The 58944-nt window shown below is 33.8% G+C and overlaps 4 protein-coding genes across 5 annotated transcripts; 2 read left to right on the top strand and 2 right to left on the bottom strand.

Annotated features, from left to right (window-relative positions):
• Positions 1-309: 309 nt before the first annotated feature.
• Positions 310-36302, bottom strand: BNIP3 (BCL2 interacting protein 3). 2 transcript variants are annotated; one of them, XM_090118712.1, is made up of 8 exons: positions 36076-36302; positions 8585-8717; positions 4955-5036; positions 2872-2930; positions 2361-2460; positions 1714-1820; positions 1011-1109; positions 310-673 (listed from the first exon to the last, which is right to left on the bottom strand). In XM_090118712.1, the coding sequence occupies exons 1-7, from the start codon at positions 36113-36115 to the stop codon at positions 1055-1057; spliced, it is 576 nt and encodes a 191-aa protein (XP_089974838.1). In that variant the 5' UTR covers positions 36116-36302; the 3' UTR covers positions 310-673; positions 1011-1054. The 2 variants fall into 2 exon arrangements, with proteins under 2 accessions (XP_089974838.1, XP_089974840.1); XM_090118714.1 differs by lacking the exon at positions 36076-36302 and adding an exon at positions 12193-12372.
• A 371-nt stretch (positions 36303-36673) lies between these two features.
• Positions 36674-49880, top strand: Skp2 (S-phase kinase-associated protein 2). Its single transcript, XM_090118705.1, has 13 exons — positions 36674-36820; positions 36981-37050; positions 39400-39471; positions 40291-40444; positions 41403-41540; positions 42881-43037; positions 44110-44239; positions 44888-45059; positions 45654-45744; positions 46308-46432; positions 47466-47625; positions 47994-48113; positions 48777-49880. The coding sequence occupies exons 1-13, from the start codon at positions 36753-36755 to the stop codon at positions 48844-48846; spliced, it is 1527 nt and encodes a 508-aa protein (XP_089974831.1). The 5' UTR covers positions 36674-36752; the 3' UTR covers positions 48847-49880.
• A 495-nt stretch (positions 49881-50375) lies between these two features.
• Positions 50376-52252, bottom strand: LOC149895598 (partner of xrn-2 protein 1-like). Its single transcript, XM_090118717.1, has 3 exons — positions 52108-52252; positions 51565-51729; positions 50376-51047 (listed from the first exon to the last, which is right to left on the bottom strand). The coding sequence occupies exons 2-3, from the start codon at positions 51726-51728 to the stop codon at positions 50900-50902; spliced, it is 312 nt and encodes a 103-aa protein (XP_089974843.1). The 5' UTR covers position 51729; positions 52108-52252; the 3' UTR covers positions 50376-50899.
• A 2182-nt stretch (positions 52253-54434) lies between these two features.
• On the top strand, positions 54435-58486 carry LOC149895597 (uncharacterized). The gene is made up of 2 exons (XM_090118703.1): positions 54435-54587; positions 54671-58486. The coding sequence occupies exon 2, from the start codon at positions 54703-54705 to the stop codon at positions 56512-56514; it is 1812 nt and encodes a 603-aa protein (XP_089974829.1). The 5' UTR covers positions 54435-54587; positions 54671-54702; the 3' UTR covers positions 56515-58486.
• Positions 58487-58944: the final 458 nt, after the last annotated feature.

The following is a 58944-nucleotide window of genomic DNA, read 5'->3' as shown; positions in this document are numbered from 1 at the left end:
ACATATAAAAATTAAAAATATGTTTTTTTTGTTATTTTTTTACAGCATTTTTTGTCTATTACATCATAGCTCTAAGTTCTTGACCATACATGAATAAAAAATACATATATGTATTCAATTCTATGCATTAAAAAAATAAAATTTGCCTCTACAAAAATCTATTATGACAAAAATACCAAACGTATTTATTTATTTTTTATTTATTATGCGTGAAAGTGACATAATATAAAAACCTCTTTTGAGCAATGTTTGGTGTTACTATTACAAAAAATTCGTGAAAAAAATAAAAACAAAATGCAGTACCGCTCCGTTTTAAAACTTAAAAACAAGAAAACATTGTGTGCTTATTATATTATTTTGACATACTTACAACTACGGTATTTTATAAAAAGTGATAATTAAAATCGGTGCGACTGGCGCAAAACGAAAAAAAACACAGCTGTCACAGTCTGTCAGCTTTTTTCTAAAAAAAGTAATATTCGAAAAGTTTCTAGAATATTCGACTAATTTTTCGTTTTACAAATTTGTATTTCCCGCCAATCGCACCGATTTGTATAGGAAAATACAAAAATCTCTACGTCTAGATAAAAAGATTGTTTTTTTTTTTGTTAATTTTTAATTTTTCACATCTCCCCCTAGACGGCGCCACCGCTGTATAAACTTACTTAACAATCTGAAAAAATGAACAAAAATATTATTATTACGTGGAACCTTTTATTACCTAGAAATAATTTTGAAGTGAAACTTCTTTAGGCGCGTTGTAAGATTTCAAGGTCGCGTCATGGCAATACCTTCACGTCATGGAGTAAGGCGACAATTTTGGTCTTGAAACTTGCCAAAGAAGTTTCACTTCTGACACGTGAGCTCGGCATAGACGCTCTTTTTTATTTTTAGTCTTATTTTCGGGAAAAACTACCTACATATTACAAAAAATGCACTTAAAAATTTCATCTTCAAAGTCCGAAATTAAATTCAAATTTATTGAAATGAATGAATGAATGAATAATCACCTGAATGTATCCAGCGAGTCAGTCTTACTTATCAACGTTACATTTCAGTTCAATATGATCAGTCTCGGCGGCAGCATGCCTCGTTTGCTCAGCCATACACTGTAAATACAAAAAAATATTTTATATTTGAATAGAAAAATAAGAAATAAATAAATTAATTAAACAATATCGAGTATTTGATATGAGTAATAAGGAATTAAACAAATTAAATCTATACATCTACTAATATTATAAAGCTGAAGAGATTGTTTGTTTGTTTGAACGCGCTAATCTCGGGAACTACTGGTCCGATTTGAAAAATTATTTCGGTGTTAGATAGCCCATTTATCGAGGAAGGCTATAAGCTATATATTATCACGCTAAAACAACAGGAGCGGAGCCACGCGGGTGAAACCGCGGAGCACAGGTAGTGTATAATATCCATATTATATATACCAATAAAGTAATATTACAATTTTTTTCTGTGAGTCTGTCTGTTTCGGCTAATCTTTGGAACGGCTGGACCGATTTTGATGGGACATTCACTGCCAGACAACCTATGTATTAAAGAGTAACTTAATATACCAAAGTAGTAATTTTACAATTTTTGTCTGTCTGTCTGTCGGTCTGTTTGTTCCGACCAATCTCTGAACGGCTGGACCAATTTGGACGGTACTTTCACAGCCTCTGTAAGGAGCAACTTAAAATAAAAATAAAAACTCACCCGATACCAGCGCCCAATAGCAGAGAAACCACATTTGTTATCAACACGGCCGCTATCGCACCGCGACTGAACAAACACGCGCGACGCACGGACAGACAGTGCCCCTGCTGTATATACAAAAAAAATATGTATTTATTTGCTAAAAACATGGCAAGTACAGAGAGATGTCAAAAAAATGTAATTGTTCATTATCTTTCGCTTAGTAAAGAGCGTGCATACATGGAATCTGCTGTATACAATAAAATTATATACAATGAAATAAATTATTTATCACCAAGGACACAACACGCTAAATAATCAATAAAATACAGCAAAAAAAAAAAACCAAAGAACATGACATACAGAAGTCTGAATATGATATTTTGCTTTTATGGCATTCAAATCTTCTTATATATAAAAATGAATCGCAAAATGTGTTGGTAAGCGCATAACTCGAGAACGGCTGAGCCGATTTCGATAATTCTTTTTTTATTATATTCCTTGAAGTACGAGGATGGTTCTTATGTAGAGAAAATGTAAACATGTACCACGGGCGAAGCCGGGGCGGACCGCTAGTGCTTTATAAATATAAATTAAAAAGCATTGTTCAGTATACGCGTGGTTGTGAGTGTATTTGTTTATCATATAAACAAGTAACAACAACCCACCTGTTGACTGCCAGGTTGGAGCTGCTGCTCCAGAACCTCGATGGAGGAGGTGGCTGATGGTGGACCGCGAGCGTTCACCGGATGTTTGAACCGCCAGTCCCTGGTGAAATCAAATTTGAATTTGAATTTTGAGTTTTAAGTAAGAATGTTTGAAAAGATGTGAAAATTGGAATTGAATTTGTTGTTGAAAAAATTTGTTATTGTAGAAAAAGTTGCACATTATCAAGCAAAATTTACATTGTAACTGTTACCTATTCAAAATGAATGAATGAATGAATGAATGAAATACTCTTTATTGTACATACACAGAAATAAATTTTGTTACATAGTTAAGATAGCTTATAATAGAGATGTACAAAGAGCGGCAAAATCAAAATGTTACTCGAATACAAATAATTTTGTTTAAAAAATCTTACATTTTTTTATTGTTGAGGATATGTACATCGTTGCCTTTGAATGATAATATTTATTTTGTGTGTATGTGTGTGAAAATAAATAAATAAATACTCACTTAGGCGGTAATTGGTCCGGTCGACTGCTCCACTCCCACACCCAGTCGTTTGAATCATCCTGGAATTATACAAATATTCATTCATTCATTCATTCATTGTTACCTGCAGTCCATGCTATAATACGCTATAATAATAATCTTTGTATTAGGACGTTTTAAAAGCCCTTCTGGAAGATAATTATAATTAAGTAAATTATTAATAGGCATTTGTTCAATATCTTTTATTTTTCAGAAAAAATAAATTGCCTCCGATAGCTACCACAATCGAGAGTTTCGTTCAGGAAATTTATTGGGCGTCTCATCAAAATAAAGTTACTCTACGGAAAATTAGCTTGATAGTAATCAAGTGCAAAAATGGGCGATGGATCCTGAACTATTATCTTTATATGAATAAAATTATTAGTCAGTTCTTTAAAGAAACGAATCTTCAATGGCGGCGCTTATCATTCCCTCTCGCTCACACACGGCCGTACGGTATGCAAAAAAAAAATGCAAAAATAAAATCACTAAAATGTATTTGATTTTCCCTATAATAGTTTTTAACATAAATTTACAATGACAATTATGCATTTGCGAAAGTAAATACAGTGAAACTTGTTTAAGTGGGACCTGGATAAGTGAGAAACCTCCATAACTGGAACTCATGCTGAGTTCCCAACACTTTGGCACTGAATTACCTCTGTTAGTGGGACTAGGTAAACCTCTATATCTGGGATTTGTTCTTTCGATTTATCATCATAGTTACCTCTATAACTGAGACAGCGAGTAAATTTTATATGCATAAACCTCTGTTACTGAGATAACATTGTTTGTTTACTCATTCTTATTCTACCCTACCATATATTTTATTTAATGATCGCACCTGTATAACTGAAATAACCTGTATTTTCACCTCTATTAATGGAACCCTCTGTAAATGAGACAGATATTTATTTATACCTGTATATCTGAGACACTGGGTAAGTGGAATACCTCTATAAGTGAAACGACATTGCAGGTCCCTTGATGTCTCACTTAACCAGGTTTCACTGTAATGTTTTATTGGAATTTGACAAAATATGTTCTTTGGGAAAAGTTGTTCAGTTTTATGGGCTTATTACAAGTATTAGGGCGTTTGTCCACTACAAGGAATTTTACGGTCCGGCATTCCGATTTTTTACGGTCCGGTATGGCACGCCATTAATCTATATACTAGCTTGTGCACTATACGTAATTTTACTGTCCGACATTTTACTTTTCCCTATTCCGGATGATTTTTTGTGTCTACGAGTCGCTGTAGGTATAATTGTTTTCGAATGCCCACTTGCTTGGATTTTACTGTTTTTACTGCATATGCCAATTAAAAGCAAGCTCTTGTTTTACTGTCTTTTAGTTGGCAATGAGATTTGAGAAGTCGGTATTGTTATTTTATATACATTGACCAAGCATTGACCTATAATTATTATCTAAGTAAGTGTTGGTAAGTTAAAGTTCAAGTGGGAATAGAATTAGCTCCTCGTCACCGATTAAAATAAATAAGTGAAACACGCATTTTAAATCTCTTACGGAACTTTACTTTTTATTATAATGAAGTAATATAATATTTCACCTTCTATATTTTTTACTCGTTTCTTGTAAAATACAAAAACAATCATTTATGATAGCATTATACCGCCAAACTTCCTTGAACTGTACCGCACTGATCCGAGTAAAGACGGACAGGTGCACAAGCAATTCATCGGTTTTTTCATGCCACACCGGACCGTAAAAAATCGGAATGCCGGACAGTAAAATTCCTTGTAGTGCACAAGCGCCCTTATGGGGATTTTATTACATTCTGTATACGTAAATATGATAATTCATATAAATACACAAATACAATAACAAAAAAGTTTGTCAACAAACAATTTGAAATAATTAATAAAATAATTATCAATTTACGTTATTTTTATTTTCTTTTTTGCTGATCCTACCATCTGTCAAAGTCAGCTTTGGCCGCCATTGAAGATTCGTTTCTTTATTGAACTGACTAATACACTCGTAATTTTTATACTAATAAGGGTAATAACAATAATATTAGTAAATAGGATAATAGTATAGTTACCCTCCAGCAATTAATATAGACTCCTTTTAGTTCGTCTTCGGTGGAAGGCTCTAGGTTCGGACTGTTCGGTGGCGATTTCGGGCTGAAATAGACAAACATACTTACAAACATTATTTCATCATCATCATCATCATTAGTCTATTTGTTACAGTGCAAAGAATAAAGGAATTCTATGAGAGTTTAGGAATGAAGTACAATTTGATTTAATTTGTACGTGTCAAATTAAGTTTTTAACAAAATAAAGTTTTTAACAAATTAAAAATAAATTTAATTACGATTTCCAAAACACTAGATACTACTTTGCGACTTTAAAGTTCTTCTGAAGGAAGTGTAGTTGAATGAATAATCAATGTTTGAATTTAAATTTGATTTTTCAACTCAAAACAAATTAAGATTTCTAAATTACTCTAGACAAGTAGGGTCAACCGGGGCAAATGCAACTATGGGGCTATGGCAACTAGTTACCATAACTAATTTATTAGAGTTGTTGTAATAAATCGCCACCTATGATTCAATAGCTCAACGACTAATAAATCTTACAAGTAATAGATGGTGCCCCTACGATGAAAACTATTTGATTGATAGGCCATTGTGTCAAACCGCTATTTTGAAGTTGGTGTGCGTAAAAACAGGTGTCGAGTTTTGCAGACAAAAAAATTGTTTAGTTGTGATTTTTTGCAGGTGTTTTTGATTGGACGCGATTATCACAAGCCGTTAAGCATATTTCATTTATATTTTTAGTGCGTTAGTTGACTCTATTTTGTGTTATTGATGCAGTTACAATTGCCTCATGAAAATTTCACTGTGGGGTTATTGCAACTGTGAGGTTAGTTACAATAGCCCCTTATATTTTTGTATGAAACTAAAAACACTAGTGATGTGACAGTGTCGATATTTTTATTATGTATCCTTCTTGGTAGTCAAAATATATTTTCTTTATGATTAATTAAAGAAGAACCATCGATTATTTCTTCGATATTATACCCAGAGACGGGTTCATAAGTAAAATTCAAATTAGATAAAGCGTGGTTAAAGAATATTAGTAACTAAAAACGATAGGTAGGATAGTTCTGTGATTGTTCAAGTAATTTTTAGTAAACGGTTGATTAACTAATAAACGTATTTTGTTTGGTTTACGTTTTTAACAATATTTAACACAAAGAATATTATTTGTTCTGACCAAAAACTAAAATTGACTTAGTAGGTAGTACACTGTTATTTTTTTTTGTTGCGATTTAAAGTGGTAAATCAAAGTAGGTACATGAGTTTTTCCTCTAAATAATGCGGCGCCATCTACGATCGCAACGTTATTGTATAGATAACGTTATTGTATATATATATATATATATATATATATATATATATAGAATAATAAAAATATATCGATGAATAAGTTTTTTGCATTCCCCACACTAATTCTCTAACAAATAGTTGCATTTGCCCCACAATCAGAAAAATAAGATTTTTCCTGAAAACTCGTTCTTGCTACACGGTAATCCAGTTCAAAATCCTATGAATAACATGAAATCTCATAAATATATTCTATATTCGTTGTTTTATATGAAATAGAAGAAGAGCTATGGCAGTTAGTTGCATTTACCCCCGACTAGGGGTTAATGTAACTTTTTCTACCAATTTTAGGAAATATTCTCACTACCAGTTATTTATAAGACTACTGTATTGCTTGATTGGTTGAAAATAATCTTGAATAAATACAAAAATCACTAAATGGGTCAAATAAATGACCAAATATAAAAGGAGATAACTGCAACCGATCAAACTTGACACTTGTTATTTTTTAGTTGCATTTGCCCCGGTTGACCCTATATAATTCTACTCTATACATAATTAAAACAAATACATATCTATATACATATATATAAAACTCAAAGGTGACTGATATAGTGATCTATCAACGTACAGCCCAAACCACTGGACGTATCGGGCTGAAATTTGGCATGCAGGTAGATGTTAGGACGAAGGCATCCGCTAAGAAAGGATTTCCCGAAATTCTTGCGGGAACGGGTAAAAACGGAGATGCACGTACAAAGTCGTGGGTGGAAGCTAGTCATAAAATAAATCCTAAAATATTCCAATAAAACTCTCACAGTCTCTCGCACTTCATTACGATACGCGACCAGTGACCACCTGCCCACCTCTGCGAGCCTAGTACTTATAGACCGGTTGTACGAGATGCTTCGCTAGCCTAGAATTGTGTAGGCTAGTCTAGACCACATATAGATGTTTGTTACTCTTTCACGCAAATAAAATAAAAATAATATATTTAAAAAAATAATTAATAATTATCTATAAAAAATACCGCATCAAAATCCGTTGAGGAACAAGAATGTCCTTGGCAAAACACATCCTTTAAGTAGGTATTTACGACCAAAAATTTTAAACAATCCTTATACAATTGCGCAGATAGTTTTTCCACAAAACATTCACAAAAACAGTTTTTAGCGTTCACGGTCACTAATTTAGGTGTCATTTGACCCCTTTTTTGTTTTGAAACAATTGACGGAATTTTAATAGGTGTAGGTACGTTTAAATTGTAATGTAATAATAGTAACACAATTACAAGCTTTCTGGAATACGGATACATAAATTATTTTTCAGACTGCACAGTCCACAGCATTCAAATTTCTAGTGCATTCGTCAAGTCTGTATGTCCTTGACATTGCATTTTCAAAGCGAGAAGCATTCTTGACATATAATCATGAGTCATGACCTTTTACCTATAAATACGTATCTACATTATTTATATAAAGTTGGGCACATGCTTATTATGCTGCATGTTTTAAAAAAACGGCCAAATATGCGAGTCGGACTCGCGCACCCAGGCCTCCGAACAAACCAATTTTTTATGAAATTTATGTTTTTAGCAATTTATCCTGTATCTGTGAATCGCAACAGGCTACTCATTAAAATCCACCCAAGATTTTCATCTTCTCTACAGGCAGATTTTTACAAAGAAAAATATCAGGTCGCAAAATGCACCAGCTTCTTATCCTCTCTCTTTATTTATTCATAAAAGCCTTCCCCCTTTTATCTTTTCTTTTCTCCCACTTCAACCTATACTAATAGGTACAAAGTACCAGGCTCCCATAACCCAGTAGGACATATTCTCTTTTTTCTTTCCCTTTTCCTTCATCGAGTTCTACACAAAGTTCCAGGCTCTCATAACCAATTAGGATATCTCACCTGCCCTTGATGCTGGACGCGCGTGATTGCCGCACAGACGAATCGCGACACTCGCGCTGCGCCTCCCGCAACAGGCAAATGTACTCATTCAAATCCACCGAGCTTTCATTTTTAGGATTGTTTTTACAAAATATAAGAAACTTTACAAAGTACCAGGGTCACAAAAGACAGCAGGATATAATATTGTCTTTCTTCCTTTGAGAGGGAAATAAATCAGATGGAAGGCCATTTATCTACTTCTCTGCTTAACCTATACTTACGTACAAAGTATCAAGCACAGGTATCAAGCTCCCATAAACCTCTGATATGTATTCCGTCTTCTTCCTTCTTTTAAGGAAAGAAGGATTGATTAGAAGGCCATTTCTGTATCTCTCCTTCTTAACTATATAAAATACCAGGCACCCATAACCTATTAGGATATCTCACCTGCCCTTGATGCTGGAGGCGCGCGAATGCCGCACCGACGAGTCGCGACTCTCGCGCTGCGCCTCCCGCAACAGGCGAATGTACTCATTCTCGGCGCCGCTGAGACCGCCCGAGTTCAGTTCCACCCAGGACTCTGTAACAAGCCGATTTCCCGTTGAAAAAATTGGTCGATCGGTTTAAAAGTATATGAATAACAGACAGCATAATATATTGTTATAATCTAATTGATCTGCGCTCAGTTCGCTGGTATATGAGGCATATTCTTTTTTAGAACGAAGTTTCTCATCGCGCGTTGCAAAAGGGGGCTAGACGGAATTAAGACCAATTAAACTCGTAACGACAGTTTTTGATATAGTTGTTGTAAGTCGTGCGGCGTGCGCATGTTTGCAAGCCAGTTATTTTAGTAACTTCGTTCCAACTTCCATCCCTTCACCCTTGACATCTCAAGTATTATTTTGAATCTTTTTTGAATTTAGCCCCGATACAAATTTTAAATCGATTAAAAGCGAGAAGTCCGTAATTCCAATTAATCTATATACTTAACAGGAAAAACCGCGAAGCGCAGCTAAAAGTCGAAAAACGCTTTTAGTCGATTATAAAAAAAAGTATCCGTATCCAATTAATATACGATACAACTATTTTACCTTACACCTTATTAATCATATCATACACAAGCTACATAAATATTTTTTGTTTTGATTTTCTCTTTGCGTATTATGCGTACCTATTATAAATATTTTAATTTTACTCATTATTATCCTACCGGATGTCTACCACGTGATCTAATCTTTGTTTTACGGTCAGTGATCACGCAACGCAGTAATTATAAACACATAATAAATGTAGCATATTCAAAACTAGTGTTATAAAGATAAAAGATTATGTTTGCTTGTTTTTACGACACAATAAAACTACTAGACCGATTTTAGAATTTTTTATCATTTGAAAGCTACATCTTCAGTACTGTATAACGAATGTATACAAATATTTTTAAGCTGAAGAGATTGTTTGGTTGAACGCGGAACCCGGAACTACGGGTCTTATTTGAAAAATTATTTCACTGAATTCGTTATTTTTGTTTTATGGCATTAAAATTCTTTATACATATAAATATAAATTTTTAAAGAATAGAAAAACATCGATCACGAGGCGGCCTTCGAATCCCGAATAAAACTATTTCACTGTTAGATACATAGTTCATTTATCGAGGATGGCTATAGGCATCAATCATCAAGCTAAGACCAATAGGAGCGGAGCAATGCGGTCAAACCGCGGGGCACATGTAGTAGTTTTAAAAATGGTGGGAAAACTAGAAACATTATTATAATCCGCAAAAGGGTTCAACCGGTCGGCCGGCATTCTTGATAGCCCATGTTTATAAATAACTAGCGCTTGACCCGGCTTCGTCCGGGTTAAAAAAAATTACCGAAGTTAAGCGGTATACGATGCAGGTAGCCTTTAAATGGTAAAAGAAAGGTGACAAACGAACAATAAAATATCTAATCTTTATTTTTTAGTTTAATTTTGGTACGTACATAATACATATCATTTAGTACTAAGTACGTCAAAGGATTTGGTCACCTTACAAATCAATAAAAAATGAATAGCCAAATTAAAAAAAAAAAACCTCATTTAAAAAATAATACCTAAGTAGGTACCAACCAAATATTCCTACATTTTTTTTGGCGAAAAAATCTTGATTTTTTTATACCTCCTACCTAGTTTTACCATTTTGTAGGTACCTACCTATTTCAATTTTGTTTTGAAGTTTTTCCTTATAGGTATATAACCACTGGTAATCCAATTAATTTTCAATTATGTTCTTGATACATTTGAATAATTAAAATATAAATTTGCATCAATTTTGTTATTAGACAGGCTTATTATCAGCACAATAATATTTGAAGGTACCTAATACAATTTTAACAAGCTATTCACAATTATTAAGAGTAGGTAGGCGGGTAACGTCGGGGGTATAAGGCCTGGCTGTTAACCCTCACCGTCCAGGGCGAAAGACGGCCACCGTTGGGTTTTAGTGGGTATGGCTTCCAGCGAGTCCCACATACCCTCTTGGACAGCAAAAATGCCGAGGGGGATGCGTAAATGCATTTCCCAACGTTAAAAAAAAGGTAGGCGGGTAACGTCGCGGGCAGCCCGCAGCATACTAGTTAAGTATGTCAAGAACAATACAGACCACATGTAGAGTAAATACATTGTACATATATTGATTCACTTATCAGCTGCGTCGCTTAATAGTTAATCCATACTAATATTATAAATGCGAAAGTAACTCTGTCTGTTACTCAATCACGCCTAAACTACTGAACCAATTTGCATGAAATTTGGTATGGAGATATTTTGATACCCGAGAAAGGACATAGGCTACCTTTTATTGCGAAATATGTACCACGGACGTAGCCGGGGCGGACCTCTAGTATCCTATACATATAATATTGTATTCTTATACAAAAGATTTAACAAAGACTGCATTTTATCCCACACTAGCTTCCGCCCACGACTTTGTATGTGTATCCCCGTTTTTCCCCGTTCCCGCAAGAATTTCGGGAAATCCTAGCGGATGCCTACGTCCTAACATCTACCTGCATGCCAAATTTCAGCCCGATACGTCCAGTGGTTTGGGCTGTGCGTTGATAGATCACTATATCAGTCACCTTTGAGTTTTATATATGTACCTATATAGATTTGTTTCACTTTTGACAACGCCACAACGGTTTCACTAAATCATAAAAAATAAACATTTTTTTTTACCCAGCACCCTTGAAATTTGGCTAGCACCTCTCATTAATGTAATCTTTACATCTATACAGAAAAATAATATAAGCCATCTCAATCTTCTTTATATATAAAAATGAATCGCAAAATGTGTTGGTAAGCGCATAACTCGGGAACGGCTGAACCGATTTCGATAATTCTTTTTTTATTATATTCCTTGAAGTACGAGGATGGTTTTTATGTAGAGAAAACGTAAATATGTACCACGGGCGAAGCCGGGGCGGACCGCTAGTTTAAAATAATTTATACGAAGACAACAAAAAATCTCAAAAAAACAATCCTAATTTAAATTTTGAAAAAAAATTCCACACAGAAATCTAACACAAGGCATTCCAATTTAAACTAATTTATACGAAGAAATAGAATACAAAACATGTCAAAATACGATCAAAAGGCCAATATTTATTATATTATTTATTTTTATTTTTTATTTTATTTTTTAAACGAAAACACAAAAAAATCGCAAATACTCGTTTATAATAATCCAGTTTCCGCCAACACTATACAATCGGCTACAATCACCGACCTTTCTAGAATACAAACATGACAAACCGGTTCTGTTGTTTACAAACAATGTCTGACAAACAACAATAAAAATAGCTTGAACACGCCTTATTAAGATAAACATGGATAAACACATGAAATTATTGTATCGTCACCGATCCTTGATAAGTGTACAAATTTTGAATTAAATCGATCCTTTTAAAGTGGGTCAAAATCGCGTATATAGGAATCGGTTACAAACATACAGGTGAAGCTAAAAAACCTTCACAACGCAACATGCAAACCACGTTTCACAATAAACCGCGCATTACCCAGTTCGTCGACCGTTATACTCTTTGGCTCGTACATTTTGGCACGTCACAACACGAGAAACAAAAACAATAACACAACTGCGCACAATCTACAACGTTCGATTTTTAAACAAATAAATAGAGAGAAGCACCGCCCGCGCGTCCGCACGCGACGAGCGTTCGAGCGAGACTGAATCTATTTCAGAATATCGGACGTAAACAAAAGCAGTGCGTGGGCGCAGTATATTGAACGCGAGTGCATGTGCAACGCGTCACGTCATGGAATAGTTGTGACGTGACGTATGTAGGGTTCCCGATTATAAACAATAGCAATCAGTGGCATTACTCTCACCGGACCCACTTTAATCGGACAGATTTAATTCAAACTTCGCACACTTATCAATGTTCGGTGACGAGTGACGACACAATAGCTTCATGATTTTATCTTGTTCTTTAGTCTGTATAGCTACTGTTACAACGCTAAAATATTAAACACCACGCATTCAATCTATATTAAATTACTAGTGGTCCGCCCCGGCTTCGCCCGTGGTACCTACATGTTTAAACTATCCTATCTCTCAAGTTGGATCGAACTGCACATGGTGTGCGAATTTTATTATAATCGGTTAAGTGGTTTAGGAGTCCATTGAGGACAAACATTGTGACACGAGATTTATATATAAACTGATAAGTTGTGCGAAAAACACTGAAAAAGGTCTTTTAACATTTATAAATTTTTGAGTTTGTTCCTTTCCCAGCCCTATACTTTATTATAAACACGTTGACAACCCTAGCTGTATATTCCCTTGGCGGACACTTGCGGAAATCTCTTTTAAATATGACAAATGAAAAGCGAACGACCGACCGCCAGAATGCATGAGTTTTTCATTGATTTAAACTGTACATATAGTGAATTTATTAAATGACGTAGTTTATACGTTATTGAACTCTTGGAGTTTACTTATATTGAAACTTATATGTACATACACGAATAACATGAACGTTATATGATGGATGGTAAACAGAATGTGTGAAACGGCTGAAGATGATTTGATGATAATTGCACGCCTCATAAGCGAAGCGTTGAGGTGGGTACTACTGTCACTTCGCGCAAAACATCTGATTTTTCAAACTTAAAATGTCTTTATGTATCATACATTGCACTTGTAAGATAATACATACACACACATATTAAGAAAAAACACTATTTTTAACGTTCATGATATTTTTGATGTCATTTTTGTTATTTAAACTAGTTAAAAAACAGTTTAAAAAAGTTCTGTCTTGGACGTCCGTGTGTCTGTATGTGCGGATCCTTTTTAGGGTTCCGTAGCCAAAATGGCAAAAACGGAACCCTTATAGTTTCGTCATGTCCGTCTGTCCGTCTGTCCGTCTGTCCGTCTGTCACAGCCGATTTACTCGGAAACTATAAGTACTACAGTGATGAAATTTGATGGGAATATGTGTTGTATGAACCGCTACAAAAATATGACACTAAATAGTAAAAAAAAGAATTGGGGGTGGGGCCCCCCATACATGTAACTGAGGGATGAAATTTTTTTTTTCGATGTACATACCCGTGTGGGGTATCAATGGAAAGGTCTTTTAAAATGATATAAAGTTTTCTAAAAAACATTTTTCTTAAAGTGAACGGTTTTTGAGATATCAGCTCTCAAAGTCGTAAAAAGTATGTCCCCCCCCCTCTATTTTTATAACTACGGGGTATAAAATTCTAAAAAAAATAGAGGTGATGCATGTTAATTAACTCTTTCAACGATTTTTGGTTTGATCAAAGTATCTCTTATAGTTTTTGAGATAGGTTGATTTAACTGTAATTTATTATATTTGCTGCTACGGAACCCTTTGTGCGCGAGCCCGACTCGCACTTGGCCGGTTTTTTCTTGTTAACACGATAGCGACCGAAATACTTTACTAATCGAGTCTTTTTTTTTCTCTTACGCTTGAGTATGCTCAGGAATAGAACCCTTTCATTTTTCAGGGTCTGATTCGATGTGGTTTAATTGTTATTAAATAAACAAAAATAATAATTAATAAATATTTATTAAAAAAAAATTATGAGGCGTGCACTTTTGGATTTTCCAAATTATTTGAAATCTATCATTCTCTAGCAGTCACCTTGTGACCACGCTCGCTGCAAAGTATGCGAAACGTCCGCGTCGGGATAATATCCTACTATCCTACTAATATTATAAATGCGAAAGTTTGTGAGGATGTGTGTGTGTGTGTGTTTGTTACTTTTTCACGCAAATTCTACTGAACCGATTACAATGAAATTTAGCACACATATAGAGGGTAACTTGGATTAACACATAGGATAGGTTTTATCCCGGAAATCCCACGGGAACGGGAACTATGCGGGTTTTCCTCTGAAATCGCGGGCGGAAAACTAGTAATGAATAAATCGCGTTTAAAATCCGTTAAAATCTTTAATTTCTAAATGTATGATACTTGCGTAAAATCAAGCACAAGAAAATACTATGTACTTTCAGCTTTATAAAAAGTAAAATATACACATTAAATACATAAATATATAGATCTAAGGAATCATCAAAACCCCAAGGCTACATCTAATGAGGTACACACGTATCAACTTCAATATAGAAGCTAAAAATAACTTCACTTCACGGATATCGATAGAAACCGGGGCAATGATAATTATACTAATTGCTAATGTACTCAGTTCATTTGTAAAACAGAAGTTTCTTAGATAGATAGCTATAGGTACCTACTATGGCTCCACCCGATTTTTTTAAGCAAGTTTTTCTTAGCCCACAGCTACAGTCACTAATCCTTGTTACTTCGTCTGCCATAAAAAGAAAAAATCAGATGTTTTGCGCGAAGTGACAGTAGTACCCACCTCAACGCTTCGCTTATGAGGCGTGCAATATTAATTCCCGATTTTTCAATACTATCAATGCGCTTTTATTAGCGTAACCTGTATATGTTTTACCGCCTTTTTTAAACTTGATTTTGTCCGACTTTGAACGGGCAGATTTATATTAAACTTTTTAATGTTATCAAGGATCGCATCGGTGACAATACAATTATTTCATGAGTGTATATTGTAAGTTTTTAAACTATATTTATCGCTAGATTTCAGCTCGCGGTTTCAATCGCGTAGTCAGACAAAAACCCGCATAGTTCCCGTTCCCGTGGGATAAAACCTATCCTATGTCCTCTCTCAGGTTTCATGCTATCCCTGTACCGAATTTTAGGCGTGAAGAAGAGAAAGATAGACATACATACACTTATTTTCGCATTTATCTACAACCGAAGCCTCTAATTATGTTATCAAAAATTATCCGTTCTCACAACTATTAGCTGAATGACTCATACACTAATGTGTAATACGTGACCAACGCCGTGTGTACCTACCTGTATCGCATGTCTCGATTCACGTCGGATTTCTCTTAATTACAACAGGTTATGTAAACATTATATAGTATACAACTATGTATGTATATGAAACTCTTGTGGCATAGTATTTGTAAGCGATTGGCCGATTGGTAAGTTTTAAACATATTCTGTAGGTATAAGAATGAGAAGATATGAAAAATTTAAAGTGTAGGGTAAGCACTAAGCACTAAGCAACCGGGCATAGTCAAGTGTCTACTGGTAATTCTACATACACATTGCGTCTTGTGTTTTTAAACATGATTTTGATAAATTTAACAATTGAGATATCGTTAGCACTTAGCACATATCTACCCTTTATAGTTTATAGTAAAAACCAAATTCGAAGCGATAAGTGAAAAAAAATCGCACTCGCAAAAAATAAATAATCAATAAAAATAATTAGATCACCCATAATCCCAAAAAACAAAGGAAATCCCCATACACACCACACATACAATAGGTGCAAGATATGTATGTTTGTTTGTACACAAACGTTAACCTCATTAACGGAGGTGAAGGGCGAACGTGACGCTGCGCGCGCGCACTCTTTGTTACTATACATGTAAATCGATGACTATTTAGTGCAAAGTGGTGGGAATTACAAAGAAAAACGTGAAAAAAATAAATAAAAACGACGCATCCTTATACCGTTGTATTGAAAAGAGAAAATAAACAATAACGCGTGACAAAGAAATAAGAAAATGGAAAATAGGTTAAGTAACAAAGAAATGTACAAGTTTTATGTGTCAACTAGATGTCAAATGTCTTAACTTACATTATAAATTCGTTTGAATTAACACCTATGGGCTATGACGTCACAAAATGGCGCTGAATCGATCCTATTCTTAGTTGAATCCTGTGGTTGAATCACATAGTCACGCAATCTCACATATTCAAAGCATATAGATTTTCTCTCTCTTTCTAAACTACCAACTTTATAGTATCCTTTTTATGCAGCGACTACATATTTAATTATTTAGTAAATATATGGTATTTCTCTCTCTTTCCAACCTACCTACGCAATATATCTACCTTTCAGCACCATCATACCTGTACGATGATACGCAATCCAAAATAACGTATTTGCACTATTCAATGTGCACGCTATGAATGCAACATTTGATCTATTGCCAAAACCACCTCTTCCGCGCACGTGGACCCCTGGTAGCTGTCACGCCTATTTTTGCCGATGACGTCTTTATGTTTTCCTGGTATTTTTGATAGGCAAAAACAGATTTTGTAACGACATCATAAATTTTAATATTTTTTTAATGTTAGGACCATAAAATATTTCCGTTTCGAAAGATCTTTTATTAATCTAACTGCCCGCCTCGTATCCATCCACCCTTATAATTGTACTATATTTTCAAGAAAAATAACATTCTTCTTGTCAAGCAGAAATTATTCTTAGTTCCTGAGCTTTAATTGCATTGACAGTCACACAGACATGAACTATACGATTAAATTTTTACGTTTATTGCTTTAGGTGCGTTGAGATTAAAATTTCAAGGTCACGTCATGGCAATACCGTCTAATCATGGGGTAAGGTGATCTTCAAATCTTGCCGAAGAAGTTTCACATCTGACACGTGTGCTCGGCACACACACTCTTTTTATTATTCCTTATCAAACTCGAGTAAAGCCGGGACAAGGGTCTAGTTGTTTTTCGTATGTTTGTGTAAACTAATAATATACCGTCAAATGTGGCTACTTGACCTTTACTTGGCAACTTGACCACACCTTTCGTTTAACAACAAAATATCAAATTTTGTAGAGTTGAAAGCAAATTGACCTAACGTATCGATGTTGGTAGGTTTTTTAAATATTAATTGGCAACATATTTTAATTTTAAAGCGGTAACGCTGTTGGTTCTCGCAATATAACGTATCGAAGTGTGACTGTGACTAAGGATCTTTTGCCAGTGTCAGTATTATTATGTTTGTAGAGCTTAAACTGCACATCTCAGGTGAGTACAGTTTTGATATGTTGTGTAATAAACCCTAGAGATTGATTTTACAGTGGGAACTATCCAATTTTAGGCTCATCTGTCGAAATATTTCCTTGGGCATTGATGCCTCAGGTTAGGTCAAGTTGCCATTGACCGCTGCGTGGCAACTTGACCTACGCCTAGGGTTGACACAAAAAAATAACGTGACTGCATTTTTTCCTTTTTTTATCTGTTTCGAGTTTTGCATAGTAAAATCAATAAATTTGCTGCAAATTTCGGACAATCCAGATACTTATACTCTCTTTGATGACAACGATTTAGCATATTTCTAATGAAAAATTAATGTTTCCTTACCAATAAATACCTATAAGTATTAAGTAATATACATATACATATGTATTAAATTTAGTTTAATAAATAAATAGTTCATTAAAATTTGTGTTTTGTTTGTGACAACCCTATCCGACATGTAATGCTTTGTATGAAATTATTACAAATCCCGTGGCAACTTGACCAGGTAGCCAGAGCCTAACAGTTTATTGTAAAGCTTCGGGCTGCCATATTTAAAAAGTCGAAGACTTAAAAAGTAATAGCAACTTAGCCTAAAACAAGAATGTTAAGCACCTACCTATGAAAACTGATATGCAAGGTCAAGATACCACATCAGTGTCAACTTGACCTGTATTACGTTTATTTGTAAATAATATCAGATTCAATATATTTTAAAGAAATACCTAGTAAAAGTGAATGATGAAATCATTCATGACATGAACAAATCATAAAATGTTAATAAAAGTTTAACATAAATAAGTTAGCTAAGAAAAAGTAAAAAAATGTGGTCAAGTAGCCACATTTGACCGGTAATGCAGCATACATACACAACTCGATAATTAAGATAAAAATTTAATTAACAACAGCTTCTTTGTTTTACGATAAGTTCGTTTAAAAAATAACCTATGTAATATAATATGTATATCATTATAATATTATGACTCATCAAAGACACGCTTCAGTAGAGTTCATAATAAATTATAATATGAATATTAATGAAAACAAGTATAATAATAAAATTAATAAGTATATGGAAGCATCATATAATTCATCCATACTAATATTATAAATGGGAAAGTAACTCTGTCTGTCTGTCTGTTACTCAATCACGCCTAAACTACTGAACTAATTTGCATGAAATTTGGTATGGAGATATTTTGATACCCGAGAAAGGACATAGGCTACCTTTTATTGCGAAATATGTACCACGGGCGAAGCCGGGGCGGTCCTCTAGTATTGAATAAATTGATTTATACCTAGTTAAAAAACGCGCTTAAACTCATGAAATTGCTGTATGTACCTAATTGCTTTTTAGACTATCAAATTAGTACATAAATCCTACTAATATTATAAATGCGAAAGTTTGTGAGGGTGTGTGTGTGTGTGTTTGTTACTCTTTCCCGCAAATACTACTGAACCGATTACAATGAAATTTAGCACACACATAGAGGGTATCTTGGATTAATTGATTAACACATAGGATAGGTTTTATCCCGGAAATCCGAAGCCGCGGGCGGAAAGCTAGTCATAAATAAACCTCCCAATTATTATGAAAATTAATTCATAGGTATTTTAGCTATTTCATTCCAACCCGCTCAAACCGGCGCAAACTTGTCAACAATATGACACATACATTTAAATAAATCACAGTCCAATTATCATGCACGTAGTACGTACCTATAGCAAGTGTAAACATTATAATAATGACGATATGAAATCAAGAGTTTATCAGAACGTTCCCCGTCGAAGGTCACTTGACGAATGAGGCGCGCGTGCGTTGACCGTGGGATTTATATTTTGGAATTTGATTTTTTTCGGGTAGATTTCAATTTGATGCGTGATTGAAAAAATTTAAAATGGTCGATTTATATCATAGTTCGTGTTGTACATAGTTATATTATTTAGAAATTCGCAACAATAATTTATACGTGAAATAATCACACGAAAAGCTAAGCAAAAGTAGTTTTAAAATTTGCCATAATTACAATATTCATAGGTAATATTTTAGCCATATCATGTTATTATAATTACTATGTAATACGGATAGTCTCAATCGAAATTGGCTGCCATGATAAAAATAATCTAATTGAGTTAAAAAAAAGCAGGAGGTTGTCATTTCGATTGTATTGCACATATTGCACGCCTCATAAGCGAAGCGTTGAGGTGGGTACTACTGTCACTTCGCGCAAAACATCTGATTTTTCAAACTTAAAATGTCTTTATGTATCATACATTGCACTTGTAAGATAATACATACACACACATATTAAGAAAAAACACTATTTTTAACGTTCATGATATTTTTGATGTCATTTTTGTTATTTAAACTAGTTAAAAAACAGTTTAAAAAAGTTCTGTCTTGGACGTCCGTGTGTCTGTATGTGCGGATCCTTTTTCTTGTTAACACGATAGCGACCGAAATACTTTACTAATCGAGTCTTTATTTTTCTCTTACGCTTGAGTATGCTCAGGAATAGAAAGAACCCTTTCATTTTCAGGGTCTGATTCGATGTGGTTTAATTGTTATTAAATAAACAAAAATAATAATTAATAAATATTTATTAAAAAAAAATTATGAGGCGTGCACTTTTGGATTTTCCAAATTATTTCGGTTTATTACCATTTGTACCGATTTTGATGTTTCTTTTGCACGCCTCATAAGCGAAGCGTTGAGGTGGGTACTACTGTCACTTCGCGCAAAACATCTGATTTTTCAAACTTAAAATGTCTTTATGTATCATACATTGCACTTGTAAGATAATACATACACACACATATTAAGAAAAAACACTATTTTTAACGTTCATGATATTTTTGATGTCATTTTTGTTATTTAAACTAGTTAAAAAACAGTTTAAAAAAGTTCTGTCTTGGACGTCCGTGTGTCTGTATGTGCGGATCCTTTTTCTTGTTAACACGATAGCGACCGAAATACTTTACTAATCGAGTCTTTTTTTTTCTCTTACGCTTGAGTATGCTCAGGAATAGAATTATAGAACCCTTTCATTTTTCAGGGTCTGATTCGATGTGGTTTAATTGTTATTAAATAAACAAAAATAATAATTAATAAATATTTATTAAAAAAAAATTATGAGGCGTGCACTTTTGGATTTTCCAAATTATTTTTATTTGAAAGCCAAAAGTACCTTCCTGCTGGTCAGATCGTCGCCTTACTTCATGACGTGATGGTATTGCCATGACAACCATGATGGCCTTGAAATTTTACTCTCAACGCGATTAAAGTTTCACTTCAAAAACAAAACACACGTAACATACGTACAGGTATGTACGTAGGTACTATACGTACTTGCGTCTATAATTACAAAATTATTATGTGAGCAAACATGTTTTCGCCGTTGCATGACGATATTTATTATAGGCAAAAGTAACGCGTAGATTTTTGTGTTAGGTACTTTTAATAGACTGTGGCGTGGTTTTAAAATCTATACTAATATCTATGCTAATATTATAAAGCTGAAGAGTTTGTTTGTTTGAGCGCGCTAATCTCAGGAACTGGTCTTATTTGAAAAATTATTTCTGTGTTAGATAGCCCATTTATCGAAGAAGGCTATAGGCTATATACTATTATAAAGGCGAAAGTTTGTAAGGATGTATGGATGTATAGATGTATGGATGTTTGTTACTCTTTCACGTAAAAACTACTGAACCGATTACAATGAAATTTAGCACACATATAGAGGGTAACTTGGATTAACACATAGGATAGTTTTTATCCCGGAAATCCCACGAGAACGGGAACTATGCGGGTTTTCCTTTGCAAACGCGGGCGAAGCCGCGGGCGGAAATCTAGTAGGCTATATAATATCAATTAACATCACGCAGACCAACAGGAGCGGAGCAATGCGGGTAAAACAGCACAGCACAGCTAGTATCAAATATCAAAGTCAATGAGGATGGATGGTCTATGTATGAATGAATTCTTGTTACTTTCAAAATCAAGTCAGATACGGATTTTCATTATGTACAATGTACTAGTCCGGGATACATCGCCCATTTTTGCAAGTGATTACTATCAAGCTAATTTTTCGTGAGTAGCTTTATTTTGATGAGATGCCCAATAATTTCATGTATGAAACTCTCGATTGTGGTAGCTACCAGAGGAAACAAGGATAAAATATTTTGATTTGATGGTTCTCAAATATTAATTACTAACTGAATGTTTTTTTTTTGTTCAATCTCAAGATAATTATCTAAATTATTCGAAAAAATATTTGTCCTACAAAATCTATGGTTTGATCAAAGAGTCCCCCTTTCCAATGTGTATCGATAACGAAGTCATCATAAATGATTACTAACCAGCTGATTTTTTTATTTTCACTTATTTAATACTTATATAATTCAACAGACATATTGTCCTACAAATTGCGTAATAAATATTTGAGAACCGTCAAATCAAAAATTTTTATCCTTGTTACCTCTGTAAGCTACCACAATCGGGAGTTTCGTTCATGAAATTATTGGGCATCTCATCAAAATAAAGCTACTCACGAAAAATTAGCTTGATAGTAATCACTTGCAAAAATGGGCGATGTATCCCGGACTATACATACTACATACTTGGCAATGATGTAGCTTATATACTAGAATATTATATTTCTATGCGCTTATCTCAGAAGTCAGAACTACTGTATCGATTTCAAAAAATCTTTCACCGTTTTTATTTCTCACTTTCGTAATACATAATAAAAGTGAACTCTTTTCTTATATAATATTTCCGAACGATGTTTTCCTTCGCCGATTACAGCAGTTATATGTATAAATATTAAATATGAAAATTTATTTACCTTCTTTTAATTTTATTCACATACAATACTATATTTAACACTGTAGTATTTAGATAAAAGGTGGACTACATAATATAATTTTTCTTCAAGGCCGTAGGCCTTTTTGCGTATCAAATTTTTATGACGTTTATTCAATTGTTTTTAAATTCGACATTGAAATTGAAATCCATACTTGCTATCGGGTTTAAATTACTAGAATTATTGTAAAATTTTCAACGATAAGTTATAATACAAGGCCATTTCACAAATGTGTATGTACTATGTATGTATATGTAAACCACTATATTTATTTGAATGAAATTTTCTTATTTAATATTTAACATGGTAATCGATCGCTCCTAAAAGTGCACGTTTTCTGCTTTTTCACACAAAAATTACTCTACCGATCTTGATGCAATTAAGCATCCAGATAGATTATACTTCGGATTAGCATATTATACATAAATTACTATTTATCCATAAAACACAAACCAAGCCACTGTCTAATAAAACAAGTACAATAACATAAGCCACTGCACTGTCATCAGCATTACTAGGACTTCATAAACAGCAGACGGTGTGCTTGCATTTCATAAACTATAAAGTATAAACCCATTGTCCTCTCGCGTGCTGATAATTCTAGTCGTGATGAAAACACGAGGAAAGTTAAATATTATCATTGTTTTTATACAGTTAGAATTACATGCAAATAGAAGCGCATAATTTACGTAGATACTGCATCTTTAAATTATTGACATGCTCCTATTAATATTGTATGAATAGTGAATACACAAAATGAGTCAATTGAAGATTAACTTTATCAAATTCGTACACAAATGTGTAAAGACTCGATATGTGTCATAAAAAAAATTGCTAGTGAAAATATCAACTATGTACTAGCTTTGAAATAATAGATAAATAATCTTATATATAAAAATGAATCGCAAAATGTGTTGGTAAGCGCATAACTCGAGAACGGCTGAACCGATTTCGATAATTCTTTTTTTATTATATTCCTTGAAGTACGAGGATGGTTTTTATGTAGAGAAAACGTAAATATGTACCACGGGCGAAGCCGGGGCGGACTGCTAGTCTATAATATAAAAATTAATCCCAAAATGTGTTGGTAAGCGCATAACTTGAGAACGGCTGAACCGATTTCGTTAATTCTTTTTTTATTATATTCCTTGAAGTACGAGGATGGTTCTTACGTAGAGAAAACGTGAATATGTACCACGGGCGAAGCCGGGGCGGACTGCTAGTATTTAATATTTTTTACCCGCCTTAAATTTTCAGAACAAGATCAAATTTAGATGGATCAAGCAAGGCACAAGCTTTCAAACATTAAAAGATTCATCAAAATCGATTAAGCAAATCGAAAATTTTGAAGTAACTGGGATTCAGCCAGATAAACAAAATACAGTGAAATTGAAAACCTCTTTATTTTTGGAAGTCGGTTCACGGTTGAATATAAATACTACACAAGTAAATCAATCTAGTTGTTCGCTATAAAATAAAATGTTTGAAAATTGAAAATACACACTGCTTGTAAAAAAAACTTACTTTTAGTTACTGAGTCCGGAATAAACGATCGAAATTAATTATAGAAAATTATTATTTTGATAAATAAAGAAAGCTTGTTTGTCCATCCAACTTTCTCAATCAAGTAATCTTCAAACAAAAGTACCAGGGGAGCATAACACACAGAGTGTTGACATTACTTGCACATGCACAGAATCACCTTTCGGTATCGAAGGTCGTGCACCGAGACGTCTCGACGGTGGCGGGTCAGCGAACCCGTTATTGTTTGGGCAATGCTCTTGAGGAGTTCTGCGCTCCTGGTACTTTCAGCTCGTTAGTTGGGGTGGGATTTTTGCGCATGCGCGGGAGAACAAAGAAAACTAAATACGTACTAAATTTGGAATATTTAAGTTGGATAAATTTGAATAAAATATTTGTATGCGTTTATTGAACTAGCAAGATTCTCCGACTTCATATAATATTGATGTAACTTAACTTTCTACATAACTTCCTAAAGTTAAATAATTTAAAAACTACACTTGCATTTGATTATAAAATTATGTTATGTATGTATGTTTTTGTACTTATAAAGGACATGTATAAGTTAGTTTTAGTTATGAAATAAAATACACATATTGTATGCTTATCAGTTGTCTAGTTTACATAGTAGTTGCTTTGTTGAGTCAAGATAACATTGTAATAAATATAATCGATCAACTAACATAATAACGTTGGTTTAAAATACTACGTTATGAATTTCCTAGCTTCCAAAGGTATAAAACTAACTGCGCCCCGCGGATTTACCCGCATTGTTACGTTCCCATTGGTCTTAGCGTGATGATAATATAATATACATAGTCTCTATAGTCTTTCTCAATAATAAGGATATCTAAAAATTGAAAATTTTTCAAATCGGACCATTTGTTCCTGAGATAAGCACGTTCAATCAAACAAACAAACTCTTCAGCTTTATTATATTAGTATAGATGTCCATGTCACAAATGCAACCAAACAGCTCCGAAACGGCTTGACCGTTTTAATTATTAATTCTCTTGTGCCAATTCTGTAGACTTGAGAACAAGTCGTAAACAAAGATAATTTGGAAAATCCAAAAGTGCACGCCTCATAATTTTTTTTTAATAAATATTTATTAATTATTATTTTTGTTTATTTAATAACAATTAAACCACATCGAATCAGACCCTGAAAAATGAAAGGGTTCTATTCCTGAGCATACTCAAGCGTAAGAGAAAAAAAAAGACTCGATTAGTAAAGTATTTCGGTCGCTATCGTGTTAACAAGAAAAAGGATCCGCACATACAGACACACGGACGTCCAAGACAGAACTTTTTTAAACTGTTTTTTAACTAGTTTAAATAACAAAAATGACATCAAAAATATCATGAATGTTAAAAATAGTGTTTTTTCTTAATATGTGTGTGTATGTATTATCTTACAAGTGCAATGTATGATACATAAAGACATTTTATGTTTTGCGCGAAGTGACAGTAGTACCCACCTCAACGCTTCGCTTATGAGGCGTGCAATATGAGGGATCATCTTGACAGAGCATTTGCCGGGTCAGCTAGTAATACCCCAGCCACACTATGCTACTCGTCCTGCTACTCGTGCTGCTCCTCGTCCTGCTCATCGCGCTGCCGCTCGCCTCGATATTGCCGTCTGGCCACACACTGCTCTACTCGCGCGATTAATCGCGACGCTCTTCACTAGGGATGGGTCGTCGACGTATTTTTCATCAACGAGACTAGATAGTTAAATGTCGTTCATCAACTAGTCATTCAACTAGTTAAAATCTTCGACTAGTCCATGTGTAAAATAAATAACTATTATTAAATAAATTCTTAAAACAATAAATTCTAATCTCAATAAAACAATTAATAAATATTTATGCTTTCTTACAAAAATTATACTCCCTAAAAAAAGTATTACTAAAAAACTTATTATCGTTTGTTTTTATAGTTTAAATTCAAAACATTTTATGCTCTGCCCTATCCCTCTCCTCTAACTAATTTCCTTCCGTACTCCGGTTGTCTGGAAGAAATCGCTATTTAGCGATAAGACCGCCATTTGTTTTAATTTATAATTAGATTAAGTTCATATTTTAGTTTAAATCTAAGAGCAATAAAGGATAAATAAATAAATAAATAAATAAATAACATTGGTCTTGTAAACCAAAAATATTTTTTTTAAAAAACTTCAAAGAAAAGAATTTATTCTTATCAATAAGACTGTTTAGCCGTTGAATTCAACTAGTGCATTGGTGAGCGATGGACTAGTCGAATCGTTGAGTGTACATATAGACGGTTAATTTAACTAGTCCGTTGATTCCATGACGCCCATCCCTAATTCGCACTCGTATTGCCGGTCCTTTGACTCGCGCGCAAAAGCCGACAGCAGTGAGCAGGACGATGAGCACGACGAGTGGCATGACGAGTAACGTGGCCACACTACGTCCCTGCCTACTTCCCTCGTCACTTCCCATACCACTCGTCGAGTCGTGTGGCTGGGGCATAATATATTATTCAGTAAGGCTTCCGACTTGCAACGAAAAGTACAGGATGGATGGATGGATGGATGTTTGTTACTCTTTCACGCAAATACTACTGAACCGATTACAATTAAATTGTGTGTACCTACATACCAGCTGAAGTTTGAAGACCCAGAATAAGCAATCTCGGAATCCCGGAATTCCCACAAGAACGGGAACTATGCGGATTTTTTTGAAAATGCGTGTGAAGCCGCGGCCGGAAATCTAGTGCGCATTACATAGTCGTAAATTTAATTCACAAATCCATGAAGATATAGTATATGAAGTAACTAGCTTTCCGCCCGCGACTTCGCCCGCTTTGTCTAAAACATAATAAATTATATACAAGAACCTTCCTCTTGAATCACTCTATCTATTCCAAAAAACCGCATCAAAATCCGTTGCGTAGTTTCAAAGATTTAAGCATACAAAGGGACATAGGGACAGAGAAAGCGACTTTGTTTTATACTATGTAGTGATAGTGATATTAGTAATCATCTTATAGATCCAGATTATTATCGCGACTTCATTAGCATGCAATAAGCATACATAAAATTACAGTATTACTAGCGGTCCGCCCCGGCTTCGCCCGTGGTACATATGAAAAATAGATGTTGGCCGATTCTCAGACTTACCCGATATGCACAGAAAATTTCATGAGTATCGGTCCACCCGTTTCGGAGGAGTATGCAGACTAACATTGTGACACGAGAATTTTATATATAAGAGATATCAACTCATTACAATTTATTACAATACAATACATTCTATTCACATAACGATTATAATATTATTGTTTTGATGCTTCAAAAGTCCTTTAAGGTCGTAATAAAGTTTTTATAGTAGAGCCATTTGACATTTGACAGTTGACAAGCAACATTTGACAGTTCAAAAAAATTCAACAACGTAACCTAGTAACGACGACATAGAATAACATGATATTTCGTTTTGTTAGAACTGCACATTTGTTTAACTTTTTTCAATTACGATTACATATAGTTCAGGATCCATCGCCCATTTTTGCACTTGATTACTATCAAGCTAATTTTCCGTGAGTAGCTTTATTTTGATGAGACGCCCAATAATTTCTTGTACGAAACTCTCGATTGTGGTAGCTTACAGAGGTAACAAGGATAAAATGTTTTGTTTGATGGTTCTAAAATATTTATTACGCAATTTGTAGGACAATATGTCTGTTGAATTATATAAATATTAACTAAGTGAAAACAAAAAAATCAGCTGGTTAGTCATCATTTATGATGACTTCGTTATCGAATATCGATACACATTGGAAAGAGGGGACTCTTTGATTACTCACAGAAAATTAGCTTGATAGTAATCAAGTGCAAAAATGGGCGATGGATCCTGAACTAATATTTATAATAATAGTGACCGATACAAGTAATTTTAAAATTTGATTTTACTGATAAACCATTCTAAACATAATAAACAATTTCTGATTAAAAGAACAGAAAAAACCGTGTGCCTACAGTTAGTTAATATTTGTCAAGTATGTAATTTCATACAACACTAGCGATTCACCTTGGTTTGTTTATTGCAACATGATATGTATGTATTATGTTTCGACTTGATTGATGTTTCAATCTCAATTTAATTATTAATTCTTTTACAATATTATTATATCTATACTAATACTAGCGGTCCGCCCCGGCTTCGCCCGTGGTACATATTTACGTTTTCTCTACATAAGAACCATCCTCGTACTTCAAGGAATATAATAAAAAAAGAATTATCGAAATCGGTTCAGCCGTTCTCGAGTTATGCGCTTACCAACACATTTTGCGATTCATTTTTATATATAAGATTATAAAGTTGAAGAGTTTGTTTGTGTGTTTGAACGCGCTAAACACAGGAAGTACTGGTAGGGTTGCCAACCGTACTATAATATATAGTATTGTACTATATTTCGGGTCTGCGTACTATATACTGTTGAAAACATATATAGTACGCAAAAATACTATATTTTCAACACCGACAAATGTAACAAACAAATCCTTCATTAAAAAAAAATAAGAACGCGCCTATTCATTGTTAAGATGGCTAAGTCATATAACCTATTACGCATATATACCTACCAGTGGCGAGAAGAAAGAAACAGAAGTAGTGTATCATTGATAAAAAATGAGCTTTTGATTTATATTAACAACCCTAAGTACTGGTCCGATTTCAAAATTATTTCGGTGTTAGATTGCCTATTCATCGAAGTAGGCTATATTATATCGTCATGCTAAGACCAACAGGAGCGGAGCAATGCGAGTAAAACCGCGGGGCACAGCTACAAGTCCTATATGATTGAATCTAAGAACGAACACAATGGCCTATTATTTAATAACCTCATCTAAATATAGCTCAACTCAATAGACGTATATATTTTAGTATGTGAGCGTTTTCAAAAAAAAGTGTACCCCTCACTTTCGGCCTGTCCCCTGTGTTTCAAGTCGAATAACAAGTAAAATTTATATGATGGCTAATTATATAATGCTTGAAAAGTATTAAATACATCATAATTTGATAAATTCAAACAATTAATTCACGGAAACATTGCGTACTATTTTTTAAATAATCATTTTTAAAACTAAAGTGTCAGTTTTTGGCGTGTCCCCATCCAAGTTCTTCGATGTTAGAGAAGCGATTCTAAAAAGTTTTATACCAAGGTACCATAAGTTTTAGTGTCATCTAAAAGTACATTTATTTGCGAATCGTCGCATGTAGTTCATAATTAAGGCCTTATAATCGTTTAAAAGCAATTTGATTTCCAAAAATATCTTAAAAAGTGGTACCGACCGGACATGTCGGGTTTATCACGGCTAATAATGCCACTTACAAATTTTAGATTACTATTTGAATTTTATAAATGGCAAAATTATCGTTTACTTTCACCGTCCGCTAATTTAAAAAAGCTTATTTTCAAATACAGTTCGAGTAAAACAGACGTGTTTTGTGAGTGCAACGGCCGTTGCAATTTCTACTGTCTGGTTTGAGACATATTATTACTTGATACAGGGAAGTAAACATCGTTTAAATACTTTCAGAAGATGAGCAATATATTCATTAACCGTTATTTATATTTGATAATCAGTGTAGGCACATTTTTTCGTCAGAATATAATTTTGACTAAAAACTGAAAAGAAAACGTCACGTCAGTTTTGCAACATTTTGCTTCGTGACCTATAGGCTGACAAGAAAAGTCGCAAAACTGCAGCATAAAGCCAAGTCTAGATTGTCATTGTAATATTCTTCATAATTTTTATAATTTTTTCATATTTTTAGGTTTCACTGATCTCGGGACCAAAAAGGACATGTATAATTTGCAAAAAATGGTATTGCAATGAATGCGTTGGTCAGCAGGTATACCCTGAATACATAATATGTGATACATGTATGGAAAGTTAAAAGGTGTAGGTAGTGTAACTCTGAGTTTTACCCTAAAATTGATACTGTGTCAAACTATGTGTTGGTGTATTTTTTTTATGAGACTTAAATAAAATTTTTGTAAACATATTCTCGGTTTTATTTTAACCATGTTAATTGGATTCAATATAAACCTAGCCTTATGAAAAATGGTCTATCGGTTTTGCGACAGTCCCCCGTTTTGCGACAAGAAAAATTTTAGTTTTTACATTTTTTTATTATACGAGACACAAATAATTTGATTTCTATATTTAAAATGCTTTTACTGTTCCGAAATAAAATAACCACTTTGCCGATTTTAATCGAAATGTATTAAGTATCGTAAAAGTAACGGCTACTTTGGCATCAGCTGTGGCAAAACAGAACTTAAAGCTCGTTTAATAGGAATTTTATTAATTTGTCGACTTCAATTTTCTATTTTTTAAATAATGTATGTTATAATCTTCGTAACACAATCAAAATATTTTGCGTCTTTCTTCGTAGTTAATAGTTACATGAGCATTAATGACTGTCGCAAAACTGACACTTTTTTTCACAGTCCCAATTTATTTTGATGATTTCTCGTAAAACAAATTAATCTGCAAGAAATTAAATACAATTTCACTTACTATGATGTATATTTAAAATTTCTAAATCAAAATTTCATTAAAAATGCAACATTTAAAATTTATCCATAAATTCAGGCATGGTACACTTTTTTTTGAAAACGCTCATGTCGGTCATTCAATTACTCTGAATTGGTTTAACTATTGTAATCGGATAACTGCAATGAAACCTATTATTATAAGATGTCTTTTTGTTTGTTTGAGATCGAAGTAAACTACTGGACCGATTTTGAGTTTATTTTACTGTTACAAACATACTTCTTTACTCAATAACATCCTTACTAAAACAATTGTTGTTCTATTTTATTTCACTATCACTACATAGTATAAAACAAAGTCGCTTCTCTGTCCCTATGTCCCTATGTATGTATGCTTAAATCTTTAAAACTACGCAACGGATTTTGATACGGTTCTTTTAATAGATAGAGTGATTCAAGAGGAAGGTTTTAGTAGGTATATAATTTATTATATTTTAGACAAAGCGGGCGAAGCCGCGGGCGGAAAGCTAGTTTTTCATAAATACGAAAGTATTTCATCTTTCACGGCGTAACACAGATCGATTGTATGGGTGTGATTTTTGCATTAGATAGGCTATTTTTACCGCGATTAAATTAGCTATATACTAGCTGCGTACAGCGATTTCACCCGCGTTGCTCCGCTTCTGTTGATCTTAGCGTGATGATATGTAGCCTATAGCCTTCCTCGATAAATGGGCTATCCAACACCGAAACAATTGTGCAAATCGGACCAGTAGTTCCTGAGATTAGCGCGTTAAAACAAACAAACAAACTCTTCAGCTTTCTAATATTAGTAAGTATAGATTTCGTTATTATCCAATACTTTTTTATAAAAACCGGGATTTTAGAAAAGTCTATCAATTACAAATAGTTTTTTTTTTATATTTTCGATTATAATACAGTTTTTCTTTAGGAAAGAGCCAAGCATTTACTAAAAAAATAGTAGAAGTCAATAGGTTCAAAACGTATTCAACAGTATAGGCACTCACCATACATTAAACTGCTAAACCTAAGTTGATAAGTTTAATCCTATATTAGCACTTTACATAATAGTACTGATAACAGCCAGTTGTTGATAAGACGACCTTGTTCCTTATCGCGTTTAGGTTCTAAATACTGGGGTAGAGCATATTATATTGAACTAGAGGTCCGCCCCGGCTTCGCCCGTGGTACATATTTCGCAATAAAAGGTAGCCTATGTCCTTTCTCTGGTATCAAAATATCTCCATACCAAATTTCATGCAAATTGGTTCAGTAGTTCAGGCGTGATTGAGTAACAGACAGACAGACAGAGTTACTTTCGCATTTATAATATTAGTATGGATTAGATATAGCTGACAGTTTAGGATGTTAGTAAAAATTGAGTCTATGTACAAATAAACTATGGTGGTGTAAACAAATGAATCTATTTATAAAAAAATTTGCTGCCAGACCATAAATATAAAATAATGCAAATTGTAATATGAATACTAAGTGTGATATTTAATTATATCTATGAAAAAGTATTCGTAGAATTACAATTTTAGCAATTCTTGTTCTGAGTATGATATCCCAAAATTTTGCAATACAACAGAACCATTTAGAATTACAATATCATTAAGGCAATTTTTAAAGGTTTTTGTTAATTTTTCAGCTAAAAACATGTACCAACTACCACGCGAGCAAAACAAAAATAACAGGCTTTATCTATTGGGTCGATAAAATCACACAACTTAAAATTACGCATATTGTTCTCTATTATATTAATATGTAACAAACATACATACGTCCTCAGTCCTCACAAACTTTCGCATTTATAACATTACCTCACAAGGATCTCACAGTATCACTACATAGTATAAAACAAAGTCGCTTTTTCTGTCCCTATGTCCCTATGTATGCTTAAATCTTTAAAACTACGCAACGGATTTTGATGCGGTTTTTTGTAATAGATAGAGTGATTCAAGAGGAAGGTTTTAGTATATAATTTATTAGGTTTTAGACAAAGCGGGCGAAGCCGCGGGCGGAAAGCTAGTACTTTATGTCGCCGTCATCTGTTTGAATCTGCTTTTTGATTCAATTGAATGACTAGGCCGAACGTTGTTTTAATAAGCTCCTATTTCTGTATAGTTTTAAAAAAACACGAACCGAACCTAACCCACCCCCTTATCCGAACCAACCACTTTGCTAATTGCTAATTGACGTTCAGTCAAGACGTTGAACGTTACATTCAACAACTGGAGTTGTCCATTAGTCATTCAATTAAATGAAGGTGCTAGTCATTCAATCAAATAGCAGATTTAACTAGATAACTACGACGTATATATCATCTTACATCACTTCATACACCTACAAATAAATCGCAATCTATATTGTCCTCTATTCTATTAATATGTCCGTCTGTCGGTCAGCAACAGCTACACAGGATACGGGGCCACTTGAGACCGTTTAGGTACAGGGGGGCGTGGGTCAATGGACTGGGTGCGATTGGTATAATAATATTAAATAACAATAAATATATAGAATGGAAAAGGGGGAAAAAATAGCGTGTGTGCGCACGTGGGACGTGTCAGAAGTGAAACATCTTTGGCAAAATTCAAGGATACCAAAATCGTCGCCTTATTGCATGACGTGACGGTATTGCCATGACGCGATATTTTTAAGTAATTTTTTTTCTATATTCATAATCACAAAATAAACTAAAAAAACGGTTTTTAAAACACATACCACAAAATTAACTAACAACAACAAAAATTCTTATTCACGCGTTACATTCATTCATTTTAGATATTTTTTGTTCTATTTCCCGATGGCACTTTATCATGCATGATGGCAATTCATCAGCACCCACTATTTATGTAGTATGTAGGCATTTTTTTTTTAATATATTCTTTCTTTTATTTCTTTTTTGCGCTACCCTTATTCTTCTCACATTTCCTTTCCTACCAGGTTGCCTGGCAGAGATTGCTGTGTAGCAATAAGGCCGCCTATTGTGCAAAATTTTTGTACCTCACTAATTTGTACCAAATTTCCTATATTGTTTTGTACAATGAAGTGTTATAAATAAATAAATAAATATCACAGAATGGTTCAAAATTTTTTCCCAAGCCACACAGTAGAATTCCATACCAAATTCTTAAACCTACAAAGATTGAACAACAAAAAAATCATATACACACACACATATTCGTGCATAGATATCACTAACACACACACACAAACACCTAGCGGGCAAATCTTTTGAGAAAAATGTAACAAACACACACCCATCAAACTTATAACTATTTTAGTAAAGAGATATAATTATATGGATTTGATGTTTCAATAATAATAAATTCTATATTATTATTGACACAACAAATCAACGGAATACACATGCTACTCGCTTATCTCATGCTATCCTGTTACTTTAAATAAATAATACACTACATTGTACATTTATAAGTGCTTTGTTTATCTATCTACACCAATATTACAAAGAGGAAAACTTTGTTTGATTGTAATGAATAGGCTCATAAACTACTGGACCAATTTTAAAAATTCTTTCACCATTCGAAAGCTACATTATCCACGAGTAATATTGGCTATATATCATCATGCTAAGACCAACAGGAGCGGAGTAATGCGGGTGAAACCGCGCGGCACAGCTAGTGGTATATAATTTGGTCTTAAACTAGTTATACACGCGGCATTGCTTGCACATCCTGGAAATAAGTTGCTTGTACAAAATTTTATATCATTCTAGCTGTGCTGTGCAGTTTTACCCGCATTGCTTCGCTCCTGTTGGTAGCGTGATGATATAGAGCCTGCAACCTTCCTTGATAACTGGTCTGTCTAACACTGACAGAATTTTTAAAATCGGACCAGTAGTTCCTCAGATTCAAACCGCGTTCAAACAAACAAACTCTTCAGCTGTATAATAGTAGTATAGATAATACAATAAAAAATAAATATTATTGAGATAAATGCTCTATTTCCACCAAATAAAGATAAGAATAATATATTTATATGGTTTTGTTTAAAAAAACTCATAAGTACTTTGTTTTTGTAATATTTAAAAAGACTAGCGGTCCGCTCCGGCTTCGCCCGTGGTACATATTTACGTTTTCTCCACATAAGAACCACCGTTGTACCCCAAGGAATATAATAAAAAAAGAATTATCAAAATCGGTCCACCTGTTCACGCGTGATGGAAAACGACCAAGGAAAACGACCATTTCATTTTTATTTATATAATATATAGATAGATAAACCCAAATAGTGTAACCCATTAAGATTCGTCATTCTGATAAAAAGTAGGTATTTAAAATTTTATATATTTTATAAAATACTAGACGTGCCTCACTGTTTTACCCGCATTGCTCCGCTCCTATTGGTCTTAGTGTGGTGATATAATATATCTAGCCTTCCTTGATAAATGGGCTATCTAACACCGAAAGAATTTTCAAATCAGATCAGTATTTTCAGCTTTATAATATTTTATTTTATTATAAAATTAGCGGTCCGCCCCGGCTTCGCCCGTGGTACCTACATGTTTAAACTATCCTATCCCTCAAGTTCCCCTTATCCCTCAAGACCGCCTCCTTGGTACAGTGGTTGACGCGTGAGCGTAGAACCGAGGGGTCCTGTGTTCGATTCCCGGTGGAGACGAAGAAAAAAAAAATGTCTCGGTCTGGCAGGACACAGAAGGCTGATCACCTACTTGTCCCTAAAGAAAATCGATCAGTGAAACAGATGTATGAATAATGCATCTGCCCCTTACCCCTCTAGGGGACACGGGACTTCACTATCCCTCAAGTTGGATCGAACAGCACATGGTGTGCGAATTTTACAAACATTGTGACACAAGATTTATTATTTTTGTCAATAATGATAAATAGAGTTGAAAATTTACTACTTTGTTTACAGGTGTGGTTAAGTAATTGATATTTTTATTCTTTTAAAATGATTTCAACGATTAGTCTTTTTTTTTTTTAATTTACATTTTATAAAATGCATGGAATATATTTAGAAATACAAATACATAATATGATTGCTTCCAAAATTCCATACTAGAAAAAGAAATGATATATTATTGCCAATTTTTCTGATATAACATACTTAATTGGTCTTCTATAATTTATAATAAATATATTTTTAAGTTATTTTTATCCAAATGATACAAGAAAGAAAACAAAACACACAACATATCGATTTTTTATACTTTCACCGCACATACGTTGCAAAATCGACCACGATACCAGGAACACATAAACGCAAGAAGATATCATGTTTACATCATTCAATCGTATGTCTCGTGCAAATGCGTTACAATTTTATATCAATAATATCTATTCAGCTCCCTGACCTCGACATTTCGAAGTCAATGAATGTCTAATGCCTACGTGCGAATACCTAAGCCCAAGGACGAAACTCGTAAACAAAGAGCATATGTTGTGAAATTGTAATAAAACTGCGCAATTGAAAACAAAACGTCCATTTTCATTTATCGAAGCTATAAATAAATTCGTAAACAGTGTTAACTCGATATCCTTGATCGAAAACAAGAAAAAAGCGTTAGTCACACACTGAACGACCATTGTTTGTATACAAATTCCACTTACCACTTAAATCTTCGAGCGTATTCAGCTTTCGAGCGGCCATTCTCAGCTTCTCTTTATGCACTTTACTCAAAATAAACTTTTTCTATGAAATTTTCACTTGAAATAAAAATTTCGAGAACTTTTGCGTAGCTACTGCGTATATACGGACCGGACGAACGATTTCACGGACGCCTTTGTTATGTTTTGAAATGCGAAATTTTCTTGTTGACAGTTTTTTTCTGCGTGGATGTCTGACGACTGACGATATTTTAGACCAATAGACACAGGATATGAAAATACCAAAAGCTGATTGGCTACTTTCGAGTGAAAGAAAACATGACGAATATTGCAATAGTAAAAAAAGAAAAAGAAATGATACGGAATCAAATTATTATTAAATTAAATTCCTTGTAGAGAAATAGTAAAAAACCATCAGTTATTTATGATATTAATTTGTGTACATTTTACAAAGCGAAGCGATTTAACTCAAATGAATGCTTTAAAATAAATATATTTCAGTTTAGAGCACGTCTATAGCAATATTTATTTCACTTCCGCTAAATGAAGTTCATACTCTATAGTCTATGAGTTTGTCTTGACATTAGTTTTCTGTAATCTATGTCATAAATAGTATTTTTCTTTGCGTTGCGGTGATGTTGCACGAATAAAGTCGTAAAGATTATAATTTTAACATAATAATGAATGCTAATGTCGATACAGAAGATTGCCAAGCATTATCAGCAATAGACGAAGTTGAAAGTCCGCGGTGAGGATACAAATTCATTCATAAAATCAGTGCAACATTTCACTTGTTGCTGACAGCTGATTTTGAGCGCCAAAGTTGAAAGGCGCGAAAAGATATTAACGTGTCATTTAATATTTAAATTATTTTACCGTGAGTTACTGAGGAAAACTCTTCGTTTTAGGAAGCGAATGCGTTTGGACTCGTCTGGGCGCAAAAGCTGGAGCATGATGGACCGTAAAACCGATACCGAAGTGAGTTTTTCTTTTAAAAAACACGATACCTTTCTACCAAACCATTTTTGGTTATGTCTTCCTTTTTTTCGTGTGCATCTAAGCTAGAAATAGATCAGTTTTTTTACCATCATCCATCATCAATTAGTGGGGATTTAGAAGTTAATATTAGCTACATTAAAATGCGTGATTTCAATGCAGATTTAACAGTAATAATTTTAACTGAAATCGGACACAATATAACGGTAACTTTTCGGATGTAATTCATGCATGACCTGACTGTTAATATTATAATGCACTAATAACTACATAGTATAAAACAAAGTCGTTTTTTCTGTCCCTATGTCGCTGTGTATGCTTAAATCTTTTAAACTACGAAACGGATTTCGGTGTGATTTGTTTTAAAAGATAGAGTGATTCAAGAGGAAGGATTTAGTATATAATTTATTAGGTTTTAGATAAAGCGAGCGAAGCCGCGGGCGGAAAGCTAGTACTTCAATAAGAGGTATATTTGTTGCATAAAATAAAATGTTGAGTCAAGGAAAATGTAATTTGCAACATCTGCATTACAATGTTTGAATTGTGTCCTAAAAACGTATTTATTGCAAAAGTGATTATTATTTAAGCTGGCTGCTTATGTAATCACAAAAAAAAACTGTATTTTAATTTTTATACAACTGTAAAATATCTTACTGTATCTCTATAGCATATTTGTAAGATTTAACCACTAAAAGATAACTTATGAGCCAAATATATTGGTGCTTAATCTTTTCAATATGTATATAATTACAAGCATATTACATAAAAACTGTTGTATTCAATAAGATGTGGTTTGTCACTTCCCTAAGGTTTAACTAAAATCAATTTCATAGGCCTGCTTATTGAAATTCTGTGCAGAAATTAATTAATAATGTTTATATATAATTTACTGAATGTCTAATTTAGTAAAATTCTAATTTAAATTGCTTCGGGTATTCAAGACACAGAACTGAACATAAAACAGATAAATGTTAAGGAAAATCATATATATCTTGTAAATCGAATCCTAGTTTGTTAATAAATATAATATTTAAAATAAAAAAAATGTTGTGTGGTTTTATGAAACCACGGTAAAAGTGAAACTGTTCGAACGGTTCCGAACACTGCTTTGTGTAGCGCATGTCGCGTGACGGTCGGCTGCCGAGTAGGTATACCTACTCGGCAGCCGCGATACACGCGACATGCGCTACACAGACCAAACAGTTTGAGACGATGTAATAAAAGTTTCACTTTAATTATCAAAATCTTTCAGACTTCTATTTTATTTACATGCTTTTATTAGCTTCGCATGTATGTTTGTAAGTTAAAAACTCCTTTAGACTCGATTTTGACCCACTAAATGAACAAAGGAACCCACGAAATGAAGATATCATTCAAACTTAGTACACTATCCAAGTATAGGTGACAATACAATAATTGCATTATCATGTGTTAGTCTGTAGGTGAGGTATATACTATACTAGATTTCCGCCCGCGGCTTCGCCCGCGTTTTCAAAGAAAAACCCGCATAGTTCCCGTTCCCGTGGGATTTCCGGGATAAAACCTATCCTATGTGTTAATCCAAGTTACCCTCTATATGTGTGCTAAATTTCATTGTAATCGGTTCAGTAGTTTTTACGTGAAAGAGTAACAAACATCCATACATCCATACATCCTTACAAACTTTCGCCTTTATAATAGTATTAAGATGGGTCTGTACAATTTATTGTACATACTAAAAAAACTTAAGAATACTTAAGTTTTTTTAGCTATAAGGAAAAGCAAGCAAAACTGTATGCCTACAGATAGTTAATATTTATCAAGTATGTAATTCACAGAACTATACATACATACAAAGGAAAGAAGCTTATGAAATAGTAGAAAAAAACTATTTTATTTGTTTTATAAAACTCAAACTCAAATATTAAAAGCTAGCTAAACTAGCTTTCCGCCCGCGGCTTCGCCCACTTTACCTAGAATATTATAAATTAAATTATATACTAAAACCTTCCTCTTGAATCACTCTATCTATAAAAAAACGCATAAAAATCCGTTGGGTAGTTTTAAAGATTTAAGTATACAAAGAGACATAGGTACAGAGAAAGCGACTTTATTTTATACTATGTAGGGACAAAATGAACACTTAAATTAGGGACGATTTGCCACCAGCGGTGTTCCCGAACAACTACGACATTGGGGCCTTCAAGAAAAGAGCTTATTTGTCCATAAAAGGCCGGCAAAGCACCTTTATGGTGGTGACCACTTAACATCAGGTGGCCCACCTGCCCCTTTGCTTGCTCTGACATAAAAAAAATTACAGTTTTTGAAATAAATTAATTTATATTCCGATAGGTATTACAGGAAATGGGTGTGAGTGTATTAGATCAAGATGACTCGGAGACTCCATGTGAAAGTTCTAGCGCTGTAAGTTAAAAAAAAGATACTGATAAAATCCCTTGTAGCATATTTAACACTTTCATGTATGTATTTTTAATTTTTATATATTACTAGCTTTCCGCCCGCGGCTTCGCCCGCGTTTTCAAAGAAAAACCCGTTCCCGTAGGATTTCCGGGATAAAACCTATCCTATGTCCTTTCTCGGGTATCAAAATATCTCTATACCAAATTTCATGTAAATTGGTTCAGTAGTTAAGGCGTGATTGAGTAACAGACAGACAGACAGAGTTACTTTCGCATTTATAATATTAGTATGGATTTGTCGATCGATGGATGTGTCGATCCCGCATTGGATTATTTGGACACCAGAAACATTGCTCAGGCAACACACCATAAATCGTCTGTGATAGACGTAAAGGCCAATGATAATGATGATGGATTTGTCATGATAAATGATAGATATCCTTACAGAACATATCTAGAAATTGGAAATTGACAATTATGGTGCATTATATTGTTAAAAACACCCTAGTTACTTAATATTAGCAGACTTATAAATAATTTGCTTCAAAAATCAGTCTGTGGTTTGGTGTACCAGACAGATAGACTTACGAATTCAAAATATTAGTATAGATCCATTCTTCTATTGAGAAATTCACGAACCAAAATTTAAATTATGTACATGAATTACTATTTTTTACACTCTTTTATAAACTTCATCTGTATATGTAATCAACTCATATAGATTAGATTTTGATCCAATTTAATAAAATAATAATATGAGTCTATCTTATAAAAGCATTTTTTTAAATTATTTATATGATTTAATATTATTATATTTTTTTAGACAAAATCTCTAAAACGCAAACACGATATAGAGAACGTAAATCCAAATATAAATAGTGTGACATCACCGCGAAGCAGGTATAGCCCTAAAATAGCGAAAACCAAATGCAGTCCGAGCCCTGGACCTTCGAAAAGCCCTAGGAGCTTGGAGAAAGGTGAGTTTGTTTAACATTTTGAAATTATTTCGTAGACAAATAATAATTAAATTTGATTGCAAAAAGTTCAACTTTTAAAGCAGCAATATTTATTGAGAAATATGATAAATATTTCACATTTTGAATCTATACATATAATAAATCTGTAGAGGTCAATTCTGTACATTGAAAATATTTAAAAAATAAATAACAGGGGTGTTACTGTATCGATACTAAACCCAAATATGTGATAAAAAAATTTTTTGTTTGTATGTCTGTATATGCAGGCAGAATTTATCACTGATGTTAGATTGTCAATGTGTTTTATTTCGCCCGCGTTTTCAAAGAAAACACGCATGTGTCCCATTCCTATGGGATTGTCTTATTCTGGGTCTTCAGCTATCTATATGCCAAATTTCATTTTAATCGGTTCAGAAGTTTTTACGTGAAAGAATAACAAACATCTCTCCATCCTCACACCTTGACCGCCTCCTTGGTACAGTGGTTGACGCGTGAGCGTAGCACCGAGGGGTTCTGGGTTCGATTCCCGGTGGAGACGAAGAAAAAAAAAATTGTCTCGGTCTGGCAGGACACAGAAGGTTGATCACCTACTTGTTTCTAAAGAAAATCGATCAGTGAAACAGATGTATAATGCATCTGCCCCTTACCCCACTAGGGGACATGGGACTTCACTTTTTATCTAAACTCACAAACTTTCGCATTTGTAATATTATCAGGATTCACAAAGAAATATTACCTCTCTACAAATAAACAACCAAAAATTATATTATTACTAGCTGTCCCGGCAAACGTTGTTCTGCCACTCTTATCTATCACTTAGGGTTATAAAAAATAGATGTAAGCCGATTCTCAGACCTACCCAATTAGCACACAAAATTTCATGAGAATCGGTCCAGCCGTTTTGGAGGAGTATGGTAACTAACATTGTGGTATTTTATATATTTGATTTACTTTTCAGCAAAACCTCTCCAAGATGTATTGGAATCGTCCCTCATACAAGAATATCATATAGACGAAGATACCCCGTTGGCCCAAATATATGGTGGGTTTGGGGCGTATATGTCTTGTAGTGGGACCAAAGGAAATACTAGTACACGTGAGTAATTTTATTTAAAACTAGCTGTGCCCCGCGGTTTTACCCGCGTTGCTAAGCTCCTGTTGGTCTTAGCGGGATGATATATAGCCTATAGCCTTCCTCGATAAATGGGCTATCTAACACTGAAAGAATTTTTCAAATCGGACCAGTAGTTCCTGACATTAGCCCGTTCAAACAAACAAACTCTTCAGCTTTATTATATTATACATATTAGTATAGATATATTACTAAAGAGTAATCGCGTTAAAAAGTCTCTACATATTTTAATTTTGAAAGTGAAACTTCTTTATTGGGGTTGGAAAAAAATTTAGTGTAACATTTTTTCGTTACGCGTGACATTTTTCCGTTACGCGCCATCTTTTTCTTATCCCTACCACGCGTGATTCGTCGTATTTCTGTAAAGTTGCATATACATAGTAAATTATTTATGGAAAAATAAGGTCATAAAGAAGTTTCACATCTTACGTGTGTACACTAGTACACGCACACATTTTTTTTTGATAAATCGCGTTTTAAAATACGTTTAAATATCTTATAGATATATTACTAACTAGCGACCCGCCCCGGCTTCGCACGGGTGCAATGCTGATACTAAATACACTACAGAAAAATTGTGAACGTTGTATAGGTATAAAAATATAGCGGCCCGCTCCGGCATCGCACGGGTATAAAATACATAGCCGGGCGGCCGCAAACGCTACGTCCCGCAATTTTTAAATCTGTAATATCTTCGAAAATATTCACTTAAATCATACGGTGTAAAGGGTCATCTAGATCTATATTAAATGAACAATGTATCCATGGTATTTAATTGGTTAAGGATTAATGCTGTATTGGTTAAAATCGCTTCGAAAATTAGCCATTATTTGTCGTAAAAAGTAAATGACAAAAAAAAGTTATTGTGGGTTATCCATAAGAGATAGACATATACCATCGCGGACTTTTCTGTAGACCTTTTCAATGTGTATAATACTTAGTACATTATTTTGATAAAACTCGTAGGGTTCAGCCTGCGTTTGCAATGTAAGCGGAATAAATGTAATTTTTTACGACATCACATTAGAAACCTCAAAAATATCAGTACTTCTCCACTACTTAATGGATCTTATTATACATATAAACCTTCCTCTTGAATCACTCTATCTATTAAAAAAAACCGCATCAAAATCCGTTGCGTAGTTTCAAAGATTTAAGCGTACAAAGGGACATAGGGACAGGGAAAGCGACTTTGTTTTATACTATGTAGTGATGTAGTGAAGATTAATCGCGTTAAAAAGTCTACATATTTTTTTTTAAATCGCGTTTAAATCCGTTAAAAGTATTTATTTTAATTTTTTCAGGTCTAGGTCTCGAAGAACAAGAGATTCTAGCAAGGAAAGAGAAATTCGAGCCAAGCGGTGCGGACACATTCACATTACTATCAGATGAAATGATTCTAAGTGTTTTTAAATGGCTGCCGAAAAGGACACTAGCTCATTGTATGACTGTGTGTAAACGGTGAGTTTTTATTGAAGTGAAACTTCTTTATCGGGGTTGGACAAAAATTTAGTGTAACATTTTTGCGTTACGCCGTACGCGTGACATTTCTGCGTTACGCCGTACGCGTGCCATTTTTGCGTTACGCCGTACGCGTGACATTTCTGCGTTACGCCGTACGCGTGACATTTCTGCGTTACGCCGTACGCGTGACATTTCTGCGTTACGCCATACTCGTGACATTTTTAAGGTCATGTACACGCATACATTTTTTTTTATTTATTTATTTAGTAGTTATTTATCAATTTTATCCTGATCCCAGTAGAGACGAATCTAAGAAACCAAAATTATTAACATCGGTTCAGCCATTCTTTATTTGTGTAACTAACTTGACCTATTTACCTGTTCTATAAAAAACTTTTATGTATCCGCGAGATCCACTATCTATTAAATAAAGCCTCAAAATTTGTTGTATACTATATAATAGCTTTCCGCCCGCGGCTTCGCCCGCCTTTTCAAAGAAAAACCCGCATACTTCCTGTTCCCGTAGGTTTTCCGGGATAAAACCTATTCATGTGTTAATCCAAGTTATATGTGTGCTAAATTTAATTCTAATCGGTTCAGTAGTATTTGCGTGAAAGAGTACACATCCTAACAAACTTTCGCATTTATAATATTAGTAGGATAAATAGAATAAGATCTAAACATACAGCAGGATGCGACGTTGTTTTAACTTCCTCGAAAACTACTCCGCTGGTGAAAACCGAATGATAATCGGTGCAGTTGTTGTTTATATTATGGTGAACAGAAAGACACTTAAAAAAAACTATTATTGAAGTGAAATTTCTTTATCGGTGTTGGAAAAAAATTAAGTGTAACATTTTTTCGTTACGCGTGACATTTTTCCGTTACGCGCCATCTTTTTCTTATCCCTACCACGCGTGATTCGACGTATTTCTGTAAAGTTGCGTATTTTTTGAAAAATAAGGACATAAAGAAGTTTCATTTCTTACGTGTGTACACTAGTACACGCACACATTCTTTTTATTTAAATTATGAGACATTAATATGTAGTTTTTTTTTGTTTTTTCAGTTGGTACCGAGTGGCCTGCGATGAGACGCTATGGCAGAGATTAGATCTAGGCAATAAGACATTATCTAAAGATGCTCTGGGAAGGATATTGTGTAGGAAACCTATTATTTTAAGATTAGCTAGTTCAGAAGTGAGTATTTTCATTTTTATAAAGTACTAGTTGCTCCGCGCGGTTTCACCCCCATGGCCCCGCTCCTGTTGGTCGTAGCGTGATGATATATAGCCTATTGCCTTCCTCGATAAATGGGCTATCTAACACTGAAAGAATTTTTCAAATCGGACCAGTAGTTCCTGAGATTAGCGCGTACAAACAAACTCTTCAGTTTTATAATATTTTAATAAAGTATTGAAATTTAATATAATTCAGTAAGTGTTTGATAAATTAGATAAATGAAAAACACACTTATTGGTTCATATTTATTTATTTGATAAATTAATAACAAATCAGAATTTTCAATATTTTTACCAATCAACTTACAAAAGAAAAAAATTGTCAAGTCGACTGTATTTTTAAATGTTTTATCCGAATTACTCCGCTCCTGTTGGTCTTAGCGTGATTATATATTATAGCTTATGAGTTAATCCAAGTTACACTCTATGCCAAATTGCATGAAAATAGTTTCAGCAGTTTTTGCGTGAAATAGTAACAAACATACAAACTTTTGCATTAGGATTTAAATGAATGTAGTGCAAAAGTTAGCATTTATAACTATTAACTATAATTATTAATAACGTCAATATGAAACACACTAACAAACAATCAATCAATCAATTCCAGATCGGCGATTGGATCCCACAAACAATCACAACTTCACGTATTCAATACTTAGACCTCAGCATGAGTGCTATATCACGACAAACATTGGCCAAGTTGGTCGAACATTGCCCATCGTTGCGGAAACTCAGCTTGGAGAGCTTGCCGCTGGATGATGGGATTATGGCGTTGATTGGTGAGTGGGATTGCTATAATAATTTAATAAATATTATGTGGGATTGCTAAAATATTGGTATATCTAGACAAACATTGGCCAAGTTGGTCGAACATTGCCCATCGTTGCGGAAACTCAGCTTGGAGAGTTTGCCACTTGATGATGGCATAATGGCGTTGATTGGTGAGTGGGATTGCTAAAATAATTAAAAAAATATGATGTATATCTAGACAAACGTTGGCCAAGTTGGTCGAACATTGCCCATCATTGCGGAAACTCAGCTTGGAGAGCTTGCCACTTGATGATGGGATAATAGCAGAATCACTCTATCTACGACGACGCGGTTGGCGCAGTGGTAAAGTAACTGCCTACTGAGCCGACGGTCCCGGGTTCGATCCCCGGTCAGGGCAAATATTTGTGTGATGAACTCAATTATTTGTTCTTGGCTCTGGGTGTTATTATCTATATATGTATTTATTAAATATTATATTTATCGTCGCCTAGTACCCACAACACAAGCCTTATTTGAGCTTACTGTGGGACTAGGTCGATTTGTGTAATAATGTCCTATAATATTTATTTATTATTATTAATATTCGAATACTAAAATTTCAGGACAATGCTCGAGTTTAGAAACATTAAATTTAACAATGGCGCAGGGAATCACACCGGAAGGCTTGAAAAGCTTACTCGATGGATGTACTGGGTAAGTGTTTATTATTTACTAGCTTTCCGCACGCGGTTTCGCCCGTGTTTTCAAAGAAAAACCCGCAAAGTTCCCGTTCCCGTGGGATTTCTGGGATAAAACCTATCCTATGTGTTAATCCAAGTTACCATCTATATGTGTGCTAAATTTCATTGTCGGTTCGGTAGTATTTGCGTGAAAGAGTTGAGAAACGAGAAAAGTTAAGAAAAGAGTTTTTCTTTGAAAACGCGGGCGAAACTGCGGGTGGAGAGCTAGTGTATAAATATTTAAGAACACTGTACATTCTGATGTTTCTTTTTATGAATAAATCAACAATTATTTATGAAAAATTATAAAAATCCCAACTAATATTATAAATGCGAAAGTAACTCTGTCTGTCTGTTACGCTTTCCCGCTTAAACCTCTCAACCGATTTTGATGAATTTTGGCACAGACAATCTTTAGAACCTGAGAAAGAACATAGGCTTTTATTGCGAAATATGTACCACGGGCGAAGCCGTGGCGGACCGCTAGTTATTAGTAAATATATATAATATTAATAAATCTATTTATATCTCTTTCAGCCTACAATCACTAAACATATCTTGGTGCAATTTAAACGAAGAAGCGTTGAACATTTTAGTAACATGTCTACCGTCCAAATTGCAAAGGTTAAATTTGAGTGGAGCGAGGATCATGAATGATGAAAGTGAGTATTTATTTATTATTTATTTAATTATTTATTGCACACACAAAAGACATAGAGACACACAAAGTACAGCTAATAGGAAATAATGTGTACAAACGGTGGCCTTATCGCTAAGTAGCGATCTCTTCCAGGTGAGTATTTATATTAAAAAGACCTTCTTATCACTACATAGTATAAAACAAAGTCGCTTTCTCTGTCCCTATGTCCCTTTGTATGCTTAAATCTTTAAAACTACGGCACCGGATTTTGATGCCGTTTATTTTAATAGATAGAGTGATTTAAGACGAAAATTGTAGTATGTATATAATTTATTAGGTTTTGAACTAAGCGGGCGCGGTCTTAAATACCTTGTTTTTTAAGATATAAGTTTTGTCTGTTATTTAATGTACTGTATCATTTTTTGGGAATAAATGTGTTTCTATTCTATTCTATTCTAAATATAGTTATAGGTATATAGAATCTTTCTTTATATATAAAAATGAATCGCAAAATGTGTTGGTAAGCGCATAACTCGAGAACGGCTGAACCGATTTCGATAATTCTTTTTTTATTATATTCCTTGAAGTACGAGGATGGTTCTTATGTAGAGAAAACGTAAACATGTACCACGGGCGAAGCCGGGGCGGACCGCTAGTTATCTATAAATCTGTTTTAAATATATAATATATTATTCGTAAGTAATTATTAATAATAACAATGCAAAAAATTTTTTTCAGAACTGTAAAGTATGTCTTTTGATTGGTATTTGTATTTTAATGTAGACTTAGGAGCCTCGGAAATAAAAACTTACGGGCAGACTGAAAATCAGCGCTGTTCAGGTGTTAAAGCCCGACAGCATGGCTGAGTCTGACCCGATTGCCATGTAAATTCTCTATTTTTTTTTTTTGTAATGTAAGTAGTTGTTAAGTGTGTGTAACTTGTGGCAATAAAAATTTTTTCTTTCTTTCTTTCTTTACAATAACTTTTTTAACGTAAAACGTAATTAGTATAGTGTAAAATAAGGTTTTTTTTACCATTTTTTTCTCCTTTCTAGCTGTATCTCAACTAGCAGTCCGTTGTCCACGTCTTTTAGAGTTAGATTTATCAGATTGTCCGCTACTTGGCCGAGCGGCTTTAAATGCATTACTGCCGTTATCAAGATTGGAACATTTAGCACTGAGCCGATGTTATTTACTGCCACCACATGCTTTAACGTGAGTATTTATTTTTATATTTTACTAGCTGTTTCCCGCGGTTTCACCCGTATTGCTCCGCTCCTGTTGGTCTTAGCGTGATGATATATAGCCTATAGCCTTCCTCGATAAATGGGCTGAGATTAGCGCGTTCAAACAAAGAAATAAACTCTTCAGCTTTATAGTCTGTCTGTTACTCAATCACGCCTAAACTACTGAACCAATTTTCATGAAATTTGGTATGGAGATATTTTGATACCCGAGAAAGGACATAGGCTACCTTTTATTGCGAAATATGTATGACGGGCGAAGCCGAGGCGGACCTCTAGTATTATTATAAATTTTTAAAGAATCTTTGAATCTTTGAATGACACACTCCTTTTTTACAGTAAACTAAGCAGTATGACGGCACTACAATATTTAGAAGTGTGGGGAATGTTGCCCGCCATTTCGTTGAGTGCATTGAGGGCGGCAACACCGCATATACAGATCAACCAGTTTATGTTCAGGTGAGATTTATTTATATAAAAATAACTGCGTTAAAAACAACCGACTTCAAAAACGGAAAAGTAATAAATAAAAAAGAATTGATATTATTACTTAATAATTACTACATATTATTTAGATGTGCTATTTACTAAAAAGGTTTGATGTCGGTGCACGGGCTTAATACTAAGTGCTTAGTGTTTGGCACCGACTTCAAACCTATTTAATAAATAGCACATCTAAATAATATGTAGTAATTAATAATATCAAATCTTTTGTATTTATTACTTTTCCGTTTTTGAAGTCGGTTGTTTTTAATGCAGTTATTTTTATTTAATACTTTTTAGTGTATTTTTTTTCAACACGAATCATCTGTTGATCAATCTGATAACCTCCTCCTTTTTTGGAAGTCGGTTAATAAATAAATAATATTTCAGGACAATTTTCACACACAGCACGATGATCCCATACTAAGCTTTCGCTTGTGTTATGGAAACCAGATGGCTGATAAACATACATATATAATTTTAAATAAATACTTATATAGACAATTAACACCCAGACACAGAGCAAACATCTATGTTCATCACACAAATATTTGCCCTGGGTGGGAATCGAACCCACGACCTCTTGCTTGGAAGGCAGGGCCACTACCAAATATTTATTAATATCATTTTTATTCGCAGCGCAATCGCCCGGCCTACAGTTGGAGCCCGACGCACATCAATATGGGGACTTCGAACCAGAGACTGTTAATTAGTTACAACTAGTGCCCCGCGGTTTTACCCGCATTGCTCCTGTTGGTCTTAGCGTGATGATATATAGCCTATAGCCTTCCTCGATAAATGGGCTATCTAACACCGAAAGAATTTTTCAAATCGGACCAGTTTTTGAGATTAGCGCGTTCAAACAAACAAACTATTCAGCTTTATAATCCATACTAATATTATAAATGCGAAAGTAACTCTGTCTGTCTGTCTGTTACTCAATCACGCCTTAACTACTGAACCAATTTGCATGAAATTTGGTATAGAGATATTTTGATACCCGAGAAAGGACATAGGATAGGTTTTATCCTGGAAATCCTACGGGAACGTGGTTTTCTTTGAAAACGCGGGCGGAAAGCTAGTATTAGTATAGATATAACTTCGTGACTGGCCCTGAGAGTAACAAATAAGATGGCGCCTAAACCATGTTGCATTTAAATAAAAATATACTAATAATTATTAGAGCTATAAACTATTGGAAATTATAGGAAATTAAAATTATGCACGGTTTTTCGTACGTAAACTCTATGGTATTAGAAAAATATATATAATATACATACCTAATTAGTTTTCTGTGTGTCAAAAAGACTTTTTTTCGAAGTGCCTTTGTAGTCCTATCCTACTCCTACTAATATTATAAATACGAAAGTAAGGATGGATGTATGTGTGTATGTTTGTTACGCTTTCACGCAAATACTGTTGAACCGATTACAATGAAATTTAGCACACATAGTAGTAGGTAACGCAATTTACACATAGGATAGGTTTTATCCTACTAATGCGGGTTTTTCCTTGAAAATGCGGGTGAAGCCGCGGGCGGAAAGCTAGTTTTCAATATATCTACAAATAGATATTACTATCTATTGTTTTGTGTATTTTTCAGGGTTTGTATATTTTTAAAAGGTGCTCAAAGTTGTGTTTATACGTCACGAATAAAGAATCAATAAAAATGTTGTGCGTGTAAATTATTATAGTTTAAGTTATTGTATTATCAATCAAATAAAATTTTATAATGAAATATAACATGTTTTTTATTTTACGTTTTGCCCCACTCAGTATAATATAATAATGAATCGCAAAATTTGTTGGTAAGCGCATAGCTCGAGAACAGCTGAACCGATTTCGTTAATTCTTTTTTGACGTGACAACGTCTTATAATTCGATAGAGCCGGCTGCACGCACGAAAAAACATGACTCATGCGGCGTTACCTCGCCCTGAGGCGTTCCATGTAAGGCTTGAAGTGCAAGCGAGAGCGCGGAACGAGCGACAAAGAAGCACAATCGGACGTTGTCACGTTCAACTATCGGCAGTAAACCGACTTTACAGACAACCAATTTTTTTTATAAGTACGAGGAAGATGCCTATAGAGAGAATACGTAAACAGGTACCACGGGCGAAGCTGGGGCGGATTACTAGTCCTACTAATTTTATAAATGCGAAAGTTTGTGAGGATTGATGTATGTGTAGTTGTGTATGTTACTCTGTCACGCAAATACTTGTTTAAAATAAAACAACAATTACTTAGAAATACTTTATTCACAGATTAAAATGAAAAAGCCATGCCGCATTACATTAAATACAAAATATCCAATGAATTTTAAATAACATTTTTAAACTGAGAGACGTCAAGAGATTTAGGGTAATCCATAGGGAAATATATTCACAATTGATTATAAAACAATTTTTTTTTTGTAATGGCAATGTATTATACATTATTTTGCTGTAGTGGCAACTTTTACACCGTCAATGTCAATTATATTGATATGTAGGGGTGCATTTACATCAAATGAACATAAGAGTTAGAGCAAGAGCATTCTTTCGTGATCTTTTAGTGTAAACGAAAACTCGTATTCAGTGTTGTTCAGTATTCGAACATTGCATACAATCTTTTCGAACGCATTAGGAACAACGAAAGAATGCTCTACGCCTGTTTACACTAAAAGAATTTGACGTAGTGGGGTTAGAATGAGCATTCGCTCGTTTGACGTATATGCACCGTAAGCAACATTTGTTTGTTTCTTCAACAAGTATAAAATAATATTCATTTAAAACTCCTCTTGGCTTTTTGTTCCGCAGCATCGCTGGCTTGAACGAACGTTCTCTTTAGCTTATTCTTCCGACTTTCCTTATATTTAGCGGACACTTTTTCAGCTAATTTAGCTATTCTTTTCATTGTTGCTTGTGGGTATCTGTAATTTTAAAACGATAAATTTTATGAAAGTATGAAGAAATTAAAGATTTTAAACGCAATTTATTAGTTTTATTATTCCGACGTTTCGCACACTTTGAAGCGAGCGTGGTCCGTAAAATTAGCTACTAGCTGTACTGTGTATAGCTCGGTTTCGTCTATTGTTCATCTATACAAATATTATAAAGCTGAAAAGTTTGTTTGTTTGTTTGAACGCGCTAATCTCAGGAACTACTGGTCCGATTTGAAAAATTATTTCAGTGTTAGATAGCCCATTTATCGAGGAAGGCTATAGGCTATCATCACGCTCAAACCAATAGGAGCGGAGCCACGCGGGTGAAACCGTGCGGCACAGCTAGTACAATATAATAGTATTGTTTGAAACCCTAAATGCTTCAAACTTCAAAATAAATGAAGTGATATTATGATGGGTTATTTTCAAACATATTTCTCTCTACACATCGCACATTATTTGTGAAAAAGCACCTTAATTCCCAAAAACACGTGAAATTACTAACCGGCAACCCAGGAACTCAATATTAGTGAACAATTGTGCCAGTGTTACCAGCTCCTCCTCCTCGAAGTTGTCTTTGTGTTCCACCATGAACATTCTCCTTACTTCCCATTGTTCGTCAGATTCGTGCTCCGAGCGAAGAGAGTCTATATCTATTGAGGGCTTCATACTGTAACATTAAATAATAAGTTTTAACTTTTTTATCTTTCAAATGGTTTATAAATGAGATTTTTTAAAAGAATAGAATTCAATCAATACGGGAAGCAACCCGGCTACTGTAATAATTTATGAACTCGGAGAGAACTCGGTTTATGACTATCACAAATTTATTCATACTATAATAAGTGGGTATCAACTTTTATATGAATTGAAAAGCTGCGAATAAAATCAAACTAATTGATAGCATGTTCTGATCGAACTTAAGGTGTTATCCTATTTGCGATAGTTGATATTCAGTTTATTCAGAATATTTAATCATAACAAAACACGTTAGCATGCTTAAACTTTTGTCTTTTTCTTTTTTGCTATGAACATTGAAAAGACGTACCTTATAATTCTTTCACTTTACGTACAAACAAATATTTAAAGTTCTGAAATAATTTACTTTCAGCTTAAATTGTTTATAAGAAAAAAACTGAAATAGAAAACAACAAACAAATGTGTTGGTAACTTTTCTCCAGCTGTTTTTGACGTATGTCACGGTTTATTGCTCTGAGTATGTCACAGATATCCGAGGGATTGATAGTTTAGAAAATAGAAGATATACAGATACACAAAATTATTATGACGAGCTTGATCTTTTAAAAGACGCGCCCTATCTATTTAGTAATAGTATTTTTGATTTACAATTAATATAGTTATAACTTAATAACTGTATTTAAATTTCAAATTCAAATTAATAAGAATTGAGAATCATAAAACAATGTTTTTCTATGCAGAAACAAACTTAGATCATTAAGTAATGGATAACACACGCAGGCGTTTCCCCTTTTGCCGAGGTATAAGATTATTCGAATCGAAAAATCTTATGCTTTCATAAAAACTACTTGCGTAATCGATTACGAACACTCTGCGTATTCGTAAAACATCGAAAGGACGTCTGCGAGTGCTCCGCTAAAAATGCCGTTTTGCACTGTCAAGTCTTGCAGAAGCAATTCAAACATGTCGAATATTAAAAAAGATGGAATAACCTTTCATTTGTGTATATTTTTTTATTTTTTTAACGTACATTTTTAATTAAATGCAATTTCTAATAATCGTCGATGTATCGTTTAGCGATATGATCAAGACAAATAATCGAGTCATGTGTGTACTCGATCATTGATGCGGCCTCACGAGACTATCATGGAAAGAAAATATACAAATTTAATCTTTATGAACTAAGAGATAAAGTTGAATTTAGAACGCGATATTGAACCGCACTCCCCACGAGACTATAAAGTGATGTAGCGAGACTATCTTGAAGAGAAATTCAAATTTAATCTTTATGAACTTAGTGATAGAGTTGAATTTAAAAACTCCTCGCTTAAAAGGTCGTAAATTTTTACGACTTTCTTAGTGACGGACTGCTTTTAACTTGAACGTCGATAAAAAAATATTTTTCTAAGTATAATTTGAAATGAGATGAGAATTAATCTTTATTATATTAAAATTTTACACAACTGCATAAAAAGGAGTATAATGTTTATTTTGTAAGTCTTGTATATATTTATTAAAATTTACGCTCGGTTACTTTTAACTGGCAGAACATTTTAATGGTACGGAACCCTTCGTGCGCGAGTCCGACTCGCATTTAGCCGTTTTTTTTGTAATGTTAATCTTGTAACCTTTCTATTATATTGTAATCTATACTAATATTATAAAGCTGAAGAGTTTGTTTGTTTGTTTGTTTGAACGCGCTATTCTCGGGAACTACTGGTCCGATTTGAAAAATTCTTTCGGTGTTAGATAGCCTATTTATCGAGGAAGGTATATATCATCACGCTACGACCAACAGGAGTGGAGCCACGGGGGTGAAACCGCGCGGAGCAGCTACTTTGTTTATATGTATGTACGAATATTGCGTATATTTCAGATTTACAAAAAATCCTGCTTTAAGGCTAAGGTGGATTGAATGCTGTGGGAGAAAATCAGAATGGACACCTCGGTACAGAAATAATAAAAATTTCTGGACCGATATTTATTTTATTGAATATAATATGTGATGTGTTGAATAAATACATATTCAAATACAAATAAAATGGCGTTTTATTGTTTTTTCGTATGCATATAATAATGATGAAAACGTTACAAATGACCTGTGTAGTATTTTTTATGAATATAATATTAATGTTATTTCTAATTTCAACAAAATTATTATTTTTGTAATATCGATATGGTTACATCCCTTTAGAGCGATTGTATTATTACGTATATGTATAGAGATTTTTCTGTGTAATCGATGTATGTGTGCAAAAACATGCTAGTCTGTCCATTTTGTAATAGTTTGAGTTTGTAAAGACACAAATTATTTTTGTGAATGTGTGATTGTGTTTCAAAGTGTGAGTTACCCTCCCCGCACCAAAACCGGCAGAAAGTTTAGTTAGAACATTTGCCAGCGTGCTCCATCCATTACTTAATGATCTAAGGAAACAAAGAAGAAACGTGGGAAACGCTTGATTTTATATACGTATGAAAAAAATAATCTGACTGTCATATTTAAAATTATAATTATAATATAAATTATTCTAAACATTATAAATTTTCAAATTTCAATACAAGGAAAATTGGCAACACATTATATTATCCAGATAAAGTAGATGGTAATTTTATTGATTTTCTTCAGCAGTCTTTGTTCCAACTTCCAATCAAAGGGCGTTGAGCAATTCAAATCTGCCATACTTCATTTACAGATGTTTTTGTTGTCAAATCCAAAATAAAAGACAAAAGTTAAAATAAATTTAAAAAACTAACAATAGAAGGTAGTTTCAAATAATGTGAAGTTTTTTGCGTGTAAGTTCTTTGTATATGGTGGATCGCGTACTTGCGGTAAGAGATTAAAAATATTTAAATAGAAATTTCGAACGATTTTTACATTCATAACTACATGTAAAAATACTTTGTTCTTACAGTTAACGGTGCACATAAATTTTCCGCCTGTAAAATGGCATTTTCGATCCGAAAGATCATATCGAACATTACGTATTTCAAAAAAACTGAGGAGACCTCTGAAAACCCTGATAATTTTATGAAAAAGCGTTGCTATACATACGTCGTGGACGATCCTATAGATTTCGAAAAACTGGAGCCAGATTCGACGTCCCGATATTCGAGCTTGCAACTACCAGATTCTGTTAAAAAATACGCAGCGAAAAAAGGTTCTTTGTCCGATACAGACATACTAAACCTGTCAGACGCCCCGATTCGTCATAAGCGCCGTAAATGCAAAAAACTCAAGATAGATATTAAAAAAGCGAGCCAATCTATGCAGCAGCTGAGCGATGTGAACATAGAGAACACGCCCAAACATGTCTTATTGGAGTGCAAGTCGTCTGAAGCGTTCAGCGAACGGATAAAGGGCTTCGACTTCAATAAATCCTTCGATATGTACGATGAAGTCTCCGATATTGAGTCGTCATTTGAAGAAGAAGAGTTGGAGATAGATTCCCTGTCCGAACACTCAGAGAGCTCATCAAAATCTCCGGTAAGAATGTGCAGGAAGATAGATAACCAGTCCACAAGCGATGAAAATATACCAGTCCCATCCACTACTCCAGAATCGTTTGCTGATGTAGAACTTGATAAAAATGAGGAGGAACGCGTGCGCTTACTCTTTAACTATCAAATGCGATTCGAGAGATTAGAAACATTCCTGAAAAAACTGCTCACGGAGTTCCAGTTTCATATAGAAGTGTCCAAAATATTTCACTCAAGGTCAATAGTGTCCGCTCTCCCTGGCTCCGATTTCAACAATATTCCCAAGAAGCTGGGCGATGTATATGTCGACAACATGAACAGAGACATAAAAAACTCAAGTCCGAATGGCATATGGAATGTGATCATGGAAAAAGAAGACCACCAGACAAAGACGAAAATACGCAAGCAGTTTCTCTCGATGAAAAACTCTATAGACCATTTTATGCACAACTACTTGCACAGTGAGAGCACAAACAAGAAATATTTACTATCCAAGAAGAAGGAATCCCAAAAGCGTTTCCACATCAGCCATAAGAAGAAGCAAAAGCATTTTGACTTCCCGGACTTGCGAGACGCTATGATACATTTATTCTCTGTTCAGGATGACTCAATATCGAACTACAGTTTCGACGAAAGCTACAAGTGCATTTGTAAGTGCCACCAGTCGTCACCAACACAAACAGATTCGGGATTAACTGCCAACCCTGATCATTCTATGTCAATAACATCATCTATTGGTAACTTTACGTTAGATTCGACCACGCTCACTGCGTATTCTGAGTCCCTTGATCAAATAATCAGCTACAACAGCTTCCAAGACTCCCTCTACAACACGTTTTTACAAAAAGCTACGATTGAAAGAATTACGTTTTACATACAAGTGCACAGCATTCAACTTAAGTGCGAACAAAACGATGCAGACTTCGAATCAAAGCAGTCAATCACGTTCCATTGTCCGTCATGTAAGAACACAGAAACTGAAGAAAATGGCTTGTTAAAACACATCTTGAGTCAGTCGCATTGTGAAAAAATCCACTTTTTGTACAAAACGGCTTATATAAAGAAATGTGTGGCCGCTGGGAAGGAAATTCAGCCAAGTACAGTATTGAATCCCATGACTTTGTATCGGGATGAAAATAAAATCGTGTGTTTTGGAGATGCATTGTATGCTTGTTCGTTGTGTTTTGAGAATTTGATTGTCGGAGAATCAGTGTTGATGGCACATTGCACTGATCCGTATCATGTAGAAAGAAAAGAAAAGCTGTGCGAAATGGAATAATTTATTGTTTTAAGCGAATGTCTGGTTTGTACAGGGCATTTCTTTTTTGGGCATTTGTTACTGTCTCTGAATTTGAATTTTCAACTTATGTTTTTTAATTGATTCATATGCCCATTTTTACAAAATTTTATCGATTTTTTTGCAAAAAATATTTTGATTGTACGAAACAAAAATGATTATTGATTTTTTTTTACATAATTTATTTGAATAGATTAAATATCTTGCATGTGTTGATATATGACATTGATTAACATCTATAAAACTGATTCTCAATTTCTAAGTTGACTTGTGACTTGCTATTTTCTTTCTTTTTTTTCGTTATGCCTGACTAATCCGAGCATTTTTTTTTCCAAACTACATATCGAAATTTTACCACAGGGTCTATAAAAAATTTGACATATTGTTTTTTTTTTACTATATTGCCATTTTCAAAATACTAACCAAAAAGTTCCTAGTTTGCTTAACTCTTGACATGCATTTTAGGTGAAATTTGTAAATAAAATATTATTTAATTTTTACAAGCTCAAATTTACAGGGTGTTCAGAACTGAAATGTTATTTATTCTAAGAATACTTATGTTTGTATACTTTTTCCTTTATTATTAATTCTCTTCGCCTACTTAGTATTTAAAGTTAATGTTGTAGAATTAATAAAATAGATAAGTACATAGTTTGTGTAATGAAATGTTATAATAACAATTCTCCAAATTTGATCTCAATCATAAAAAGACTTTTTAAAGACTGATGTTATACTTACTTTTATGTTTCTATGTAAATCTTAAATAATTTTCCATCTGTATTTTAGCAAATTAATTATTATTAAAAAAGGATGTATTTTTTAATGTTCCGATTTTTTTTCAATCAACATAACCATTGACCATCATGTGGGTTGTTATATAATTTTTATATACAGCCAATTTCTTCTAATCTTCCTAATTAATAATAATCGACTGTAGAATAATAATTAATTATTAAGACTATTATTAATAAGTAAATATTGTTCAGGAATTTCCTTTTGGTACTATTAAACGCATAGCAGTCTTCCTTTTCTATACCTTACTAATGTTATTATACTATTTAGTTACTAATATTATTTGTAGAAATTGGATGAAATTCAAAATAAATGTAAGCTATTGTTTGCCTTTAGGTAAATATTGTAATTAAAATAATAGTGTTGAAATAATCTGTTCATTAATATAGATGTAGATTGTATAATCGATAATTGTAAGTCCGAAATGTTTCCAATTTTATGAAATAACGTTCTATGAAAGACTGGCTTCCAAAGCAAAGAAAAAATATGAATTTTCCCGCCTTTTTTAAATCACTAAGTAGGTTTCATGATAACTTAAAAATCTCAATGTCGTAGTCGTTGTATCTTCATGAATTTGTATGTAAGTCTTTTATAATAAAATGAAAAACGAAAAAAAAATTACGCTTAAATAGATATAATAACTAGTGCTAAAGTAAGTGTAGATAACAATACAATGTCTCAAAAGTTATTTACAAAACACTTATCTGTCAAATGAAGAGCTATAAGTTTCTGTGATCAAAAAACTTGTTAAAAATAGTTTTTAGCTTACGTTTTAAGTCAAATCAAAATAAATGCGACGGCTCTGGACAAAATACTAATGATAAATCTTTCGATAATATTTTATCAATTGAATATGTACTATTTTTCGGAAATATAATGAAAATTATGAAAAAATACAAAAAACCGTGCCATAGATCTTATGGACTTACTGAGCTTGTCCCGTGTTCTGAATCTGTGATTATAAATGGTGTTCAAAAAGTTTTTATTGCAGAATTTTTTTTTAACATATTTTTTTATTTTTTTCTACATTACTTTTTTAATTAATTATTTATGATCTGTTTCCTAAATGTAACAAAATTCTGCAATGAAGGTTCATGCTTTAAATTAAACTGTGATCATATTTCGGCAAAATTACAGGAAAATAAAAATATGCAGTTTGGAATGTTGTGTTTTATTTTATTCCCGTAACTCTTCTAGTGCATTTGGTAAAGATCAATAAGCAGCATTTTTATTATAAAAATGAATCACAAAATGTGTTGGTAAGCGCATAACTCAAGAACAGCTGAACCACAGCACAGTATTACAACAGGGATTGTAATACTGTGAGCTGAACCGATTTCGTTAACCCTTTTTATATAATATTCCTTGAAGTACGAGGATGCAGGGTCTTATGGAGAGAAAACGTAAACATGCACCACGGGCAAAGCTGGGGCGGACCGCTAGCAATCAATTAAGTTAAATTGCTGATGGTCTTTCCTAACACTTATTAAACGCAGAAAGAAAAAAATTTCCTCCTGGCTTTTTCGATCATAAGAATACCCATTAAAAAGGTATTCTTACTTTAAATAGAATGCGAAAGTATGTATTTGTCCTTCTTCCATGTCGCAATAGAAATAATCG

Source organism: Colias eurytheme, chromosome 31 (genome assembly GCF_061535395.1).
Source record: "Colias eurytheme isolate Ceu_HAF_F1 chromosome 31, ilColEury1 Martin Lab GWU primary, whole genome shotgun sequence".
In the NCBI taxonomy this organism is placed as follows: Eukaryota; Metazoa; Arthropoda; class Insecta; order Lepidoptera; family Pieridae; genus Colias; species Colias eurytheme.
This window is presented reverse-complemented; position numbering and strand designations above follow the sequence as displayed.

Excerpts from the sequence above, each read along its gene's own strand:
- BNIP3 (XM_090118712.1), bottom strand. The coding sequence starts at position 36,115 with ATGGCCGCTCGAAAGCTGAATACGCTCGAAGATTTAAGTG. Across the intron at positions 8,718-36,075 it reads TACGCTCGAAGATTTAAGTG|AGTCCTGGGTGGAACTGAAC; the intron begins GTAAGTGGAATT and ends GGCTTGTTACAG. Across the intron at positions 5,037-8,584 it reads GCCTCCAGCATCAAGGGCAG|CCCGAAATCGCCACCGAACA; the intron begins GTGAGATATCCT and ends TGTCTATTTCAG.
- Skp2 (XM_090118705.1), top strand. The coding sequence starts at position 36,753 with ATGAATGCTAATGTCGATACAGAAGATTGCCAAGCATTATCAGCAATA. Across the intron at positions 41,541-42,880 it reads CAAAGGAAATACTAGTACAC|GTCTAGGTCTCGAAGAACAA; the intron begins GTGAGTAATTTT and ends TAATTTTTTCAG. Across the intron at positions 44,240-44,887 it reads TAAGATTAGCTAGTTCAGAA|ATCGGCGATTGGATCCCACA; the intron begins GTGAGTATTTTC and ends AATCAATTCCAG.
- LOC149895598 (XM_090118717.1), bottom strand. The coding sequence starts at position 51,728 with ATGAAGCCCTCAATAGATATAGACTCTCTTCGCTCGGAGCACGAATCT. Across the intron at positions 51,048-51,564 it reads ATTGAGTTCCTGGGTTGCCG|ATACCCACAAGCAACAATGA; the intron begins GTTAGTAATTTC and ends TTAAAATTACAG.
- LOC149895597 (XM_090118703.1), top strand. The coding sequence starts at position 54,703 with ATGGCATTTTCGATCCGAAAGATCATATCGAACATTACGTATTTCAAA.